Here is a 62,037-nt window from a genome sequence, read left to right on the forward strand (position 1 = left end):
CTGGTTTCCTCCCACATTCCAAAGACGTACAGGTTAATTGGCTTCTGTAAATTGCCCCCAGTGTGTAGGAAATAAAACTCGGGTGTTCGATGGTCGGCGTGGACTTGGTAGGCTGAAGGGCCTATTTCCACGCTGTATCTCGAAACTAAACTAAACATCCCCATGTTATTTTTGTACATTGCCTATGTTGTGAGAGCGGAAACATTTTTGTTTTGCTGAGAAACTCGGCGTTTAACACCCAATTGTAGCTACCCTGGAGAATATAATGGTCAGTTGCCTTTGACTTCACTGACACTCGTTGTCTAACGCTGGCAACATAAGAGGTAGCAGTTCCATAACGAGCAAGTCAAAATACAGCCCCCAGTTTCCCAGATTTTGAAAATATGTTTTCTCCACTCAATTTTCTTTTGAACAAAACTGTCTCGGTTCATTGTAATCAACAAACATTTTAGCATTTATTTTCATACGTTGATTAATATTTCAGAGTTGCAGCATTAGCACTGGGATACGTTCTTTTGATATATCAAAACTAATATTTGACAATATCTGACAAATTCTTATTAAAACAAGATCAGGAAGATTTAAGTTGTGCTTCATGGAAATTGTCCTTAAAAAAAATCACAATCCTTTGCTCCATTTATGCTGTTATTTGGCAAATTACTTGATAAATCAATTGGAAACTTTACCCCAAGGTATTTTTAAAAGATTGAAAAAATATGAAGGCAGAGTGCACACACTCTTGTGAAGAATTAATTAACATTATAATTCCAAAGTGATGACGGTGACTTTTGTGTTAACATACATCATTCAAGATGAAAATACTTGCAATTATGCCTGAAACTTTAACCTCCACCACCTTCCTACCAAAATATTCCAACACTGAATATTGTCTGAAATGTCTTCTAATGGATATTTATTAATGGAGAGGAATGTAGATGATAACAACTTTGGTACAGGTTGCTCACAAAGTGGAATATCGATTTGGGAATATTATCTTCTCACTTAGACACTGCTGGTAAGATTTCCAGTGATAGTGAGCTAATATGTTTCTTTTGCACTCAATGGGAAAATAAACTGTTCTGCACTCATTTGATGGCTGAGATCCAAGCTGTGACCTAGCGGGTGGAAAGAGTGCAGGAAATTCACCAAGTCAATATTCACTATGACATAAATGGCTTCTTCAGCATATTTAAGATGTCTGCAGGCCAAATACCCAATATCCTGCCCTGCGGAAGTTCAAAACCAGAAGAAACCTGGTGCAGCAGAGAGATGTAGTCAGCTCCACCTTGAAGGACTCCTCAACTGAAACTGTCCTTCACAAGTGTCTACATGCTGAACATGAAACTCAAGGAAGATCTGAGCTGAAGCCATGATTAATGTCCTCCTTTGAGGGTGATAAATTGTGTGATTATCACCTCTTTATAGCATTAGGTAATGTTGATTTTTCTAAAGCCAAATAGTTTAAAAAAAGCATATAGCCACGGTCTACTGGTCGCAACACAAAACGTAAACTCGAACCTGGCCTGATTTTTGAGCATGCACCATTATTTCAGTGAAGGTAATTGCCTGGTATTGGGTACATGGGTTTGCCATTCAGTTCTAGCTATGGGCTACTGGAGGATGAATCCAATACCAGTATCAATTCACAGCTATAACCCAGTGAATGTGTCCAATACCAGAGTCCAATCCCAGCTATGACCCAGTGGATGTGTTCAATCCCAGAGTCCAATCCCAGCTATGGCTCAGTGTACACATCCAATCCCAGTTTTCAATCCCTGTGTCCAATTGCCGTATCTAATCTTTATTTCAACAGCAACATTTCTTACTTTAATCTGACTTAATCTTGCAGTAAACATTATAACCTGAATCCTATAACCATATATAACCATATAACAATTACAGCACGGAAACAGGCCAGTTTGGCCCTTCTAGTCCATGCCGAACACTTTCTCCGACCAAGTCCCATCTACCTGCTCTCAGACCATAACCCTCCAATCCCTTCCCATCCATATACCTATCTAATTTACTCTTAAATAACATAACATAACATAACATAACAACACTTTATTGTCACTCGGCACAACACCGAGCGAAATTTCAGCAGTCACACAAAATACAGCAAAAAGAAAAGAACACAGGACACCCGACCCCAACACAAACATCCATCACAGTGACTCCAAACACCCCCTCACTGTGATGGAGGCAACAAAACTTCCCCTCTCTTCCCCCCGCACCCACGGACAGGCAGCTCGACCCCTACCGAGGCAAACGACACGCACAGCCCCCGCAAGGGGATGGAAGGCCCCCCGGCCGAGCCGCCCCGGGCACCGAAACGTCCCGCGGCCACACCGGGCGATGTTAAGTCCAACGGCCGAGCCGCACCGGGCACTGAAACGTCCCGCGGCCGAACAGCGCTGACGATGTTAAGTCCAGCGGCCAAGCCGCACCGGGCACTGAAACGTCCCGCGGCCACACCGGGCGATGTTAAGTCCAGCGGCCAAGCCGCACCGGGCACTGAAACGTCCCGCGGCCACACCGGGCGATGTTAAGTCCAGCGGCCAAGCCGCACCGGGCGATGTTAAGTCCAGCGGCCAAGCCGCACCGGGCACTGAAACGTCCCGCGGCCGAGCCGCACCGGGCACTGAAACGTCCCGCGGCCACACCGGGCACTGAAACGTCCCGCGGCCACACCGGGCGATGTTAAGTCCAGCGGCCGAGCCGCACCGGGCACTGAAACGTCCCGCGGCCGAGCCGCACCGGGCACTGAAACGTCCCGCGGCCGCACCGGGCGATGTTAAGTCCAGCGGCCGAGCCGCACCGGGCACTGAAACGTCCCGCGGCCGAGCTGCGCCGGCAATGTTAAGGCCCGCAGCCGAGCCGCACCGGGCACTGAAACGTCCCGCAGCCGAGCTGCGCCGGCAATGTTAAGGCCCGCAGCCGAGCCGCACCGGGCACTGAAACGTCCCGCAGCCGAGCTGCGCCGGCAATGTTAAGGCCCGCAGCCGAGCCGCGCCCCGGGGAAGAGACCTAATAAAATAAAGGCCCTTCGAGCCAACACCACCATTCAATGTGATCATGGCTGATCATTCTCAATCACTACCCCGTTCCTGCAATGGCCATCCTGACCTCATGGGTCACTTCAACTCACCTCCCCATTCCCTCACAACCCATCTGTTCTCGGCCTTCCCCACTGCCCAGAAACACAAACGAGAGGTAGAGGAAGAAACTGCAGGTCTAAACTGAAGATAGACACAAAAAGCTGAAGTAACACAGTGGGACAGGTAGCATCTCCGGAGAGAAGGAATGGGTGACGTTTTGGGTCGAGACCCTTCTTCAGGCTAGTTAGGGGAACGAGAGATATAGACGTTATAGAGATATGGTGTAGAGAGATAAAGAACAATGAATGAAAGGTATGTGAAAAAATAACGATGATAAAAACAGCACCTCAAATTCCACTTGCGTAGCCTGCAATCCAATGGTATGAGCATTGAATTTTCCAATTTCAGGTAAACTGTTACTCTTTCACTCCCACCGGCCCACCCAGAGTCTCTCTCACTTTGTTCACCTTTGTTCTCTTAAGCAACCCTGGAAGATTTGTAATGGGGGATGAAATTAGACCAACTATCTCCCTCTGGTGGTAGAACTAATATTTGCATTTAACTTGCAAATTTTGCACAGAGAGTACAGGATTTTAAATAATTTTTATGCCTCTGCCGACAAGAAAGAACTGAGTCTGGGTCGATTCCAACTGTAGGCTCAGTTGCTGCATTTTCCAGTACATGGTTTCTCTTGCGTTTTTTTAAATAGAAAGAAACAGAACAAGGTCCTCTCCATTAACCAGATGAAATATTAAATAGTAATTTGGGATATTGATTTTATTTAAAAGGGAAACTGCGAATGATGAAAGAACTATGAGAGAAATTCAGCCACATAAAACCTGCTGGGTCATTGGAGATGAGGGAGAGCATGTCCACCGAGGAATTATGGAACAAAACATGCATCAAGAAAGACAGGAAGAAAGTCTTTGTGATCCCGGATAGCCCGAAATACTTTACAATCAATTAAATACTTTATAAGCAAATCCCCTTTGCAGCCACATTGCACACAGCTGACAGGTGATGTTTACCCTGTTCTATGGCTGCACGTGAGGAAGTGAAAATATCAATTAAGACAATTCTATTGAACCCACCATTTGTTAGAGCTACACTATGTGGAGGAAGGAACTGCAGATGCTGGTTTATACTGAAATAGATATAAAGTGTTGGAGCAACCTAGCAGTTCAGGCAGCATCTCTGGAGAAAAAGACCAGTCTGAATGAGGGCTCCGACTTGAAACATCACCCATCCTTTTTCTTCAGTGATGCTGCCTGACCCACTTAGTTACTCCAGCACTTTGTGTCTATTTTTCAGAGCGATATCTGTGATCTGCGATCGATCGCCGAGCCTGTTCCCTGTTCCAGACGTACACTGGCCCCATCCCCGAACTCTACCTCCGCTACATCGACGACTGCATTGGTGCTACCTCTTGCACCCATGCAGAACTCACTGACTTCATACACTTCACCTCCAATTTCCATCCTGCCCTTAAATATATCTGGACTATCTTTGACATCTCCCTCCCGTTTCTGGACCTCACCATCTCCATCACAGGAGACAGACTAGTGACGGACATTTACTACAAGCCCACCGACTCGCACAGCTATCTGGACTACACTTCTTCCCACCCGGTCCCCTGCAAAAAGTCTATCCCCTACTCCCAATTCCTCCGTCTACGCCGCATCTGCGCCCGGGATGAGGTGTTTCAGACTAGGGCTTCCGAGATGTCCTCGTTCTTCAGAAAACGGGGCTTCCCCTCCTCCATTATAGATGAGGCTCTCACTAGGGTCTCTTCTACATCCCGTAGCTCCGCTCTTGCTCCCCCTCCCCCCACTCGCAACAAGGACAGGATCCCCCTCGTTCTCACCTTCCACCCCACCAGCCAGCGGATCCAACATATCATCCACCAACATTTCCGTCACCTACAACGGGACCCCACCACTGGCCATATCTTCCCATCCCCTCCCCTCTCTGCGTTCTGCAGAGACCGTTCCCTCCGTAACTCCCTGGTCCACTCGTCCCTTCCTACCCAAACCACCCTAACCCCGGGCACTTTCCCTTGCAACCACACGAGATGCAACACCTGTCCCTTTACCTCCCCCCTCAACTCCATCAAAGGACCCAAACAGTCTTTCCAGGTGAGACAGAGGTTCACCTGCACCTCCTCCAATCTCATCTATTGCATCCGCTGCTCTAGATGTCAACTTATTTATATCGGCGAAACCAAGCGCAGGCTCGGCGATCGCTTCGCTGAACACCTGCGCTCGGTCCGCATTAACGCAACTGATCTCCCGGTGGCCCAGCACTTTAACTCCCCCTCCCATTCCCAGTCTGACCTCTCTGTCATGGGCCTCCTCCAGTGCCATAGTGAGGCCCGCCGGAAATTGGAGGAGCAGCACCTCATATTTCGCCTGGGCAGTTTGCAGCCCGGTGGTATGACCGTTGACTTGTCCAACTTCAGATAGCTCCTCTGTCCCTCCCTTCCCCTCCTCCTTCCCAGATCTCCCTCTATCTTCCTGTCTCCACCTATATCCTTCCTTTGTCCCACCCCCGACATCAGTCTGAAGAAGGGTCTCGACCCGAAACGTCACCCATTCCTTCTCTCCCGAGATGCTGCCTGACCTGCTGAGTTACTCCAGCATTTTGTGAATAAATTATCTCAATGGTGTCAGATTAGGAAAAAGGGAAGTGCAACGAGACCTGTGTGTCCTTGTACACCAGTCACTGAAAGTAAACATGCAGGTACACAAGACAGTGAAGAAAGCTAATGGCATGTTGGCCTTCATAACGAGAGGATTTGAGTAAAGGAGTAAAGAGGTCCTTCTGCAGTTGTACAGGGCCCTGGTGAGACCACATCTGGAGTATTGTGTGCAGTTTTGGTCTCCTAATTTGAGGAAGGACATCCTTGCTATTGAGGCAGTATAGCGTAGGTTCACGAGGTTAATCCCCGGGATGGCGGGACTGTCATATTAGGAAAGATTAGAAAGGCTGGGCTTGTATTCACTGGAATTTAGAAGGATGAGAGGGGATCTTATGGAAACCTATAAAATTATAAAAGGACTGGACAAGCTAGATGCAGGAAAAATGTTCCCAATGTTGGGGGAGTCCAGAACCAAGGGTCACAGTCTGAGAATAAAGGGGAGACCATTTAAAACTGAGATGGGAAAAAACTTTTTCACCCAGGGAGTTGTGAATTTGTGGAATTCTCTGCCACAGAAAGCAGTAGAGGCCAATTCACTGAATGAATTTAAAAGAGAGCTAGATAGAGTTCTAAGGGTTAGCGGAATCAAGGGATATGGGGAGAAGTTGGGCACAGGTTACTGATGGTGGATGATCAGACATGAACAACATGAATGGTGGTGCTGACTCGAAGGGCTAAATTGCCTCCTCCTGCACCTATTTTCAATGTTTCTAATCACCTGATTACTCTAGATTACTCTAGTTCAATATTATCCATTTTCGCATCTGCTCCATGCACAATAAGGGTAATTTACAAAGGCCAATTAACCTACAAACCTGCATGTGTTTGGGATGTGGAAGGAAACCAGAAAACTGGGAGGAAATTTTGCATATTAAGCCCCACCTGATGATTCTGCCACGCCGGCCAATTTTACATATTGAGCCCCACCTGCCAATTTTATACATTAAGCCCCACCTGTCAATTTTACATATTAAGCCCCGCCTGCCAATTTAACATATTAAGCCCCACCTGCCAATTTTACATATTAAGCCCCACCTGCCAATTTTACATATTAAGCCCCACCTGCCAATTTTACTTTTTAAGCCATACCTGTTTTGATTGTTCATAGTAAGATCTGCCTGGCGATTTGCAAAGAAAGCTCCGCCTGCTGGCTTTGCATACTAAGCACCACCTTGCTGATTTGCATAGTAAGCCACGCCTGCTGATTGTACATAGTAAATCAGTCCTATAATTTGTGCATCGCAAATCATGCCTACCGATTTGCATGGTAATTTTGCATAGTAAGCCCTGCCTGCTAGATTTGCATAGTAAGCCCCGCCTGCTGAGTTTGCATAGTAAGCCCGGCCTGCTGAGTTTGCATAGTAAACTCCGCCTATTCACGTGCAGATGTTAGAGATTAGGCCCACCCTACATCTCCCAGCGAACAACATTCTTTGGGTAATGCCACTTCCGGACCAGCCCGTTGATCATTGAACACCTGTCCCTATACCTCCCTCCATCCAGGGACCCCCGACAGTCCTTTCAAGTGAGGCAGAGGTTCACTTACTCCTCCTCCATCCTCATCTACTATATCCGTTGTTCTAGGTGTGGGCTCCTATATATCGGCGAGATCTAACGTAGATTGGACGATCGTTTTGCTGATCATCACCGCTCAGTCCGCCTTGGCCTACACAATCTCCCAGTTGCCAAACACTTTAACTCCTCTTCCCATTTCCATACTGACCTTTCTGTCTTGGGCCTCCTTCATTGTCAGAATGAGGACAAAAGCAAATTGGAGGAACAGCACCTCATATTTTGGTTGGGAATCTTACAACCCAGAAGTATGAATATTAATTTTTCAAACCCTTGCTTTCCCACTCTGTCCCTCCCCACCCTAGTTCTCCTTCTCGTTTCACTGTCCTCCTGATTAATTTTTCTGATTGTCGCCTTCCCCTCAGCGAATAATGAACCATTGTACATTTCCTTGATCATCGTCTGCTTTGCTCCTTTCTTTTTACACTTTACATGCTCTGTGTACCCTTCCACATATCTAGTTTCTCTGATTCTCTGACACCCATTCCTTCTCTCCAGAGATGCTGCCTGTCTCGCTGAGTTATTCAAGCATTTTGTGTCTATCTTTCTGCTAGTTTCACTGTCATCCAGCTTAGTTTTACTATTTGAATCCACTTGTTATCACCTCTTCCACAGTCAACAATGAGCATCTTTGCTAGCTTTGACTTGTTCTTTTCATACCTTTCATTCATTTGTTCATTGTACCTTTTCATACCTCTAGTTTCCCTCTCATCTGATTCTGAGTCTGAAGAACAGTCTCAACCTGAAATGTCACCTATTTCTTCTCTCCAGAGATACTGCCTGACTCGCTGAGTTACTCCAGTATTCTGTGTCAATCTTTGGTGTAAACCAGCATCTGTAGTTCCTTCCTACACGTACTGTTTGAGAAGGCTTTCTGAGGTGCCATGGCTCGGAAGACGTGTAGTCTCGGCGGTTGGCGGGACTCGCCCGAAGGCTTGGCAGTCGGCAGAACCGGGAGGGAGCTGGAGATGTCAGACATGAGCGAGGGTCGATAGAAGGGTGAACCGGGTTAATAACGGCAACACTTTCAAGGTTGGTTGCAGGAAGCACCCCCAGGACACAAAGATGGTCGGGCAAGTTGGTCCACGTTAACTGCTCCAATATATCGAGCGCGCGGGGGTACCAGACTTTGGAATTGGTGCCAAAACATGGTGGTTGCCTTTATGTGTAATATATGTTAAAATAATTTCACTATGTAGTTGCATATGTGACACATTGTCGTGGCTATCCCTCGAGGTCGAGGATGAAGGTCTACGTTCCGTTGTTTTTATGAACTCTCAGGTGGTTTATGAGTCCAATCCTGGCTTTGAAAGTTCTTCGGCATTCAGGGCAGGTAATTCCAGATGTCAGATCGGGCTTTGGTTATTGCTTCCTCTCTTTCCGTTTACTTCTCTTTTCTTATAATTCTGCGCATCTGTTGGCTTCGAAGGTCGCTGTTCCTTTTTGGATGATGGTTCGCCAGAGTTTCCTGTCCTTGCATTGGTTTCCCAATTGTCGATGTCGATTTCACATTTCTTCATGCTGTCTTTGAATCTCTTCTTTTGTCCGCCTCTTTTACGTTTGACTTTAAGCTGGGAGTAGAAGGTTTGCTTTGGTAGACGCTCGTCTTCCATCCGAACAACATGACCGCTCCGTCTTAGTTGGTTCTTGATGACGAAGGCTTCGATGCTTGATGTTTTTGCTTCATTCAGCACGCTGACGTTGGTTCATCTGTCTTCGCAGCTGATATTAAAGCTGCTTCGAAGACATCGTTGATGGAATTTTTTCAAGTGTTTTCAGATGGCGTCGGTATGTTGTTCAGGTTTTTGATGCATGCAGGAGCGTTGGAATCACCACTGCTTTGTACATTACCATTTTGGTGTCTGTTCGGATGTCACGATTTTGAAAGACTCTCGTTCGAAGACGTCCAAAGGCTGTTCCAGCACACTTAATGTATGAACGTGTAAATAACGACAAGTAGTTAAACTTCATTATGTGCTTTTTTGACCACAAGGCTGTGGTGCAAAGACCAAGCCTGTGCATTCCATTTGAACACTCCCCAGAGTCTGTCTGAGCCTCCCTAGCATGAATGCGCTAGATAAGACATCCCTCTTCTTAAGCTAGTGCCCTATGAAATAAAAACAAGCATGCAAATACTAAACTATGGCAAAACCTACACAAAATGGATAAAATGGCAAAATGAATAAAATGGCAAACTATACAATAACTACAGCAAAGCAAAGCAAAACAACACCAATCAATGACTGACATGAAGAAAACAATCAGTCCTTGTATTTAGGATTGGTTTACAGACACGTCCTGCGCATATCCTGTAAAACCCCTCCGCGGCACCCTTCACAGGTGATTTCCTGGAAAGCCTCTCCGTGGTATCCTCCATAGGTGACTTGACCACAGGCACAGACACAGGCACCCGAACCCGAGGCTGCTCGGAGTCCATTGGTACTTGTCCATCAACCATGAGAACATCCTCGTCGTAGTCGTTGAACTTGGCACATGCAAAAACCACCGGCAATTACCCTTGAGATGTTTCTACAACTTGATTGGAGTCCACCAGTGGTAAATGCAATTGATTGGACATGATTTGGAAAGACACACACCTGTCTATATAAGGTCCCACAGTTGACAGTGCATGTCAAAGCACAAACCAAGCCATGAAGGCGAAGGAATTGTCTGTAGACCTCCGGTTCAGGATTATGTCGAGACACAGATCTGGGGAAGGGTATAAAACAATTTCTGCAGCATTGCAGGTCCTGAAGAGCACAGTGGCCTCTGTCATTCTTAAATGGAAGAACTTTGGAACCGCCAGGACTCTTCATAGAGCTGGCCGCCCGGCCAAACTGAGCAATTGGGGGAGAAGGGCCTTGGTCAGGGAGGTGACCATGAACCCAATGGTCACTCTGACAGAGCTCCAGAGTTCCTGTGAAGATGGGAGTACCTTCCAGAAGGATAATTATATCTGCAGCACTCCACCAATCAGGCCTTTATGGTAGAGTGGCCAGATGGAAGCCACTCCGCAGTAAATTACTTTGCAAAAATTTCTAAACACCTGTTTTCTCTTTTTTATTATGGGGTATTCTGTGTAGATTGATGATTAAAAAAAAAAGAATTTAATCCATTTTAAAATAAGGCTGTAACGTAGCAAAATGTGGAAAAAGTGATGGGGTCTAAAAACTTTCTGAATGCACTGCAACTGTCCCTCTAGGTGGCACTGCAACTGCACCATTCCAACCGGTTTGATTTTGGTGCCGCCGTACGCAACTAGGGTGGTGGCTTAACTGCATGATTTTAATTGTTCACCATCCCGCAACGCATAACGGACTTACTTGACATCACGTTGCATTTAGCACCAATGTCTACCTTCATTTCTACCGAAACACCATTAACTTGCATGGTGACCATAACTTAGTCGTTTCTTACCCTCTGTGCATCACACAAATCCATTTGCAGTGTGATCCCATCAACACCGACCGTCTCATCGACACTGCTGTCGATTTGATCTGATTGCAACTGGATTGATTGCAACTGGTGAACAAGCTGTTTGGGTTTGAGGAACTATCTAAAGTTGGAGAAGTCGATGTTCATACCACTGGGCTGCAAGCTGCCCAGGCGAAATATGAGGTGCTGTTCCTCCAATTTCCGGTGGGACTCTGTGGCACTGGAGGAGGCCCATGACAGAAAGGTCAGACTGGGAATGGGAGGAGGAGTTGAAGTGCTCAGCCACCGGGAGATCCGATTGGTTAATGCGGACTGAGCGCAGGTGTTGAGCGAAGCGATCGCCGAGCCTGCGTTTGGTTTTGCCGATGTAAATAAGTTGACATCTGGAGCAGCGGATGCAATAGATGAGGTAAGTTTAGATAGTTCCTCTGTCCCTCTCTTCCCCTCCCCCTTCCCAGATCTCCCACTGTCTTCCTGTCTCCACCTATATCCTTCCTTTGTCCCGCCCCCCTGACATCAGTCTGAAGAAGGGTCTCGACCCGAAACGTTACCCATTCATTCTCTCCTGAGATGCTGCCTGACCTGCTGAGTTACTCCAGCATTTTGTGAATATATACCTTTGATTTGTACCAGCATCTGCAGTTATTTTCTTACACTACCTTCCTTAGTTTATCGTTACAAAATGCCACATACCAGTCTATCTTTGATAAGCTCGTCACAGAGCCGTCCGAACCTGAAGCACCTTGCTAGCAATTTTAAAGCATTAACATATGACTCAATAGTCTCACCCGTCTTCTGATTTTGGGTGTTGAATTAGTGCTGCTCCAAGGTGAGATTAACTTGAGGGCTGCATAACTCACGAAATTTCCTCTTGAGACATGAGGATCCTCTTTCGATTCAGCGGGGGTGACAACCTCTTCTCCACCACCCGCGGCAGGCTGTCTCACCTCCTCCGCATACACAAACGACCTCGCGTGATCGATGGCCTCCTGTCCCGCCAGGTTAAGAAGAATATAAGCTTGAGTGCGGGGTGTCTTTATGGAATGTGCTAGATAAGACATTCCAGTAATAGTCCAAGGGAATACCTGACATGGATCGGGAATATAGTGACTGATCTACACTTAAGATGATGTTGGATCTCGTATCAATGTCGACATTGGAGGAGAGGTGACTTCCAAGGTACGGAAAGTGATCCACATTTTTGCAGGGTTGTTTCACCAAGTTGAATTGACGGTTCTTTCCGATTTGTTTCAGTTGGTGACGATTGGTAGATAACCTGAGTCCTCTTGGAGTTGATGGTAAGTCCAAGTTTCGTGTATGCACTGTTGAAGGCAGTCAGGATCTGTTGCAGATGATTTTCTGAGAGAGCTTCAACACAGTTGTCGTCTGCATATTGGAACTCGATGAGGGAGCACGTAGATGTCTTAGTCTTGGACTTGAGACGGGCAAGATTGAAAAGTCTGCCATCTGTTCTGTTGACGATTTCGATTCCTGGGGGTAGGTCGTCCTTGATGATGTGGATGGTTGTCACAATGAAGATGGTGAACAGTTGGGGCAATCACGCATCCCTGTTTCATTCCTGATCTATGTGACACTATGTGACTATGTGTCTGAAGAAGGGTCTCGAGCCATTCCTTCTCTCCTAGATGCTGCCTGACCTGCTGAGTTACTCCAGCATTTTGTGATACCCTCGATTTGTACCAGCATCTGCAGTTATTTGCCTACACTGGGTGACACTGTTGATCATTCATAAAACCCGCCCACTGTCGAACGCACCTGTGCCGCCCTCAGGTGGCCGGAGGTCGCACCGCCTTTGGCTGGTGGGGTTGTGGTTGAGCCCCGTTTTCCTTCTCTGCAGCCCCTTCTGGTGGCAGGAGGTCGCAGCGCATCTGCCTGGTGACGCTAGGATTAAGCCCCACCCCCTCCCTTGCCTGCAGCGCCCTCCGGCGGCGGGCGCGGGCCCTGCGTGTGACGTAGCGGCGCAGCCCCGGCTTGTGAAGATGGCGGCGGCCGAGTGAGGCGAGTGGCGCCGCGCTCCCTCTCCCGGTCCTTGAGCCCGAGCGCTCCGTACCCCGCCGCAGGTGGGGCGGCCCGCTTCTCTTCCCGCTCGCGATCACGGTCAGGGGCGGTGGGGCGTGGCGGGGGCGGTGGCGCGGCAGCGGGCACCGGGCCCCACCCGGAAACACGCCGACCCGGGGGCCGAGGGCTTGGCAGGCGGATGGGGCGCCCTGCCCCACCCCAGACTGAGGACATGTCCCAGGGGAGAGGCTCCCCACGGGAACCGGGTCTGTCCCGGCTCCCACAGAGTGAGCGCTTGCCTCTGAACCTCCGAAGTGGGGGTATCGCCAGAGAAGAGGGGTCCACTTCCTGAGCTGAGATTGTGTCACCCTGTGACTCCACCAGGGAGAGGGGTTCACTCTAGACCCCGGGGAGATGGGGTTAATTCCAGGACCATGAGGTGGGGAGCTACCCCTGGATCCCAGGGAAAGGGAGTTCAATCTAGGACTCTGAGGTGGGATCGTCTTCCTATCCCAGGGAAAGGGGGTTCACCCTAGGGCCCTAATGCGGTCTTCCCATGGGACACAAGCATGTGATCTTGTCCGTGGACATCAGGGTGGTTAGGGCTTGGATCGCGTCCTGGGATCTGGGCGTAGGAGTTCGGAGTGTTTTCCTGTGTTGAGGCTGGCCAGATGTTGGAGGTAGTGGTTTTGATCTGGGATTCTAGGGGTAAGCGTTTGCACAAATACCCCAGATTCAGGTTCATTTCAGGAAGTGAATGCTTATCCCTGGATAAGGACACGGTTGATGTGCCCTAATGCTGGGACTTTGAGTTTGGGGTCTTGCCGCTGGTTCTCAAGGCTTTTACTCATTTGAAGATTTGTCCCTTGCCTCTAGGCGTGGGATTCTGACATTGAGAGGTTGACCCTGGATGACTAGATGTGAGTTTGTCAAATACCTCAGGATGGCTCTTGCCTTATGACATCAAGGTGTTGGTGTTGTGGTTTCCTGCGACCAAGTTGTCCTAATGCTCTCTCCTTGTATTGCAGGCCCAGTTGTCCGTTTGGTATCAACCCAGGCAGACGAGGTTGCTGCTTTTGATTCAGATCTGTTCCTTGATCCCTGGTCTTTGATGGGTTGTGGGCAGTAGACCTGGCGTGCTCCTCAAAGTCTGGAATCTTTCACAGCACCAGAAGGCTCGTCACTTTCAAACAGAGGAGGAACAGCCTGACGCAGGCGGTGGTGCAATGGCACAGTCTCCACTGCAGGGTGCTCTTCCTGGAATACAGGTAACCAATGGTGAAGAACATGTGTGCCAGGGGTTTGTGACTGTGTTTTGGGTTGAGGACACTAACTTCATCCCCAACCAGTTTGGGAAAGGAGGACTAGTTCTGCCAGTCAACATGACTAGTTGACCAGTGATTGAACTCTGCATACACACCTTTTCTTCACACACTTCACATACCCGCTCTTAACTAAATTCCCAGAATTATTTTCAGTTGTCATTTGAGGTTGTCTGTTTCAGATTTCTCCACTGAGTGTGTAGCATTGTTTCTAATTCAGGCCCAGCTGAAAGTTTAAGTTTGCCCCAGGCTCTCCAACTGGTGGAGGTAGTTTGCCAGATAATCATTTATATTAAAAAAAGACAAAGTACTGGAGTAACTCAGTGGGTCAGGCAGCATCTTTGGAGGACATAGATTATTATTTTTTGGTTTCCTAACATCTGCAGTTCTTTGTGTGTCTGGTTTATATAATCAGTCCTAACAGTGTCCAAGTCTTTAGTCATAGGCAGAGGACTTGGTTTCAGATCATGCCACTGCAGCAGAAAGGATTCCAAGCATGAAATATTTCAGGCTTCCTCGGTTTCACTGAAGGCTGATGTAAATAAATGTCAAGCTCCTCGGGCTTGTGCTTCTCTCCATCCCTCTTGCTGGCATTTAGCAACACTAAATCAGTGTAATCACAACCTTGTCATGTTCGATGTGAGATGACTATCTCCGCACTCCAGACCACCACTACTAGGACCATCATTTCGATTGCATTCTGTTGTCTTACTTCATTGCCTCAACTCTCCTGCTGAAACAATCATTTATACCTTTGTTGCTCTGGACTTGGTTATAATCACAGCTTTATTAAACAGTCTCCAGGAAACTGGGTGAACAGCAAGATGTGGAGAGTGGGGATAATGGATGATACTCCAGATGGATGATGGGACCAATGCATTCTGAGGCAATTGATGTAATTGAAGAAGTTACTTGGATGTTCGGTCATGTACCCAAAGCAATGAACATGGAAGTGTTAGACTGCGAAGAGATTAATACTTTGTGTAAATAGGCAAAATTGCCAAATGAATTTCAATATAGGCAAATGAGAAGTCATGCCCTTTGCACCAAAGAAAAAACAAAACAAGTCACTTTCCAGTTGGCGAGGACCTGAAATAAATGTCCAAAGAATCTTGGGATTCCATGTACACAGTTCATTAAAAGGTGGTGGACTGATTCAGAAATTACAGAGGAATGCTAAAGGGGTGTTGTTTATCTTGAGGGGAAGGGGATAAGCGGTATGCTGCAGATCTACAGTGCCCTGATTAGACCCTATATCAACAGCTCTGAGACAGAATACCTTAAGAAGGATTTGCTGGCCTCCGTGGGAAAGTAGCATAGACTTACTTGAATGTCAGCGAACTCCAATAGTTAAATTACGAGGAGAGATCATGCAAACTGGGATTATAACTGGAATTTAAAAGACTGGGTATTCAAGATTTTAAAGGGCACTGATCAGGAAGAGAGGGAGAGAGAGAAGCCATTTCAGTTGGCTGGGGACAAAATTTGGAATATTGCCACCAATAGTAGCTCGTGTTTGTTTAGTTGAATAATATTAAAGTTGAGAATTATAATAAGGATTTCAGGAAAATAAGAAACTAGTTTACAGAGCAGCCATGATTTTGTTAAATGGCAAAACATACTTGGGGTGCTGGCTCTATTCTTGAGCTTTGCAGTCCAATGGTATTTGTATGTTTATTATTGTCGTGTGTACTGAGATATAGTGAACAACAGTGTTTTACATGCTTTCCAGGCAGGCCATACCATGCATGAATGCACAAGTAGTGCAAAAGCGAAAATAAACAGACTACAATATATAATTACAGTAACAATGAAAGTGTGGATAGAAAAGTGGATAGAAAAGTGCAAAGGTCACAACGAGGTAGATTGAGGATACATTCTCACCATTATGAGGTCCATTCAAGAATTTGAAAATGATGGGGTAGAAGTTGTTCTTGAATCTGGTGGCATGCGCTTTTAAGCTTTTTAGGACCGATGTCCTAACTTGTACCATAAATCCTCAAAAAAATGTTATTGTATCTGAAATAAAAACAGAAATGCTGGAAGGGTCCAGATGATCAGGCAGCATCTGAAGAGAAAGACAGGGTTAACATTGAGACACAAGGAACTGCAAAATGAAATCATGAGCAAAACACAAAATGCAGAAGAAACTCAGTGGATACGGCAGAGCCTGGAGGCAACATTTCTGGTCCCTTCTTCAGACTGATGGTTAATATTCATGGTTAAGACGTTTCCTCAGAACTGGGGTCTGAGTAAATTTAGAAAACGGGCATGTCTTATGTTTCGGTGAATAATTTGAAATGTCTCAATTAGATGGAGACCAAGAGGAAATGAATGAAATAGCTTTGCCTCAAATGATAGAGGATGAAGAAGGTTGCTGCCAATCTTTCTGGGGGGAAGAATAAATTAAGGGAGGTCAGAGGAAAGAGAAACAAAAAAAACATGCTGTCATTACGAGACAAAGAAGGCACAGTTGCTGGAAATCTTAAATAAAGGAGATTGGTAGAAAGCCCAGGCGATTGGACAACTTTTGTCCACTCTCCATGCTCTATGATTATGTGAAGACTTGGTTTTAAATTTCTCGTCCATTTTCACATTCCTCCAATGTGTCTTTCTCCCTCCCCAACCCCGAAAACACCACATTACCTCAAATTGCCACTTCTCCTGCAATCCACGATCACTGTCCTTCCCCAAATCCAGTCCCCCTGAGTCTGATCGTTCCACAATTGGTAGAGCAACCATCAATCAGTTCAGTTTCAGTTTATTGTACAGTGAAAAGCTTTTGTTGCGTGCTAACTAGTCAGCTAACCTTTTGAAGCCTTTGCTTCAGTCTCTGACTTTTCCCCTCTAAGCCTCCTTAAAAATTCGTATCAAAATGTATCTCTCTGACTAAGCTTTTGGTCACCTCTCTACACATCTCCCTTTGTTTGCTAGTTACTCCTAGATAGCCACCTGGTCATTTGCTACATTAATGTGCTATTTAAGGACAAATTATTACGCAATATCATACAGTGCGGTGAAGGCAAATGGCTGGAAATTCGTCTGTCAACTGATGAAGCAAATAACCCGTGAACATTAAGTTATGAAGGGTTTTGAAAGGGTAATTGGTTTGGGACTGATTCCACTACAGACCATGGGAATGACCAGAGGACGGGATATAAGATCATAGACAAGGGTATCTGGAGAAATGGGACTCTTATTTTATGCAATGAATTTTCATCTGCAATGTAATAAATTCACTCAAGCTTTTAAGATGGGAATTGGATAGATAAGCCTTTGAGAAGAAAAAAAATTGCAAGTTTATGGGACAAGTGCAGGGAGAGAAACTAAGTGAAGAACTCCTTCAGAGGTCTTGCTCAGCCATGATGTGCTGAATGCATTGTGAAGGGCATGAGTTAAACGGCTCTGCCAACTGTTATGTTTTTACTGCAAAAATTAACAAGGGTGCAAAGTCGGTGCCTTTTTAATCAAAATATGTGAAAAAAGCATTTTGTCTCCATCTTGTGGCTGTAAAAGTTTTTTTCGTTTCCTGTACTATGACACTACATGACATCTAAAATGCTCAGTTTGACATGATATGCTTAGGTGATGTGCCACTTGGCAGACTGCTGTTTGATTTGGCTGGAACCTGCAAATCATTATTTGCAATTTGTTACAGTCTGTATTGTCAATTTGATTTCTAATATTGTCCTTGATTCATTTAGTAATAACAGCCATGCTGCAAAATATTCACTGTACAAGCAATGTGCATGAAGACTTTGATAAATAGTGTTTGTATTTGGTCGTAACGTTGCAGTGAATTAACTACATTGCAAAAATCTCAAGTACTTTGGGTGTCACCTGTATTATCTGACAAACCTTTAAAAGTCATGGTTTAAAAAATCTGCTTAAGTGTTATATTGACATATAGATTGCTGGTTCAGTAACCACCAATAGCAAAACGGTAATGCAGGTTAATTTGACCTTGTGATTATATTACATCTGTCTAAAGTTAATTTCTCCCAAGTAGAGATATTGAATCTTTTTCTCCAGGAGTTAATTATATACTTGACTGCAGATGAATTCAAGCGTGCAATTACACACCTCTTCCTTTTTTAGCCATACTATAAGATACCTTTAACTATGAACTGCTCTCCTGTGTTCCAGCTTTTAATAATAAGGTAAATTGATTTTCATTTCCATAGTGCCTCTCACAGTCTCAACTATCCCAAAGTACAGTCATTTAAATGCTTACTGTTGAAACACGTTCACAGATATCGTGTGAAATGCAGCACTTGTTTTGCCACAGCTGGCTCCCTCTAAACAACAGTGTGATACAAACCAGGTAATCTGCTGTTGTAACGCTTATTAATGGATGTATATCTGTCAGATTCTGCAAATAAATTTTCCCATTGTGGGCTAGCCAGGATCTCCCCCTCCCCACCACGGTTCCTCTAAAAAACTGTGTGATACAAGCCAGATAATCTGCTGTTTTAACGCTTATTGATAGATGTATTTGCAGATAAATTCCCATTATGGGCTAGCCAGGTACTCCCCCTCCCCACTACCACCACCTTCCCAGCAATGTAACGTAAAATGGTCATCAGTAAAGCAGTTTATTTGGTAATCCAAAGCAAAGACCTTAACAAGAGAGAGGGGAAAATGTGGGACATGCCCACGACGGTCACTATGGTATGTATAAGGCAGCTAATATCATCAAACACCATGTTCTCATCTCTCTGCTGGAATGGTCGTACAGGAGCCTGAGAACCATGACTTTCAAGTTCAAGAATAGCTTCTTGCCTTCAGCCATCAGCCTCTTAAACCACACTGCACAACCCTAACCACACCTTGCCTCAGTACCAAACTACTGTGGATTTTGTATAGGAATGCATTACGTACTTTGGCTTGCACTATTATGCTATGGTTAACTGATAATTTATGCATTATTTTTTATTGTATATTTATTTGTTGGGATGTTGCATTACTATTTATGCCTGTAAAGCTGCAGCAAGTAAGAATTTCATTGTTCTGGTCCGGTGCATATGACATTTAAACACTTGACATGTGAGGTGAAAAAAGTGGATGCATTTTATGGAAGGCTGGATCCTCATTTGAGGGAAAAACGATAGGAAATAATAGAATGAGATGAGAAAGAATAGGAGACTGACACAAAATGTCTGGTTCTACTTAGCAAAATTCTAAAATAGTCAAGTCAAGTCAAGTCAATTTTATTTGTATAGCACATTTAAAAACAACCCACATTGACCAAAGTGCTGTACATCTGATTAGGTACTAATTTAAAAAAAAAAAAGAAACATACAGTAGCACGCAAACAGTTCACAGCGCCTTCTCAAAATAGATTACATTCCATATGCACAATGCCAATAATCTTCGTGCAGGTATAAACTGATCTTCTCTAAAAATACTCCGGAAGTGCAATAATAACATTGCAACCAGATAAAATTCCTTTCTAAGGAACCTTGCACCAGATAAAATAAAACACTTGTCAAGCATTGGCCCTTCCCTGTAAACGCAGCTAGTTCGTCCTCTCTACATTGTTGGGCTCACTTTAAAGTAAAAAAGTTCGAAATGTCGCCACAGATGTCAAGACTACTCTAGTTTTCTGGCTTCAACTTTAATTGGTGCACAGTTGGCAGGCATGCTTTTAGCTGCCAAGCCTTTGTGAATTTAATCCCAAATCCTTTCGGCCTCTTTTCCCACTGAGACCTTCTTTAAAACATACCTCATTTCATATGATAAGCATACCTTATTTGAAGAAGGGTCTCGACCTGAAACGTCACCCTTTCCTTCTCTCCAGAGATGCTGCCTGTCCTGCTGAGTTACTCCAGTTTTTTGTGTTTATCTCATTTGGTGAAAATTCTGTTAAGCTGGAATCAAACTTTAGAAACAAGGAACTGCAGATGCTGGTTTACGCAAAAGGACACAAAGTGCTGGAATAACTCAGCGGATCAGGCAGCATGCAAGCGATTTTGCAGTCCGAGGAAACGTCACCATGTTCCCCAGGGATGCTGCCTGACCCATGATTACTCCAGCGCTTCCGGAGTATTTTTGGAGAAGATGCATGATTTTAAAGAAGATGCATGATTATACCTGCATGAAGATTATTTGCATTGTGCATATGGAATGTAATCTATTTTAGAATTTTGCTAAGTAGAACCAGATCATTTTTTCAACCTTGTTACTGAATCAGGAAGCAATTGCATTTTGCATGATTTGCTACATCCTCAATGTTAAATCGAAGCAATGCTTAAAATCATTGGGGTTCGGCTTAATGATTAGAGCTAGGTTACCTTAAAGAGGGATTCTTTTCCAGAGCAATATGCTGTGGAGAAACATAGGCATTTCTATAATAGAAACGTAGAAATATAGAAAATAGGTGCAGGAGTAGGCCATTCGGCTCTTCGAGCCAGCACCACCATTCAATATGATCATAGCTGATCATTCAAAATCAGTATCCCATTCCGGCTTTCTCCCCATATCCCTTGATTCCCTTAGCCCTAAGAGCTAAATCTAACTCTCTCTTGAAAACATCCATTGGCCTCCACTGCCTTCTGTGGTAGAGAATTCCACCTTTTCACAACTCTTTGGGTGAAATAGTGTTTCCTCATCTCAACCCTAAATGGCCTGCCCCTTATTCTTATACTGTGAGCCCTGGCTCTGGACTCTCCAAACACCGGGAACATTTTTCCTGCATCTACCCTGTCCAATCCTCTAAGAATTTTATATGTTTCTGTAAGTTCCCCTCTCATCCTTCTATATTCCAGCGACCCAGTCGAACCATTCTTTCATCATATGTCAGTCCTGCCATCCCGGGAATTAACATGGTGAACCTACCCTGCACTCCCTCAATAGCAATAATGTCCTTCCTCAAATTAGGAGACCAAAGTTGCACACAATACTCCAGGTGTGGTCTCACCTGTACAACTGCAGTAGGACCTCCTTGCTCCTAAACTCAAATCCTCTCGCAATGAAAGCTTTCTTCACTACCTACTGTACCTACATGATTAGTTTCAGTCACTGATGTACAAACACACCCAGATCTTGTTGCACCTCCCCTTTTAATCTGACATCATATAGATAATAATCTGCCTTCCTGTTCTTGCCACCAAAGTGGATAACCTCACATTTATCCATATTATATTGCATCAGCCATGCTGCTGCCCCTCACCCAACCTATCCAAGTCACTGTGCAGCCTCAGAGCATTGTCCTCGCAGCTCACACTGCCACCCAGCTTTGTGTCATCCACAAACATAGAGATGTTACATTTAATTCCTTCGTATAAATCAGCGTTTCTCAACCTTTTTACCTTTGGGGAACCCTTGAAATAATTTTCATGTCTCAGGGAACCCCTACATAAAAGAGATATTTTTAAAATCTCTATATTTCTCTTTCATAAACTTAAAGTTCATAAGGCAAACATAATATATTTTTCTGATAACTGGTTTAAGCAAAAAATAACTTGCGTTTTTCTCAAGTTTATTGACAATGCAAAAAAAAACAAATCAAACTTGAAAATGAACTGAAGGTAAATAACTTGATAAATAACACTTAAACAAATAAAACTGAAGCAAATAAAGGCAAACAGAAGAACTAACCTTGGAGGAGAGAGAGAGAGAGAAACACACATAAACTTCATAAACTAACAAAAACATACATAAACACAACATTTTCATAAACTAACAAAAATAAACATAGTTAAAAAAATTTAATTCATATAACATCCCTAAATGTTATATAATCTTGCACTTAAATTTAATATTTACTCATTCCACCACTGGTTTTCTGGCACTCTTGGTTCCAGAGCTTTTCTGGTTTATCCATTTTACTGGACCAAAGGAGTTTGTGGCCTCCAAGAAGGGTACAACGGTCCTGGAACGGTCCACCTAGGCTGCTGGGGGGGCCAAAAAACCAGCCTGCAAAGCCAGCCAAGGAAGTCGGCTATGGGGATAGATGTGCTGGCTCCAGCTGGGCTGGCGTTCCAGAGCCTCGACTGCAGGTTGCAAATTCAACCTACCGATTGGCCGTGGAGGTGCCGATGAGGTCGAGATTGGCTGCCTTGCCCAGCCAAGGTGCCACATTTCCAGGGAGACTTCCAGGGCGGGGGGATTTCAAGTGCGCTCTCGTAACTTTGTCCGGATTTAAGGAGGCACCGGACCGCCAGTTGCTGGAAAATCGGTGGCGGGCCCAGTACTGAATAAATAACCCAGAATTTTCACCCAATCTTTTCAGATTTGCATGCAATACTTAACTTTAAAAAAGTGCATTTGATCTGGTTTGAAATGATTCACGGCTATTTCACTCTGAACCCCTAGCGACCTCTAGCGGAACCCTAGCGTTCCGGACAACCCCAGTTGAGAAACGCTGGTCTAAATCATTAATATATATTGTAAACAACCCCACAAGTCACTGCGTGCCATTCTGAAAAGGACCCGTTAATTCCTACTCTGCTTCTTGTCTGCCAACCAGTTCTCTAGCAATGTCAATACTCTACCCTCAATACCATGTGCTCTAATTTTGCACACTAATCCCTTGTGTGGGACCTTGTCAAAGGCTTTTTGAAAGTCCAGATACACCACATCCACTGGCTCTCCCTTATCCATTCTACTTGTTACGTCAAAAAATTCCAAAAGAGTAGTCAAGCATGATTTTCACTTCATAAATCCATGCTGACTTTTTCCAATCCCGTCACTGCTTTCCAAATGCGCTGCTATAACATCTTTAATAATCAACTCCAGCATCTTTCCCACTACGGATGTAAGGCTAACTGGTCTATAATTTCCCCTTTTCTCTCTCCCTCGTTTCTTTAAAAGTGGAGTTACATTGGCTACCCTCCAGACCACAGGAACTGATCCAGAGTCAAGAGAACATTGGAAAATGATCACCAATGCAGCCACGATTTCTAGGGCCACCTCCTAGAGTACTCTGGGATGCAGACCATCTGGCCCTGGAGATATATCTGCCTTCAGTCCCAACAGTTTACCTAACACCATTTTCTGACTAATGTGGATTCCCTTCAGTTCCTCCCACTAGATCCTTGGACCCCGAGTATTGTTTGTGTCTTCCAGAGTGAAGACAGAACCAAAGTACTCGTTTAACTGTTCTGCCATTTCTTTGTTTCCCCATTATAAATTCACCTGTCTCTGACTAAAGAACCTACATTCATCTTCACTAATCTTTTCCTTTTTTCATACCCAAAGAAACTTTTAAAGTCAGTTTTTATATTTCCTGCAAGCTTTCGTTCGTGCTCTTTTCCCCCCTCTTAATTAACCCCTTTGTCCTCCACTGTTGAGTTACATAGAAACATAGAAACATTGAAAATAGGTGCAGGAGGAGGCCCTTCGAGCCAGCACCGCCATTCATTGTGATCATGGCTGATCATCCACAATCAATAACCCGTGCCTACCTTCTCCCCATATAGACAATAGACAATACGTGCAGGAGTAGGCCATTCAGCCCTTCGAGCCAGCACCGCCATTCAATGCGATCATGGCTGATCACTCTCAATCAGTACCCCGTTCCTGCCTTCTCCCCATACCCCCTCACTCCGCTATCCTTAAGAGCTCTATCCAGCTCTCTCTTGAAAGCATCCAACGAACTGGCCTCTACTGCCTTCTGAGGCAGAGAATTCCACACCTTCACCACTCTCTGACTGAAAAAGTTCTTCCTCATCTCCGTTCTAAATGGCCTACCCCTTATTCTTAAACTGTGGTCCCTTGTTCTGGACTCCCCCAACATTGGGAACATGTTTCCTGCCTCTAATGTGTCCAATCCCCTAATTATCTTATATGTTTCAATAAGATTCCCCCCTCATCCTTCTAAATTCCAGTGTATACAAGCCTAATTGCTCCAGCCTTTCAACATACGACAGTCCCGCCATTCCGGGAATTAACCTAGTGAACCTACGCTGCACGCCCTCAATAGCAAGAATATCCTTCCTCAAATTTGGAGACCAAAACTGCACACAGTACTCCAGGTGCGGTCTCACCAGGGCCCGGTACAACTGTAGAAGGACCTCTTTGCTCCTATACTCAACTCCTCTTGTTATGAAGGCCAACATTCCATTGGCTTTCTTCACTGCCTGCTGTACCTGCATACTTCCTTTCAGTGACTGATGCACTAGGACACCCAGATCTCGTTGAACATCCCCTCTTCCTAACTTGACACCATTCAGATAATAATCTGCCTTTCTATTCTTACTTCCAAAGTGAATAACCTCACACTTATCTACATTAAACTGCATCTGCCATGTATCCGCCCACTCCCACAACCTGTCCAAGTCACCCTGCAGCCTTATTGCATCTTCCTCACAATTCACACTACCTCCCAGCTTAGTATCATCTGCAAATTTGCTAATGGTACTTTTAATCCCTTCATCTAAGTCATTAATGTATATCGTAAATAGCTGGGGTCCCAGCACCGAACCTTGCGGTACCCCACTGGTCACTGCCTGCCATTCCGAAAGGGACCCATTTATCCCCACTCTTTGCTTTCTGTCTGTCAACCAATTTTCTATCCATGTCAGTACCCTACCCCCAATACCATGTGCTCTAATTTTGCCCACTAATCTCCTATGTGGGACCTTGTCGAAGGCTTTCTGAAAGTCGAGGTACACCACATCCACTGACTCTCCCCTGTCAATTTTCCTAGTTACATCCTCAAAAAATTCCAGTAGATTTGTCAAGCATGATTTCCCCTTCGTAAATCCATGCTGACTCGGAATATCCTTGATTCCACTAGCCCCTAGAGCTCTCTCTAACTCTCTCTTAAATCCATCCAGTGATTTTGCCTCCACTGCCCTCTGTGGCAAAGAATTCCCTCAAATTCACAACTCTGGGTGAAAAAGTTCCTTCTCACCTCAGTTTTAAATGACCTCCCCTTTATTCTAAGACTGTGGCCGCTGGTTCTGGACTCGCCCAACATTGGGAACATTTTTCCTGCATCTAGCTTGTCCAGTCCTTTTATAATTTTATATGTCTCTATAAGATCCCTTCTCATCCTTCTAAAGTCCAGTGAATACAAGCCTAGTCTTTTCAATCTTTCCTCATATGACAGTCCCGCCATCCCAGGGATCAATCTCGTGAACCAATCTCGCTGCCTCAATTACAAGGATGTCCTTCCTCAAATTAGGCGACCAAAACTGTACACAATACTCCAGATGTGATCTTACCAGGGCCAAATTTCTCCCAGTCCCCTGGTTGGCTGCTGCTTCTGGCCAATTTATATGCCTCTTCCTTGGCTTTAACACTATCCTTGACTTCCTTCGGAAACCGCCTTCCCAGTTTTATTTTTTCGCCAGACAGGGATGAACAATTTCTGGAGTTCATCCAGGCGGTCTTTAAATCTTCACCATTGCATCTCCACTGTCAACCCATTAAGTATAATTTGCCCGTCTATCCTAGCCAATTCCCATCTCATACCTTCAAAGTCACCTTTATTCAAGTTCAGGTCCCTAATCTCTGAATTAACCGTGTCACTCTCCATCCTAATGCAGAATTGCACCATTTTATGGCCACTGTTGCCCAAGGGGCCTTGCACAACAAGATCACTAACTAATCCTTCCTCATTACACAATACCCAGTCTAGGATGGCCTGCCCTCTAATCGGTTCCTCTACATATTGGTTTAAAAACCCATCCCGCATACATTCCAGGAAATCCTCCTCCTCAGCACTGTTACCAATTTGGTTGGCCCAATCTATGTGTAGATTAAAGTCATCCACGATACCCAGGTACCTTTGCTACACGCACCCCTAATTTCCTGCTTGATGCTAACCCCAACCTCCCTACTGCTGTTTGGTGGTCTGTATACCACTCCAACAAGCGTTTTCTGCCTTTGGCTATTTTGCAGTTTTACCCATACCGATTATGCAGTATCCAAGCTAATGTCTCTCCTTGCTACTGCATTAATCCACTCTTTAACCAGCAATGCCACCCCACCTCCTCTTCCTTTCTGTCTATCCTTCCTGAATATCGAATACCCCTGCATGATTAGCTCCCAGCCTTGGTTATGTTTAAGCTTACTGTTTAATTGAGCTTAATGCTTAATTGAATAATACACATTACAAGTAAGCATTCTATACTCCAGCTTGCCACAGTGCACCTCTTAAAATGCGCAAACACTTCCCCTGTGATTTGGGAAGAAATGCTGCCCGGCACACACGGTGAGCTCGGAGAGCATTTGAAACTATGCGAAGTCCCACAAATTGAGTAATGAGCAGAAATTGCTGCATTATTCCTGGATGCCAGTGTGGGTGTGTATATATTTATATATACACATATGTGTGTAAAATTAGACGAGGCTGTTATTACCAATTACAGTGTAGCTTTTGCAGTGTACCACGATCTTTACACTGTGTTTCTCTCAACATAAATCCTAAGATGTCTGGACATCTTTAGTTTCAGGATATGCTTGGAATGAGGGCCGACAGAACAAAAACATGCCGTCGGGGCCCATCCTGTCCATTGCGACCATCGGGTGCCTATCTTTACTTACTTTTAATTCTTCAAGCTGATGGTTAGGTAGCTATAATCTATCTGAAATTAAAATAAAAAAACATCTCTTGCACCATTCTTGACCATTCATCCCAGATCCAATCCTGGGAAAAGTGCATGTTGAAATAAGGTCATTGTTGTATTGTGTGGAACACAGCATCCAGAAATCACTCACTTCACCATGAGTTTTGTGGAGGTCTCCCCTATTCTTTTGTGCTGTGTATTCTTTTATATCCACGAAGGGTTGTGACCATTCCATTTTCCAGTGCACTGGAAAAATCGACCTAGATTCGTACAAAGAAGATTTTCGAGGATGTTGTCAGGACTAGAAGGCTTGAGTTATAGGGAGAGGTTGGGCAGGCTAGGACATTATTCTTGGAAATCTAGGGCACTTAGAAGTGACATTTAGGTGTAAAAAGTCATGAAGAGTTTCTCATTATTGGGGAATCAAAAACTAATGGGCAGAAGTTTATGGTGAAAGGACCAACATTTACAAGGGACCTGAGGGGCAACTTCACCAGAGCGTGGTGCACATCTGGAATTAGCTGCCAGAAGAACTTGTTGAGTTAGTACAATAAAAACATTTAGAATACATTTGTATGGATAGAGAAGGTTTAGAAGGAAATAGACCAAAAACAGGCAAATGGGACAAGCTTAGAAGGGCATTTTGGTCGGCAGGAGTAAGTTAAGCCAAAGGGACTGTTTGTGTGCTCTATGGCTTTGGTGTCAAGGCTCTAAAGTGGGTCCAAGACCTGCAATCTTTTGCCTGGATGCAGGAGTGGTAGGCACTGAGCAGCAGTGGATGCATAACAAGGGGTGAGATTTAGATTGTTATTAAGCCAATGTATCAATATGGACTTTGATTCTTTTGTCCAACAAAAGTGAAGAGTTTATGGAATTAGAATAAAACATGAACTATCTGCTTTTGTTGACTTGTGCTTAGCAGAAGCGAGATTTCACTTCATGAACTGAGTAAAGATTAGAATAAATATAAATCCAGCGGTGGCCGCAAATGTGGAAGGCGAGAAAGGGTTGAGGAGAGATGGGTTGAAGGAGAAACTTGGGAGAAAAGAACAGAAAAATGCATTGATTAGGTATGATGAAGAAGGACTAAAGGAGGCTGTTTAGCTCTGGCTATGAGCTGTTGGGCTGAGTAGCATTAGACTTTAGAGATAAAGCATGGAAACAGGCCCTTCGGCCCAGCGATCACCCCGTATGCTAGCACTATCCTACGTATTAAGGGCAATGTACAATTTACGGAAGCCAATTAACCTACAAACCCTTACGTCTTCAGAGTGTAGGAGGAAACCGGAGCACCTGGGGAAAATCCAAGTGAACACGGAGAACATACAAATTCCGTACAGACAGCACCTGTAGTCAGGATTAAACCCAGGTCTCTGGCGCTGTTAGGCAGCAACTACCAGTTTCATTGGTGTAACTCTACCAGCTACACCAATGTGTTGCCCTTTTTGTTTCGATGTTATAATTTACATTTTGAGTGAGACATCAAAGCAGAGAAAATAGGTGCAGGAGTAGGCCATTCGGCCCTTCGAACCAACACTACCGCTCAATCTGATCATGGCTGATCATTCAAAATCAGTATCCCGTTCCGGCTTTTTCCCCATATCCCTTGATTCCCTTAGCCCTAAGAGCTAAATCAAATTCTCTCTTAAAAACATCCAGTGAATTGGCCTCCACTGCCTTCTGCAGCAGAGAATTCCAGAGATTCACATCTCTCTGGGTGAAAAGGTTTTTCCTCATCTCAGTCCTAAATGGCCTACCCCTTATTATTAAACTGTGACCCCTGGCTCTGGACTCCCCCAACATCGGGAACATTTTTACTGCATCTACCATGTCTAATCCTCGAAGAATTTTATATGTTTCTATAAGATCCCCTCTCATCCTTCTAAATTCCAGCAAATACAAGCCCAGTCGACCCATTCTTTCATTATCTGTTGGTCCCACCATCCCGGGAATTAACCTGGTGAACCGTAGCTGCATTATTGCACTCCCTCAATAGCAATAATGTCCTTCCTCACATTAGGAGACCAAAATTGCACACAATACTCCAGGTGTGGTCTCACCAGGGTCCTGTACAACTGCAGTAGGACCTCCTTGCTCAAATCCTCTCGCAATGAAGGTCAACATGCCATTAGCTTTCTTCACTGCCTGCTGTACCTGCATGCTTACTTTCATTGAATGATGTACAAGTAAACCCAGATCTCGTTGCACCTCCCCTTCTAATCTGACACCATTCAGATATCCAGAGTGGATAACCTCGCATTTATCCACATTATACTGCATCTGCCATGCTTCTGCCCACTCACCCAACCTATCAATCTCACAGTGCCACCCAGCTTTGTGTCATCCGCAAATCTAGAGATGTTATATTTAATTTCCTTGTCTAAATCGTTAATATATATTGTAAACAACTGGGGTCCCAGCACCCACTCGTCGGTCCCTGACTCGTCACTGCCTGCCGTTCTGAAAAGGACCCGTTAATTCCTGCTCTTTGCTTCCTGTCTGCCAACCAGTTCTCTATCCATGTCAATCCCCTACCCCCAATACCATGTGCTCTAATTTTGCACACCAATCTCTTGTGTTACACACTAAACTCTTGTGCTAGGACGGCATGCTGGTCCTAACATTTGCAGTGCTTGTTTAAAGTATTGGCACCAGTGTGTTGCAAGAAAAATCCTTTCACCACAATCACTATCGGCTCAAAAAACAAACTAGATGAGATTGTTATGTTTGGGATGACAGAGCTGGTAACCTGCAAGGCAACCTGCAATAAATTAAGTAAACACATGAAAATGCCATCCTATCTGTTAGACTTTACAGTAATCCATGTGACAACACTGTCCAATGTAATCAATGTAACCAAGGAATTTGAGGGATTAGGCCATGGACAGCAGCTGAAGGCATGGTTGCCGATGATGGATTTATGAACATCAGAGATATCACAAATGTTCGCCAGGCTAGGGAAAGTTACATTGGCACTGCACTTCGTGCTGTTGCCTCGTTGCTCCAGGCATCCGGGTTCAATCTTAACTTCAGGTGCTGTTTGAGTGGAATTTGCATGTTCTCCCTGTAACCATGTGAGGTTTCCCCAAGTGCTCTGGTTTCCTCCAGCATCCCAACAGCGTGTAGTTAGGTTAATTGGCTGCTGTAAATTATCCCTTGTGTATGCAAGTGACAAAAAGAATAAGAGGGCATGTTAGGCAGAATAAGTTGCAGGGCTACAGGGAAATATGGAGGGGGGAATGGGACTGACAGGATTGCTCCATTGGGAGCTGACATAGACTCAGCGGGCTGAACGGCCTCGAGTTTTAATGTCGGTTACATAGAAAGGTAAGGGTCACGGTCCTGGAAGGATTTGAAAACAAGGCTGAGATGTCTAAATTTGTTGCTGGAGCACGATGGGCGGTACGTGGCTGGGCTTTGGATGATGTCAAGTTAATATAAGTTGCACGGTCGGCGAGGTGAACATTGACAAAGTTAGCTATTTTACTTGCGCTAGATTTGTGTGCATTTAATCTTCCACACAACGCGTTGGAACACAATTATTAGCCATACAGAACATGGTTAACATACAGTCTTGTTTTATATGTTATGAGGACTTCATTTTATGTCTTCAAAATCACACTTTTAATGGCTTTTTAAAAATTACTTACAGTGATAAAATAATTAGTACAAATATTCACAAACATTTTTATACCTATTCTGCAGACAAATGCGCTGTTCGAGTTTGTGTCATACGAGTCCATTCAAGTGAAACTTAATAAATCTGGCTCCCAATACCTTGTGTTACTAAAATACAAGAAGTTAATGTATCTACAATAATAGGTATGGCGGGAAGGGTGGGGGTGGGATAGGCTTTATTTCAAACCAATATTTTGTAATAAAATATGTTATTCCTGGCTGTGACAGCACCCAGGTGTGGGCTTCAAGCTGGCACAGAATCGCCAGTGACGTTTGCGGTATTCCACTGAGGAATACGGAATTCTCATTCGTGTTTATAAATCTCTTGAAGGTCTTGACCCTAACCTTGTAATTTTCCCGCCGCTCTGCAGAACTGAGAACTTTACACTCTTCTGCTGCTTTCCTGAACACACAGAAATGCAATCATTGGTCACTGTACATTTAGACTTTTCGTCCCTGACCCCAAGCTTGGAATTAACTCAGCACAAGCGACTTTTGTGCTACTTGGGCATGAGGAATGGTGAGCTCGTAGAAAATGGTCTGTATTTTGTTTTTCTGCAATGCGAAGCTGCGTCATCTGCTTATGCATAAAGAATCACGAGTTTAGAAAAAAATTGTTTGATATATTTACTGTTTTCACATAAATTCCATGAGAGTGAATTATGTTGCATATCAATAGACAATAGACAATAGACAATAGACAATAGGTGCAGGAGTAGGCCATTCAGCCCTTCGAGCCAGCACCGCCATTCAATGCGATCATGGCTGATCACTCTCAATCAGTACCCCGTTCCTGCCTTCTCCCCATACCCCCTCACTCCGCTATCCTTAAGAGCTCTATCCAGCTCTCTCTTGAAAGCATCCAACGAACTGGCCTCCACTGCCTTCTGAGGCAGAGAATTCCACACCTTCACCACCCTCTGACTGAAAAAGTTCTTCCTCATCTCCGTTCTAAATGGCCTACCCCTTATTCTTGGTAGTAATTTGTAAATTCTGTAAGGATGAATATCCGCAATCCAAGCAGCCTTCACGCAAGGGTTGCCCTTAAAACCCCTCTGGCTTAATTTTCTCTGAAAAATACCTTTCAAACCCTCGTTGACCAAGTGACTGATTGTGTGTTCCAGTATATCTCGGGTAACTTTCAGGTTTTATTTGATAACTTGAAGTGCTTTAGGATGGTTAGCACAAACAGACTTTGGATCTGTTCTTTTGGGTGAAAAGTTCCATGTCACCTAATGAAGCATAAGGTAGCTCTTCCTTGGCCAGTGTTTATTGCAGGTCTTCTCCAGATTACAAGTTGGAAATGTGCTCATGAGCAGCATTCTCAGGTGGCAGATGATGCCTGCAGTCCTGTAGCTGGCATCCCGCCTGTCTCCCAAATGGTCGTTCATTTGTATGGGTTGTGAGTAACCTGGGGAGGATCTGTAGTCAGCTAAAGACATGACCTTGTCAAAATCACCAAGTTGTTTACAGGAGTTTGCTATGCCCGAATTAACTGCCATATTTCCCATATGTAAACACTGACTTCATTTCATCAGCTCTGAACTGATGAGTTTGTAAAATGTGTTAATTAAAGGCAATTTTTTTCATTATGATGTTTATCACCTTGTGTTTCTCAGATTTGTTTCCTTCCTTTCCTTAGAATTTAAAAGCAGATCCCGAGCTACTATTTACAAAGCTGGAGAAGATTGGCAAAGGCTCCTTTGGTGAGGTTTTTAAAGGAATAGACAACCGGACTCAAAAAATTGTGGCCATAAAAAATATTGATCTCGAAGAAGCTGAAGATGAAATTGAAGATATTCAGCAGGAAATAACTGTCCTGAGTCAGTGTGACAGTCCATATGTCACAAAATACTATGGATCTTACCTGAAGGTAAGGTCTTTCAATGACTTGCATGTGGTAGTGGGATGGGTGTTTCTTCAGATAAAATATGCTACCTTGGCTGGTCTTTGGGATTGCCAGAAATTTGTTTTGTTTATTCAACCCTGGGATGTGGCTGTGTAAGAAAATAACTGCAGATGCTGGTACAAATCGAAGGTATTTATTCACAAAATGCTGGAGTAACTCAGCAGGTCAGGCAGCATCTTAAGAGAGAAGGAATGGGTGACGTTTCGGGTCGAGACCCTTCTTTAGACTGAGGTCAGGGGGGCGGGACAAAGGAAGGATATAGGTGGAGACAGGAAGACAGTGGGAGATCTGGGAAGGGGAAGAGAGGGACAGAGGAACTATCTAAAGTTGGAGAAGTCAATGTTCATACCGCTGGGCTGCAAGCTGCCCAGGCGAAATATGAGGTGCTGTTCCTCCAATTTCCGGTGGGCCTCACTATGGCACTGGAGGAGGCCCATGAGTGGCTGGGATGTGGCTGAGTGGCCTTCCAGGGCATTTCAAAGGGAAGATGAGAATCACGTCTCTCTAGTCTGCTTTCGGCCTTGTCAGAAGCCATGCTGCTGCAGGTTCTGCTGGTGGGACATTTGTAATGTAGTGACCATTAATTCATATTCAGTGGATTTGAGTCCATGTTTTCAAATCACAAATCCAGAACGCATATCATAATATAACTGCTGAATTACTGCACCCCTGTGTATCTTTAAGATTGGTATTGTTTCTGATGTTTGGTATGTTTGCTAATATTCCACAAGCTAAATTAGGTATATAAAATTAATTGGATGAAAATTTGGCCAAACTGATGGTGTCATTAAGGGTGATTTGAAAGGTTGTTGGTGCCTCATCTAACTCGTTTGCTATCTGGTAAGTTTTACAGGCTATTATTGGACTGGATTGGATCTTCCAGTTGTATTTTGAGCAGTTGAGAACAATTACATTAGAATGATAAAGAAGCCTCTGACCCTAAAACCAACCTCTAAATGGATTGAGGATATATCTGACAAAGGAAAGAAAAATGTAGTGACCTTGTTGGTCACTGAAGTGACCTTCAGGAAACGGGGCTTCCCCTCTTCCATTATAGATGAGGCTCTCACTAGGGTCTCTTCTACATCCCGCAGCTCTGCTCTTGCTCCCCCTCCCCCCATTCGTAGCAAGGACAGAATCCCCCTCGTTCTCACCTTCCACCCCATCAGCCAGCGTATCCAACAAATCATCCTCCAACATTTCCGTCACCTACAACGGGACCCCACTACTGGCCACATCTTCCAATCCCCTCCTCGTTCTGCGTTCCGCAGAGACCGTTTCCTCCGTAACTCCCTGGTCCACTCGTTCCTTCCTACCCAAACTACCCCATCCCCGGGCACTTTCCCCTGCAACTGCAGGAGATGCAACACCTGTCCCTTTACCTCCCCCCTCAACTCCATCCAAGGACCCAAACAGTCTTTCCAGGTGAGACAGAGGTTCACCTGCACCTCCTCCAACCTCATCTATTGTATCCGCTGCTCTAGATGTCAACTTCTTTACATCGGCGAAACCAAATGCAGGCTCGGCGATCGTTTCGCTCAACACCCGCGCTCAGTCCGCCTTAACCAACCTGATCTCCCGGTGGCTGAGCACTTCAACTCCCCCTTCCACTCCCAGTCTGACCTTTCTGTCATGGGCCTCCTCCAGTGCCATAGTGAGGCCCACCGGAAATTGGAGGAATAGCACCTCATATTTCGCTCGGGCAGCTTGCAGCCCAGTGGTATGAACATCGCCTTCTCCAACTTTAGATAGTTCCTCTGTCCCTTTCTTCCGCCCCCCCTTCCCAGTTCTCCCTCTAACTTCCTGCCCCACCTCATCCGAAACGTCACCCATTCCTTCTCTCCTGAGATGCTGCCTGTTCTGCTGAGTTACTCCAGCATTTTGTGAATAAATACCTTCGATTTGTACCAGCATCTGCAGTTATTTTCTTACATTACTTAAGAGTCTTCTCACTTGAGATGAATTAATCACATCAAGTCCTTTCAACCCACTTCTTTCAATATCTGTTTGTGAGGGTGATGTTTACGGAGAGCAACACGTCACCCACTTGGTCAGGCATGAACTAAATCTTGGCTCAACTCAGTGCAGAACTGGAAACTACACCTTGTCCACTAACAAGACTTTTTCCATTACCTTTTGCTGAAACCCTTTCCCACAATGTTGTCCCCTTGCCTTGATTAGTGCTGTCCTTGTTAGCCTCCCACCTTGCACCTGCTGTAAAGTTGTATACAATACAATAGCTGTTTATATCTGGCTAACAAAACTTGTTTGCACTGACACGAACTCCTATCTGACATGTTTCTTGGCTTGATAGGATAGGCATACAATAGTTACAGCAAAGAGGAGTTGACCATTCAGCCCATTGCATACACACTAGGTCTTCCACGGAGCAATTCGTGTTTTCCACCCCTTTGCCCCTTTCTCGTAGTCTTGCAATATTTCCTAGCTATGTACTTATACAATTCCTTGATGGCAGTTCCTTCCAGATTCTAGCCGTGCTTAGATGTTTTCATCATGCTACTCTTCATTTTTTCCCCACTGTTTTATATCTATCATAGGTAGCCCTTGACTCATCCATCAACAGGAACCAACTCTGTCCAAATCCCTCGTAATTCTCTCCCCCAACCTATCTTTGTAAATCTAGTACTTTATCACTGAAATACTGCTCTTAAATTTCCTCTGCACCCCCTTCAGTACATCCACATCCATTCTCTTATAAGGTGACCAGAAATGAAGGCAGCATTCCAGCTGAGGTTGGATCAGTGTTTTATAAGGGTTCAACATGACTTTCCCGATTTATACACACTGTGCCTTTACTGATGAACCCTGTGGTTTTATATGTGGTATTAACTACTTTTTCAACCTTCCCTGCCTCTTCCAATGACTTGCATTCATGCCCCAGGTCCCTGTGCTCTCACACCTCTTCCGAGCATTAAGATTTATTTTTCCTCTGCTCAATCTTCCTACCAATGTGCATCACCTCGCAAATTAAACTTCTTCTGCCACATGTCTGCTCTTTACACCAGCATATTAATATCCTGTGGCAATTTATTGCTATCGTTTCAGAATGTTCTCATGCTATGGGGCACCTGCAAATTTAGAAATGGTGACCTGCAATCACCAAGTCTATGTCATTAATGCAGATCGTAAAAGCAGTGGCCCCGTGACTGATTCCTGGGAAACATCACTGTTCACCTTGCTGCCATCAGAAGAACAGCCATTCCCCTCTGTTGCCTGTAATTTGGCCACATTTGTGTTCATGCTATCACTGTCATTTTCTATCCAATGTGCTGATGAACCTGTAATATTGTACTTTAGCGAAAGCCTTCTGGAGGTCCACATCCACTACATTACTTCGACAACTCTGGTACTTCATCAAAAGAATGATTAAATTGGTTAAATATGATTTGCCTTTAATAAATCATTCTGGCTTGCCTTAATTAATCCACTTTCATGTGACTATTAATCCTGTACATATCAATGTTTGCAAAAGCTTTACCGTTTCTGAGGTTAAACTGACTTGCTTGTAGTAGCTCGGTTTATCCTTGCTGCCTATCCTAGGAGCTGATTAATTCACATTGATGGAGCCAAACACTAGCACTATAGACGGGTAAATCCAGGAGAGAACTTGGGGAATTCCTTTCCCCGAAGAGTAGTGGGAATTTGGAAGTCACTTTCAGAAAGCGCGATTGAGCAAAGGGAGGCGATGCATTTTAGTTATAGACATTGGTGGGAATTGGAAGAGAAGTTGACACCTCGTGTGGAGCAGACATATTAGTTGGGAAGCGACGTGTTCTGGTGCTATAAGTACTATGTAATAAAATTGTGTTTATGTGACATACCACGTTAAAGTCAGAAAGGACTTGAAGCAGCCTGTGCGTTAATATTAATATAGCCTGTGAGTTAATGTAGTCAGCTATGAGGAATAACGCACAATAGGCGGTCACAAAACTGGGCCACAGGAAACATAAATTGTTGCAAGAGCAGATAACCCATTTTGGTGCTTTTTTGATATTCAAGCTTTGGCACCAGCAAGATAAATATCTGTTGTTGTTCTCATGGAGCGTTCTATTTGAGGAGATGGGCAGAATTGTAGTATAATATAGATAAGACGACACCTCTAGCAGTGCAACATTTGCTCGGTGCTGCATGTGTATTGATGTGATCACATGCACTGGATCGCCAAGGAGATTTTGTTCCAACAGCATTGCACATAATCAGATGTGTGATATAAGGAGATGTAAGCAGGACTGCTCAAGAGGGATCTATGGAGAGATAAAATGTTAACATTGTAGATTGATAATCTTCATCAAATTGAAAAATGTTTTTGAGCAGTTTGTAGCCAAGTGCAGAGCCATGGAAACAGGAGAATGGAGGAAAGATCCACTAGCTAGAAGATCAACAAGTAAGCAGACTAGAGAGATTAAATGTCAAAAATGGTAGTGATACAAGGCAAGAGGATGTGATAGGGAATGTAAAGTAGCCAAAGATGGGTTTAGAGGAGGTGCTAATAGTAGGAATAGAATAACATTATGACAGTAACTACATTCCACAAATATTGCAATGGCTGTAAAGCACAGTGGGATGATCCAGGGTCTGGCAGGAGTGAGTTTTCATTGTGCAGGGAGTGCATTGCAAAACTGGTCCCCGTAGGTGGGAATATAACCAAATAAAGACCGGAGGTAGCAGTGGTGTAGAGCACCCTGCCTAAGGGTGGCCAATCCTGTTAGCAGCAGAAGTATAGGTTGGTGTTCTGTTCGTCCGTTCTCCGGTTTGGGGTGTGTCTGTCAATCACATATTATGTGGCACTGCGACTGAATTTCCATCTCTACTATTGTGGATTCTTGTGGAAGACGAGTGTGGAAACATGAAGACTGCCCTGTTCTATGAGCCCGCTCCAAGCTCCTCTGATGTCTTTCCTACTGACAAAGCTGATGTGTTGTCCAATTTTTTTTTAAACAACAAATCAGTAACTCATCCATATTTACGCAAGTGTGGAAACAAAGACGAAAAGATTGGGCTTGGTGGACAGGGGAGGTGGACAGGAGGGTAGGAAAGAGGGTAAGAAAGCACTTGCATTCAGTCCACCAATGGCCTAACAGATTTCCCGATTGCTAACCATTTTAACTCCCCTTCCCATGCCTATACTGACCTGTCTGTCCTGGGCCTCCTCCATTGCCAGAGCGAGGCCACACGCAAACTGGAGGAACAGCACCTCATATTCCCCCCCCCCTCCCCCATAATCCTCCAAACCCCTCTTTCTTATCCTCCTGTCCACCTACCCTGTGCCCCACCTGGCCTCCTGTCCATTCTTCCCCTCCCCTCAACCTGTATTCCTTCCTCTGGTTTCACAATTCGCAACTCTTCAATCCTTTTGTCTCACACCGTCTTTTAAAACAAAATCTGCAAAAATCTGCAAATCGAAAACAGCCTTCTCCTGTGTTTACCTATTACCTGCCTCACTTTGATGAGTCTGTTGGTATATCCTTTCAAGCTTTTGTATATTATGTCCAACAGGAGCGGGATGAAAAGGGAATGGCCAGGGTGAAAAAGGTTTCTGATTATGTTAGCTGCTTTTCCAGTCCAGCGTGAAGTGTAGATGTAGTCAATGGTGGGGAGTCCGATCTGTGTGATGGACTGGGCCACATCCATAACTCTGCAATTTCTTAGGGTCATGGGCAGAGCCTTTCCCTAACCAAGCAGTAATGCAACCTGACATTACACCTTTTGCTCATCTGTTGGTAAGAGTCGTTGTAGACATGCCAAATTTCCTCAGTCTCCTGAGGAATTAGAGGCATTGATGTGCTTTTTTGGCCGTGGCTTGAATGTGGTTGGTCCAGGACAGAATGTTGATAATATTTACTCCTAGGATCTTGAAACTCTTAACCATCTCCACTTTGGCACCATTGATGCTGATTAGGACATGTACACCACCACGCTTCCTCTAGTCAATGACTAGCTCCTTCGTCTTGCTGATATTAAGGGAAAGATTGTTATCCTGGCACCATGTTACTAAGCTCTCTATCTCCTTCCTGTATTTCGCCTCGTCATTGCTCGAGATCTGGCCCACCCAGTGGTGTCATCTCCAAACCTGTGGATGGGCACAGAGCAGAATATGGCCGCACAGTCATGTGTCTATAAGGAATATAGTAAGGGGCGGGAAACATCCTTGTGGGGCACCTTGTGTTGAGCATTATAGTGAAGGATAATTGTCGCCTCTCCTCCCTGATTGTGGACTATAGGTCAGAATGTCAAGGATCTAGTCGCAGATGGGGATACTGACTCTTATGTCCAGGCTCAAATTAATGTGCACCATCGCCAGTCTCTCGAAGTACTTTATGACGGTGGTACCACTGGACAGTAGCTGCCATTAAAAAATCCATCTGTTTCGAATGTTCGCTGAGTGATTCCCTCAAAACTGCAAGGCCTGATAATTGTAAAGGGGATTGGACACATAACATAACATAACATAACATAACAACACTTTATTGTCACTCGGCACAACACCGAGCGAAATTTCAGCAGTCACACAAAATACAGCAAAAAGAAAAGAACACAGGACACCCGACCCCAACACAAACATCCATCACAGTGACTCCAAACACCCCCTCACTGTGATGGAGGCAACAAAACTTCCCCTCTCTTCCCCCCGCACCCACGGACAGGCAGCTCGACCCCTACCGAGGCAAACGACACGCACAGCCCCCGCAAGGGGATGGAAGGCCCCCCGGCCGAGCCGCCCCGGGCACCGAAACGTCCCGCGGCCACACCGGGCGATGTTAAGTCCAACGGCCGAGCCGCACCGGGCACTGAAACGTCCCGCGGCCGAACAGCGCTGACGATGTTAAGTCCAGCGGCCAAGCCGCACCGGGCACTGAAACGTCCCGCGGCCACACCGGGCGATGTTAAGTCCAGCGGCCAAGCCGCACCGGGCATTGAAACGTCCCGCGGCCGAGCCGCACCGGGCACTGAAACGTCCCGCGGCCACACCGGGCACTGAAACGTCCCGCGGCCACACCGGGCGATGTTAAGTCCAGCGGCCGAGCCGCACCGGGCACTGAAACGTCCCGCGGCCGAGCCGCACCGGGCACTGAAACGTCCCGCGGCCGCACCGGGCGATGTTAAGTCCAGCGGCCGAGCCGCACCGGGCACTGAAACGTCCCGCGGCCGAGCTGCGCCGGCAATGTTAAGGCCCGCAGCCGAGCCGCACCGGGCACTGAAACGTCCCGCAGCCGAGCTGCGCCGGCAATGTTAAGGCCCGCAGCCGAGCCGCACCGGGCACTGAAACGTCCCGCAGCCGAGCTGCGCCGGCAATGTTAAGGCCCGCAGCCGAGCCGCGCCCCGGGGAAGAGACCTAATAAAATAAAGGTTTCCCCCCGCCCCACCCCCCCACCCCACCCCACACCCCCACCACACACCCCCACCACACATACACAGCCAAAAACAGAAACAAAAACCATCCCAACACCGACACAAACAAAAAAAAAGAAAAAAAGACAACAGACTGCCAGAGAGCCGCAGCCGTTAGGCGCAGCCAACTCCTCCCAGCCATTAGAGGCAGATAACATGTTCCCAATGTTGGGGGAGTCCAGAACAAGGGGCCACAGTTTGAGAATAAGGGGTAGGCCATTTAGAACGGAGATGAGGAAGAACTTTTTCAGTCAGAGGGTGGTGAAGGTGTGGAATTCTCTGCCTCAGAAGGCAGTGGAGGCCAGTTCGTTGGATGCTTTCAAGAGAGAGCTGGATAGAGCTCTTAAGGATAGCGGAGTGAGGGGGTATGGGGAGAAGGCAGGAACGGGGTACTGATTGATAGTGATCAGCCATGATCGCATTGAATGGCGGTGCTGGCTCGAAGGGCTGAATGGCCTACTCCTGCACCTATTGTCTATTGTCTATTGTCTATTGCCTGGACTGCGGCAGAAGTGCTGCCCAGGTTTATTAACCATGACTTGTGGAATTTTGAGACGTAGCTTGGTAGCTTTTTGAATACCTCAGTAATAAGCTTCTAAAGACCAGAAACCCCTGGAAAGATAACAATGGGCTCACAAAGCAGACAATTATTATGGTGGGAAAAGGTCCTCTGGCAGTTTGGCACTGGAGAGATAATCCGAGAGTTACAAATCAGCACAAATTGCCTGGCGTTTCACCATCAACCTCTCTCACACTGACTGCTTCTGAACCTCCCATTGTCATGAAATTGCTGGGTTTGTGCCATTAATGCAAATTAATCCTTTTGCAGCCATTTGTTTCCAATAATTTGCTTTGGAAGGACCTGAATAATGTCCTGAAACTAGCCAGAGGGAGAAACTATCTTTTCTCTCAAGTGATCAATTGTTCTGAGGCATATTTTTATTAGTTTTTCTAATTTCTCTTTCAAACAGTTCCTTCATTCCACTCACCCCCCCATCCAATTATCCTTTGTTTTACACCATTTCTTACTCTGTTGTTTTTCTATCAATCTTTGGACCCTGCTCCTTTCTCCTCATTCACACACCTTCTCCTATCCCCGAGTCCCTCGTTTCCCTTTTATCTCCACTCCTTGTTCCTTTCCACTTTATCCTTTCTTCACATTTCACAATTCTCTCCTTGTCTGACATCTTCTGACTCCTTTTCACCTCTTGCCTTTGTCACTTACTCCACCTAGCCAATCGCCCCCTTCTCCCCCTCACCCATATTCACCCAACACTTGCCAGACTTTGTTCCACTTCCAGTTTTTTCCGCCTTACTATAATCAGTTTGAAGAAGGGTCCCAATCCAAAACGTCATCTGTCCATTCCCTGCACAGGTGATGCCTAATCTGCTGAGTTCCTTTAGCACTTTGTGTTTTGCTCTTGTGTGTCTATTTTCATCCAAATCATTTAAGGATGAGGTGGTGTCAGTATAAATCCATGCGGAATGCCACTAGCCATAAATCTCGAGTCAGAATAATGTCCCTCCTCCACTACCCTCTTGTCTCCTACCACCAAGCCAATTTTATACCATGTTACCAACTTGCCAGAGATCCTATGTGACTTAATATCCTGGAGCTTGTCAAATGTTTTACTCAAGTCAATGCAGACAGCATCTACTTTACTACTTTCATCAACTATCTTCATTGCCGCCTCAAAAATCTAACAGATTTGTGAAACAGAACCTTCCCAAACAAACCAATGCTCAATATCGTTGTAAGGCTATGCTTTTCCTAAAGTGAGTAAATCCTGTCCCTAAGAATCTTCTCCAATAATTTCCTTACCACTGATGTAAGCCTTTCTGGCCTGTAATTTTCTGGATTATCCCTGTAGCCTTTCTTAAACAAAAATATAACATTGGCTATTTTCCTGACTTCTGGCACCTTGCCTGTGGCTTAAAAGGGTGTAAAGTTCACTGTCAAAACTCCAGCAATCTCCTCTGCCTCCCACAATATTCCACGATAGATTCTATCAGGCCCTGAAGGTTAATTACCTTCATGTTTTTCAAGACCTCTGACACTACCTCCTCCTCAATACTGATATGCCCTAGAATGTCAACATATCAGTCCTTGGTGAAAACTGATGTGAAGCATTTATTTAGGACCTCATTCACTTTCTCTGGTTCAATGCATAATTTTTCTCCTTTCTCCTTCGGCAGACCTATGTTTTCCCTAGTTACCTTCTTGCTTCTAGTATACTTATTAAATGCCTTTGGATTCTCCAAAATCCCTCCAGCAATGAACATCTCATGCCCCTTTTATCTCTCCCAATTCCTTCTTTCTTTCCTGTTTCCTGTACATTCCAAGGAACAAAAGCTTTTTATTGTGCACATGACAATAAATTAAACTGAACTGAACTGAGCATTGCCTGATTTCAGCTTCCTGAACCTTCCTGAACTACAGTGCTGCCTTTTGCTTGCCTTTGTTTACATATGAATCAGGAGCAAGAGCTTTAGCCATTCTATAAAATCATGACAAACCTGATGGCAATTTCAACTCCATATCCCCTGCTACTCCCAGTAATCCAGGTTTAACATAGAACACACAGAACAGTACAGAGCAGGAATGGGCCTTCTGCCCAGCATGATGCAAAGTTAATCTCATCTGTCTGCACATGATCTATATCCCTCTATTCCCTGCACATCCATGTGCCTATCTAAAAATCTCTGAAATGCCACTATCATATCTACTTCTACCACCACCACCACGCGATCGAGACACCCATTATTGTCTGTGTAAAGATACTTGCCTGATATCTCTATTTTAAACTGTTCTGCCTATGGCCTTAAAGCTGTGCCCTCTAGTCATTTTTGATATACTTTTATCAGGTCTCCCCACAACCTTCAATGCTCCAGAGAAAACAATTCAAGTTTGTCCAATGTCTCCTTATAGCTGATGCCCTCTAATCCAGGCAGCACAGCAAGTCCACACCGGCCAACATGTCCCACCTGTACGCACGTGACCCATAGCCATCTAAAACTATCCTATCCATGTACCTGTCCAAACGTTTCTTAAACATAACAATAGTACCTGCCTCAACTCCCTCCTCTGGCAGCTCGTTCCATATTCCCACCACCCTTTGTTACAGGTTAAATTACTGGAATGTGATTTAAATTGTTGTAATATGATTTAGCCTATTGCAAGGCCATGAACAAATTTACAAATCTCTTTGGTCACCTTTTTATTTGTGTTAATAACAGTTTGACTTGCAGTACGATAGTGCCTTTCTTGCTGTTTGAATGACATCCGATGGACATTTGTTGTTGATTTGACTCAAATCAGTTACACATGATAGAGCAATTAACAAATGGATGGAAATTCCAGTGTGAAATGAAAAGTGGCAAGGAATTGAGATTTTAGAGGTAGAAAGCATTGCAATTTTCGCGAGTATGAATTTTATGTCAGATATTTAATAAGCTATTTCCTGCAAACCAATGCCAGCATCGCAAACTTACATTGATAGGCGGAGATTTGGGTGGGGCTTTGTACTGTGAATGAGCTTGAATGGGTATGCAGTAGTTACACGCAAGGAAATCTAGAGCATGGGTCTCAAAGTGGTGCAGCCAGTAAATGCTGCCGCACAGCAGTGCCTCAGATTTAATCTTGACCTCTGCTGTCTGTGTGGAGCTTGCACATTCTCCTGTGACTGCGTACGTTCCTACCGAGTGCTCTGGTTAATTGAATACTATAAATAGCCCTCGGTGTGCAGGTGAGTGGTAGAATCTGGGGTGTTGATGAGAATGTGGGAATGAAAATTAAAATAATTAAAATTAAAATGAGAGTAGTATAGAATTAATATAAATTGTGTGTTTGATGGTGGGTGCAGACTTTGTAGGCCGAAGGGTTTGTTTCCATGCAGTAGCAGTATGCAAACGAAGGATCAAACGAAGGATCAAATCCAGTGGAGAATTGGGAGAAACCCCATCAGTGGGAGTGCGATGTTAGTGTATCATGAGTGAATTATTCGGGCAGGTAGCCAACAGAGACTCGTAGAGAAGAGATCATTCAAGATGTGGAGAGCCTTATAGAAGTAGAGAAGTTGGGAGGTCGTGTTACAATTACATAAGACATTGGTGAGGCCACATTTTACGAGGATGTTGCCAGGACTAGAGGGTGTGAGCTATAGGGAGAGGTTGAGTAGGCTGGGTCTCTATTCCATGGAGCGCAGGAGGATGAGGGGAGATCTCATAGAGGTATAAAAAAATCATGAGAGGAATAGATTGGGTAGATGCACAGACTCTTTTGCCCTGAGTAGGGGAATCGAGGACCAGAGGACATAGGTTCAAGATGAAGGGGAAAAGATTTAATAGGAATCCGAGGGGTAACTTTTTCACACAAAGGATGGAACAAGCTGCCAGAGGAGGTAGTTGAGGCTGGGACTATCCCATTGTTTAAGAAACAGTTAGACAGGTACATGTATAGGACAGGTTTGGAGGGATATGGACCAAGCGCAGGCAAGTGCTAGTGTAGCTGGGACATTGTTGGCGGTGTGGGCGAGTTGGGCCGAAGGGCCTGTTTCCACACTGTATCACTCTATGACTCTATTTAGAGTATTGTGTTCCGTTTTTTCTCACCATGTTATAGGGAAGATTTTGTCAAGCTTGAAAAGGGCTCTGAGGCTTTAGCAGGATGTTGCCAGGACTCGAGGGACTGAGCTACAGGGAGAGATTGAGCAGGTTAGGGCTTTATTCCTTGGAGCGCAGGAGGATGCAGGGTGATCTTATAGAGGCGTACAAAATCGTGAGAGGAATAGATCGGATAAACGCAATCATTTGCCCAGAGTACGGGAACTGAGAACCAGAGGACATAGGTTTAAGGTGAGGGAAAAAAGATTTTATGGAAATCTGAGGGGTAACCTTTTTTACACAAAGGGTGGTGGCTATATGAAACAAGCTGCCGGAAGAGGTAGTTGAGGCAGGTACTTTTGCAACGTTTAATAAATATATATACAGGTATATAGATAGGGTTTGTTTAGAGGGATATGGGGCAAAACCAGGCAGGTGGGACTAGTTCAGATGAGGCATGTTGGGTGGCATGGGCAAATTGAGCCGAGGGGCCTGTTTCCATCCTGTATAACTCTATGGCATGGCTGTCAGTGGTGGAATGATGGAAATCAGAGATGTGTAAGAGTCCAGTGCTTCATGTTCCTTGTTAACGTGATTCACAATATATTTTTTTGATAATTGTTTCTTTCATGCACAGGATACAAAATTGTGGATTATAATGGAATATCTAGGTGGTGGCTCTGCCTTAGATTTGGTAAGTACATGGAAAAAAATTGTAATTAAATATATGGAAATCTGGGACATGTTCGGCCAGATTTGGAGTAATGAAACTACAGGGTATGTTATAGATTGCTATTTTTTTGTTACTTTTAAACCATTTTTCTGCAGTACAATGCAATGAAGATTGTAAGTCAGTGAAGTATTCGGATTTTTAGAAGTATATTGACAAAATCAAAGTTGGAGCAATTTACATTTGTTTCATCCTTATTGTAATTGGAAGTACATTTTCCTCCATGAGGGCAGGAGGTTGCTTGTTATCGCCTTGACTCATTTGTGCTGCTGCCTTACGGCTCCATTCACCTGGGTTTAAACCTTGCCTCTGGTGCTGTTAGTGTCAAGTTTGCACTAGTTCCTGTGACCACAAGAATTTCACCCGGGTGCTCCAGTTTTCTTTTGCAGCCCAAGGCGTGCTGATTAATCGTCTATTTTAAACTGAGTGTTATATGATGGTGGAACATTCGGGAGAATTAGTGAGCACATGAAAGAGAATAAATTTCTGGGAAATAATCTGGGATTAATGGATTGCCCTAATAGGGTAATATTCTAAGTCGTAAAGAAATGCAATATAATATTTGCATTGGAAACATGTACGTAATGGAAAGTTTTTAAAATATAGATGGAATTAATAGATTTGAATGGGAAATTATAAGTAAATGACTGAGGAATAGAAAAATATGTTGAAGGTAGAGAAACAAGGTACAAACAACATTCATTTAGATAGGCTCTCTGCCCACTTACCTTACTTCAGGTAAGATGCATTGGCTTTGGAGGAGGTGCAGTGCAAGTTCACCAGAATAATAATACAAGATGTGAAAGAGATGTGGCAGCATTTTGACTGTCTTGTATTCCCTGGTGTAAAGCATTAAGGGGTAATCGTTGGAGCTAATGAAGGATTTGATGGGGTTGGAGGGAAGAACTATTTCCTCCAGAAGGGAGAGTTGAAAAGGAGTCATAACCTTAAAGCTAGAGCCAGGCTATTTAGGAGCAATATCACCAAACATGTTATCTCACAAATTTAGTAGTGAAAAGCTGGATCTCTTTCCACAAAAAGCCATGATGTTTAGGGGTTAATTGCAGTCTTCCAATTTAAGGCGATCAGATTTTCGTTGGGCAAGTCAGTGAAAGGATTTATAGAATCAAGGTGTGTTAAAATGAAGATCGTGATCTAACCTGAGGGACAGAATGACGACGTACTCCTATGAAACATTCCAGTAAAATTTTCCTATAATGCAGTGTTATTGTATATTTTTCTCTGCAGTTAGAACCTGGAACACTGGATGAATATCAGATTGCAACAATACTAAGGGAAATATTAAAAGGTCTTGAATATTTGCACTCGGAAAAGAAAATCCACAGGGATATCAAAGGTAAGAAAATGCAGAGATAATGTTCAATCTGATGAGTGTGCAGGAATCTCTTGTTGATTGTGCTTTCAATTTTTTCCAGCGGCCAATGTCTTGTTGTCTGAGCAAGGTGAAGTTAAGCTGGCAGATTTTGGAGTTGCTGGTCAGCTGACCGATACACAGATAAAGCGAAATACTTTTGTGGGTACGCCGTTCTGGATGGCACCTGAAGTTATCAAACAGTCAGCATACGATTCCAAGGTATGAACTTCTGGATGTATTACTTCTGGATGTCATCACCCCGTGTTGTTGGGCTTTGCTCGCAATGTTAACATTTATTACTTGGTCCCAAATGTCCTTGAGCTAGTGGCTTAGAGTCATAGAGTCATACAACGTGGAAACAGGCCCTTTGGCCTAGCTTGCCCACACCGATCAACATTTCCCATCTACACTAGTCCCACCTGCCTGCATTTGAGCAATATCCCTCTAAACCTGTCCTATCCATGTACCTTTCTAATTGATTCTTAAACGTTGCAATAGTCCCTACCTCAACTACCTCCTGTGGCAGCTCATTTCATACACCCACCGCCCTTTGTGTGAAAAGGTCACCCCTCAAAATTCCTATTAGATCTTACCCCCTGGGTCACTTCAGACTCCATTTAAGGAGGAGGCGAGGATGGGAGAATTCCTTTTCTAAAATACATTTTGATATTTTATACCAGATGAGTGTTCAAGCAATCCTGTCGTTTCATGTGCCCCATTACTGGCATCTTTTTATTCTGCATTTATTTCATTAACAATATAAATTCTCCAACAGTTATTGTGGTGGGAATTTGAATGCATGTTCCCAGATCTCTGGGTTACTCTCCAGCAATATTTGATAAAACCTCTCCTGTGCCTCAGCCTATCTTAGTATCAGTATCATTATTTTGCCTTTTGGTTACCACCCTTTGCGAACATGCACTATCCAAGACTCTGCCTTTCAAGCCCTGACTCATCCTGTTCCCTTTTGTGTCGACTCGTGTGTTCAAGTGCCATTGTGGCTGTTTGTGGAACCTCATCGCATCCTACTTTATATTTTCTCTGTTCCTCAAATGTTGTCCTCTTGCATATTCCTGGTTTCACCACAGCGAGCAAAACTGCTACTTCGCTGCAAAAGTCCCAGGTTCAATGCCGACTTTGGATGTTGTCTGGGTGGCGATTGCATGCTCTTATTATGACCACGTGGATCTCCGTGGCAAGGTCTGGTTTCCTCCCAAATGCTAAAGACATCCGATTGGTATATTTAATTGGCCACCCTGGGCTATCCCTTGCCGTGAAATCTGGAGGGAGTTTGTTGGGAATGTGGGGGAAATGAAAAAAAACTGGGATGAATGCGGGATGAATGTAAACAAATGGTTGATGGTTGGCAGGGACTTAAGAGAGTCAAGATTGTTTAATTGACATCTGCACCCACAATGGAACAATGAAATGCTTATTTGCTGCAGCTGTACAGGCCTATTATTGCAATAACACACAAGTTAATATTCAATAATCAATAATATAAATTAAAAATCAGTAATACAAGGTGACCAGACCATAAAAGTTCAAAACCAAAGTACAAAGTGCAATCAAAACAAAGTCCACAGTAGATTATAGTTGCTGAGGCAGGGTTGTGGTTAGTGTTGTGCAGTGTTCAAGAGCCTGATGGTTGCCTGGAAGAAGCTGAACCTGGAGGTCATGGTTTTCAGGCTCCTGTACCACCTTCCTTTTTAGTAGTAGTTAGATGAGAGTGTGTCCAGAGTGGTGTGGCTCTTGAGTGATATCTGCTGCCTTTTTGTGGTGGCGCCTCTTGTAGATACCTTTTGACTATTGCGGAGGTCATAACCCGTGATGGTCTGGTCAATGTCTATCACTTTCTGCAGTCTTCGTTCCGCGGTGTTGAGTTACCAAAGCAGACTATGATGCGACAGGTCAGTATTCTCTTTACTGAACACCTGTAGAAGTTCAATAGAGTATTTGGCGACAAACCAGATCTCAGTCTTCTAAAGAGGTAGAGACATTGATGAGCTTTCTTTGTGATTATATCAATGTGCTGAGCTCAAGACAGATATTCAGAGATATGCATGTCCAGAAACTTGAAGCTGCCGATTCTGTCCTCCATCGATCGTCCTGTTGGTGAAGACGGATTCGTAGATCCTCAGCTTTCCTTTCTTAAAATCAACAATCAGTTCCTTGGCCTTGCTAATGTAGAGAGATGTAAGATTGTTGTTCTGGCACTATTTAATCAGATTATCAATCTCCCTCCTGTAATCAGTTACCTGCAAATACTGTAATCAGTATTGCCTGCAAATTTAACGATAACATTGGAGCTGTATCTGGTTACACAGTCATGGTTATAGATAGAATAGAGCAGAGGACTGCATATACAGACTTGAGGTGTTCCTGGGTTGATGGTTATCAAAGAGGAAGTGTTACCAATTCGTAATTATTGTGGTTTGATGATGAGGAAGTCGAGGATCCAATTGAATTGGGACGAGCAGAGACCCGATTCTCTGAGTTTGCTGATTAAAGTTAGAGGGGATGACGGTATTGAATGCTGAGCTGGAGTCAATGAACAACTGCCTGACACACATGTTCTTATTGACTTAAGGGGTTATCTGTAGGTCCCATCGCTGTACGATTGTATCACCAGTGTTAATTCCTTCAGTTGACGAAGTTCCTCTTAAACCTCTGTATCTTTGTTAAACCTTTCAAATGTTAAAAACTTCCTCTTTTTTTGACCCCATCCCCTTAAGTGGCTTGGTGTTTGCATCATACTAATGCTCTGCCTTCTCTGTAAGCAAGAATCTTGGTCAAACTATAGTGGTTGAGTGAATGCAAGCACAGAACTGCTCAGACAGTGGCAGATATGCACTTAAGGAAAGGCTGGGTAGGATATTCAATAGTATGCAATAAGCTTTTATAAAACACGGGTTTAGACCTCAGCTAGAGTATTGTGTTAATTCTGGACATCAGACTTGTAGAATGATAGAACATAGAACAGTGCAGCACAAGAACAGGCCCTTCGACCCACAATGTCTGTGCCGAACATAATGTCAAGAACAACTCTTACCTCTCTGCATGTATCCATGTCCCTCAATTCCCTACATATCCATATGCTTATTCAAAAGTCTCTTCAATACCACTATCAGCATCAACTATATCCCCTGGCAGTGTGTTCAAGGCACTCACTACCCTCTGTGTAAAAAAAACTTGCCCCGCACTTCCCCTTTAAACTTTGCCCCTCTCACCTTAAAGCTATATCCTCGAGTATTGATTTTTCCATCCTGGGAAAAGGGTTCTGACTGCCTACCCTATCTATCCCTCTCAGAATTTTATATACTTCTATCAGGTCTTCCCGCAACCTCCGGCATTCCCCCCCCCCCAAAATCCAAGTCTGTCCAGCCTCTCCCTCTAGCTAATACTACCTCATCCAGGCATCATTCTGGTAAAACTGTGCACCTTTGCTAAAGCCGCCACATCCTTCCTGTAATAAGCCAACTAGAACTGCACACACTACTCCAAGCGTGGCCTAACCAAATTCCTATGAAGCCACATCAATTATGACCTTTATTCCTGTTATTGAAATCACAAGAGAGATATGGGATTTCATTTCTCTTGAATGGATGGAGAAGCTAGGTTTGTTCTCAGTTTGTTAAAATTGTGCTCAAAAACAAGATTTTACCTGGATTAAATACGGTGAAACATGAGACGGCTTCAAACCCTGATGCAGTTTTGACTCAAAACATCAACCATTCCTTTCCACTCACAGATGCTGTTCGAACCACTGAGTTCCTCCATCAGGTGACTTGTTAAATATGGGAAAACTGTTTTCAGTGGCAGGAAGGTTGATAACCAGAGGAACTGATCTGATAATTGATAGAAGCCGCAAAGACAGGAGTATTTTTTATTTTATCTACATAGTAGATTGGTACAGTACATAGAACAGTGCTGCAGAATACTTCGGCCCACAATGTTTGTGCTGAACACGATGCCTAGCTGAACTCATCTAATCTGTGTACGGTTTGGAATGCACTGCAGAAACAATGGTCAGGTAGTAACTTACAAAAGTGAATTGGATAAATCCTTGTACAGATAGATTGGGCCAAACATCCTCTGTGATGATCAGTGAAATTAATAGAGGTGTATTCTGCAGCAAGGGGACACCGGGAGGCATGGTGACGCAGCGGTAGAGTTGCTGCCTTACAGCATTGGAGACCCGGGTTTGATCCTGACTACGGCTGCTGTCTATACAGAGTTTGTACGTTTCCCCCGTGACCGCATGGATTTTCTCCGAGATCTTTGGTTTCCTCCCACACCCCAAAGACATACTGGTTTGTAGGTTATTTGGCTTAGTATAAATTTAAATTGTCCCTAGTCCCTAGGGTAATGTTAATGTGCACACTCGGTAGGCTGAAGGGTTTGTTTCCATGCTGTAGCACTAAATGAACTAAATTAAAGTAAACCAAACTAAACAGAACGTTTGTTTCTATGCTGTGGTTCATGCATCAATCCTCCACTGGTTTTACTTCACAGATGGGTGAAAATAATCCCATAATTCATGGTCAATGGACCCCTCAGTGTAGGTTCTGAGAACAGATCCCATTCTTGAGTTGGAATCTGTGTTGAATTGAAAGATCTGTTCATAAGGAAATGGAAAGTGTCCTTCGTTAACTTCAATCCCCCCTTGATGGGTTTTGCCGTTTATAAAATAGTTGGAACTGTTGAACACTCCCAGACATTCTGGTGGGCACCACTGAGTAGCATCTCAACCAGATACGCCAGCAAGTAATCTGACTACAATAGGCAAGAACTTGTATTTCGGACATTAGTAGAGAGGAACATGCAGAATGGATAACTTGGCAGCTTGAAACAGTAATAATGCCTTTCACAACATGCACTTATGAGCATTTAAAAACAAAACTCGTATGACAGTGATAATATAATTTGCCTTTCTTGTTCTGCTTGTATAGGCTGACATCTGGTCCTTGGGAATAACAGCAATAGAACTTACAAAAGGAGAACCTCCACATTCGGAGTTGCATCCAATGAAAGTTTTATTCCTTATTCCGAAGAACAATGCACCAACGTTGGAGGGAAATTACAGCAAACCCTTAAAAGAATTTGTGGAAGCATGCTTGAATAAAGAACCGAGTTTTGTAAGTAAATTCTAAGATAAATTTATTGGGTTTTTTTCCAAGGAAAGGGAAGGGTGAGTTTGAGAACTTTGACTGCTGTTTTTCAAAACGAGTTATTTCTATTTGCCTGTAGTTCGTTTCCATGATTCCATTGGCATCATACTAAAGGTTTTCACTGGATGATACACTTATCTCGGTGTCAGATATTCCACTATCAAGAATCTAGACTAGCTCTCCACTGCTGTACTAAGGGAGTGCTGCAGTGTTAAAGGTTTTGCCATTGTGAGGGTACAGAGCTGGAGAAATACAGACTCAAATTGTCCAGCCTCTCTTGATAGAATAACACTCTCATCCGAGAACATAACCCGTGGGATCACATTTGGACTCTCTCCAACGTTATTTTATCCTTTTTTTTAGGTATGGGCGCCTAAACTGTGGCCTCGCCAACATCCTGTACACCCTTCCTATTCTTAAGTCCAGGTATAGGATTTTGACCTGAAATGTTCACAGTTCTATAGCCCCTCCCCCCCGAAGCTGCTTGACCTGTTGAATTCCTCCACCAGATTGTTCGTTGCTCTAGATTCCAGCACCTGCAATCTCTTCTGTCTCCCTGTTCTTAAACTGCACACCTTTTGCAATAAAGGTCAATATTCCTTTTTGCTTTCTTAACTATTTGTTGGGCTGCCTGCAAACATTTGTTTGGGAGCTTGCTATTTGTGGATTTGCTGCTCCGTTTCCTACATATCAGCACTGACTGCATTTCAAAAAGGTTTTGATAACTATAAAGCATTTGGAACTTGAAGGTGCCACAGGGTTTTTATGGTAATTAATGACATATTTTTATCTCCTTTTCCTCTCTAGCCTTTCTCAATATCACCACCTATCTACTTATCCCCCTTTCACCTGTATCCACCTATCACTTGCCATGTGTTGCTGCATCCCACCTCTCTTTTCCAGATTTCTCCCCCTACCCCAACAGTCTGAAGAAGGGCCTGTTATCTTTCCATTCCCTCCGCGGATGCTGTCTGACCTGCTGAGTTCTTCCAGCATGTTGCTTTTGCTTAAGATTCCAGCGTTTGCAGTTTCTTGCGTCATCAAAATTCAGGATTTAATGAAGGTTTTCATATGGGCAGGCTTCAAGTCACTTTGCTACAGGTTAAATACAGTTCTGTGCCTGAATGCCAACTTAAATTTGAATGGGAACATCAAGTCAATGTAAACCACGTCAGAAAATGAAATAATGAATGGTTTGCATTTAAGTGGAAGATTTCATAACTACAAAATACTTTGTGTTTTGAAATGTTGTCAATGCTTCAGAAAGCTCTGAGCATTATTATGTACCGTGATAGAATAATTAGAATAACCTGTATTTAGATTGTATTTACATAGCACTCTAATACAGTAAAATATCCCAAGGCATGATCATCTATATATATATTTCTAAAACTCTCATCTTGTTCGTTTGTTTGATTGTTTATATCCGAAATACAGCCAAAACGGTACATGATAGCGCAACAATTTTAGGCCCATCCTACTCACCATTCACCTGCAGTCTCGATTGATCAAGCTTTCTTACATTTTAAAAGCAATTAACTTAATAAACTTTAATAAATGCGCTCTCCCACCTCCCTCCCCTCCACCCCCACCGGGAGGACCGGCGCCCGTCCCGGCATGCCCCGCACCTGACCTTCCTCCCATGGTGCAGCGCGGCGGCAGAGGGTCAAAGAAGATGGCCATCGCCGTTAAGCTGCTGCTGCAGGAGAGGTTTGCACTCAATGGGGCCACGGCTCGCGATGGCCGCCCAGGGCCGGTGTGAGTGGTTCCTTTTCCTCTTCCCCCCTCGCCTGCCCCCGGCCGGCAACGGGTCCACGGATCGTCAGTTGGGGATTGACTGCGGGGCACAAAGAAGAGGTATGGACGGAGGGTTGGCAGTCCTGCAGGAGAGGTTTGGACCCACCGGGGGTTGCCGGGCCCGCAGGAGAGGTTTGGACCCGGGGTGGAGGGGTTGTCAGAGGGAGAGAATGGGAGGCACACCCACGGAAAGATCTGAAAATGGGGGTAAGAATTCAAAACCTGAGGCACTGCTGAATCAGGAGCTGATGCAGAGCAGCAAGCACAGCCATGATTAAGCAAAGTAACAAGTGTGTCAACATTTACCACGGTCACCCTGCCAGAGAGCTGATGTTGAGAAATGATAGATTTTGTTTTTGTGTTTCAAAAGTATACTGAGGCGTGAATCAGAAAAAAAGGAGGCATCTTTATCACGTATAGGCAGCTGGGATCAAGTGAGTCCCTTGAGGAATATAAGAAATGTTATTAAAAAATCAGGAGGGTAAAAAGAGGAAATGCAATGGCTCATTTAAAGATCAAGGTAAATCCTCAGGGATTTTACAGGTAGATTAGGAGCAATAGGGTAACAAGGGAGAGAATATGCTACCTTAAGGAACAACATGGTCGTCTATGTGTTCAGTCACAGTTCATTGATTAAGTGTTAAATGAATACTTCTCACCTGCATTTACTGAGAACAAATTCATGAAGGAAAGGCATTTCGGGGAATGGGTAATGATGACACATGAATAACACATGATGATGTGTTGGACTATATCCGAATGACAAAAGAGGAGATGCTAACAGTCTAAAGAATATCAAGGTGGATAAATCCCCAGGGCCTGACCAAATGTATATTCGGACATTGCGAAAAACTAGGGAAGAAATTGCTGAGGCCCTAGCAGAAATATTTGAATCATATGTAGACGAGGAGGTACCAGAACATTGGAGGGTACTTGATTTTGTACCTTTATTTAAGAAGGACGGCAAGGACATACCAGTGAACTACATGCTGGTATGCCTTACATCAGTGGTGGGGAAGTTACTGGAGGGGATTCTGAGGGACAGGATCTACCAACATATGGATAGGCAAAGATTGATTAGGGACAGTCAGAATGGTCAATTGTCTCTCAAATTTGATGGTTTTTTTAAGGTCACCAAGAGGATTGACGAGGTCAGGGTCTTGGACATTATATGGATTTTAGCAAGGTCTTTGACAAGGTTCAGTGTGGTAAACACAGATAAATGGGAGTAGCAGAATGGCTTGTTTCTGAGGTGAATGACTCTTGGAGTAACCAATATTTTGTTTACTTTCTTAAGAGACCTACAGCAAAAGAATTACTGAAGCACAAGTTTATAATCCGAAATTCCAGAAAGACTTCTTACTTGACGGAACTGATTGACCGGTACAAGAGGTGGAAGGCAGAGCAAAACCACGAAGACTCCAGCTCGGGGGAATCTGATTCGTAAGTGTTGCTGTGACACAATCACATACTGCAATGGTGCTTCAAATAAAACATGCTCAGTTATATGATGAATGTAATATTACACAGCTTTCATTGGAAAGACAGTTCAGAAGTAGGCCAATAGATCTATGCTGATTCTAGTGGCAGACCCGGAAGTTGACTATTTCCCTCTGTGCAGATGCTGCCTGAGATGCTGAGTTTTCCATCATTTTCTTCCTTTGGGTCAGATTTATAACATCCACATTTATTTTTTTAATTTTCATTTATGTACTGATACACTTTGGTGTCTAGAGTAGGGATCTCATTTTGATATGCTGGTATAATTGCTCTGAAGTTTCCACCCTCTTTACTTCATCTCACCCGATCAGAGTATCTGCCTATTTATTCACCAAGCTTTTGTTTGATTACACTTCTATGAAATGGCAGATATCATGTAAAAAGTGCTGTATAAATGCAAATATATATGGCAGCAGCTTTCTTACTTACTGAAATTGCCTTCTGTTGGTTCAGGCGGATGGTTTTGCCATGAGGGCATTTTGTCGAATGAGTGAATCAGTAATGGCTTTCTTTAAACATTAGGGAGGCTGATGGACAAGCATCTGGAGGGGAAGATACAAGTGACTGGATCTTCACAATCAGAGAGAAGGACCCATCCAAGCTGCAGAATGGAGCTGCTCAGCTAGACAAGCTCAACGAGAGCGATCAGGTACAATCAATCTTGGCCTTAAGATTGACCAACAATTATTTTACAAAAATATTTTCTTATTGCTGTTACAGTGCAGGCAGGTGGGTACGGTGAATTTCAGGGGTTTAGCTGAATTAAACCTGTCAATGTATGTATAGCATGCAAACTAAACGTGATTGCCAAAGGGACCCTGGGAGATTTATATGGTGTCAGGAATGTAGCCTGAGCATTGTAGGGTGGGTGTTGCTCTCCCTGAAGCAGGGTAGATTTGACAGGTGGTCATATAAACAAATAAATATGTAGAAACACTTTAATCAGCGAGTGGCTGGTCTGGAATTCACTGTCACATAGTAAGTCAGCTAGCGTGGTTGATTTTAAAGGGAGTCTGGGTCTACACATGCCAACAGCCTTTATTAATATACAAACAAAAATTAGTTCCTCTCTACCCACTATTGAGTTCCTCTGAAGCACAGTTACAGTTTACAAGTCTGGTGTTTAACTGCTAAACATTAACTTATTTTGTTAGGTACAAGATGCTCCAAAGCAATCACAATCTCGATGTTTACCTACAATTATTTCTCCATTATTTACTGAGGTAAGGAAACATCACTTATATGAGTTTAATTAAGGGAATGTATTGACTGAATATTCCTATTTATTTTCACACACCTGAACTGTATTGATTGATGGAATTGCATTCTGATATATTGATTCATGTATGTTGTAAGCATATGAATTGATTGATGCATGTTCCGTTTAATTGATTGAAACACTATCCCTCTGCGTTGGGTGGTTGGCGGACGTGAGCCTTGCGTTGGGTGTTCGTAGCGTGTTAATTGATTGATGGACATCATTTCAGCTCAAGGAGAAGAACCAAGCAGGTCGAGGATATACCGAAGCAGTAGATGAACTGAGGGAGGCCTTTTTTTTGGTAGAAGAAGCTTGTCCGGGGATTTCTGATACACTCGTGAGCCAGCTTGTGCAAAGACTTCAGAGGTATTTTCTATTATTGTTAAGATGATAGTTAAGTATTTAAACAAATTTGTTTTTTACAAACTTCAGTTCAGCCATTCGAATCGTGTTAAGTGAGCCTGAATCGCCAAAATTTCCATTGTTTTCTTGTGTCATTAGAAATATTTAAAGTTAAGATATGCCGTTTCCTACTTTCTGACATTGAATTCCTTAAGACAAGTTTACACACATTTCATCAGCTATCAGCATTAATGATCAGAGAGCTGATTGAATGCTGGAATGTGAATCTATGTGTATCTAGTGGACTGACACGCAAAAGGGTAGGATTTATGTTACAGCTGCATGAAGTCTGGTAGACCCTACTTGGAGCAGTGAATGGGTCTGGGCAACAATCTTGGGGAGGGTGCAGTGGCTCTGGAGGAAAAGCAGCAGAGAACGTTGTCTAGACTTTAAAGATTAAGTTGACAGAGAGGTCATATCGGATTGTATCCCTTAGAATTTAGGAAATGAGGAAGGTGATTGGATTAAACTTTTCAAGACGCTATGGGAAACTGGAGTGGCAGTGCCTATTTACGCCGGTTGTAGACTCTATAATGAAGTTTTCCGATGCCCTTTGATGTCTTTAGTCAAGATCTTATTTCATAGAAAGCAAATGTCATAAATAACTGTGTAATCTCCTGAACTGATTTTGATAGCCTGAGGGAGTTAGTGGGAGTACTTTCTTCCTTTATTAATCCTGAGCTTTTTATAGTTATATATACTTGTACGTCTCCATTTTGTTTGTTCAAGTTACACAAAACAGTTGGTATCCAATACTAGAGTCATTAAGAGAATGAACAAAAGGTCATAAGCCAGCTATTGACTGACAGCAAAATATATATCTAGTATGTGTAGGAAAGAACTGCAGGTACTGGTTTAAATCAAAGGGAGACACAAAATGTTGGAGTAACTCAGCGGAACAGGCAGCATCTTTGGAGAGAAGGAATGTGTGACGTATATAGGCATTATGTGCCTATATATCTAGTATGTTACTGATACATAAAGGTAAAATGTAATTTTTGACATTTCTATTTGCAGATATTCATTAAGTGGTGCTGGTTCGTCCAACTGAAGATTCATGTTCATATCTTGAAAGACGATGCCGCCTAGATTGAGGAGGTGCTCTTACAGTGATCACACATAACAAGTTTGCAAGAGTTTTCCTGTCATAGGTTATCCACTGGGCAAACAACATCAAAAGATGAAGTCTCTCAGAGCAATCGCCAGCCAGTTTGTGCTGCTTAATGCAATTAGTTTTTATCAATTTCTACCATAGTGCACATTTTCAGGTGGAATGAATACCCACCAATTATTTTTTTTAAGTTTTGTTTTGTATCCCAAATTGTATATTTAGGAGTGGGATCTGGAAAATGAAACCTCTGCAGTGCCTCAGGTAACCTGCTTTTCGTTGATGATTATTACTGGGAGACGGAGAGGTTCTCGATAGTTTGTGTACATTTGTATATAGAATCATTTTTACTGAAGATGCAAATCTTGAGAGTGCATTAAGAGTGGGACTGTCTTACTGAACAGTCTCTTCTGTGTCGGCGATGACCTGCTTAAACTCTGCTTCTGAGGTGGCTCAAGAGACCAATGCAGACTCCGCCACGGTAGGGGAAGGGAGGGGGGGGGGGGATGGGGGTTGGCTCAGGTAGCGTTTGGCAGGGCGAGGGGGTTGGGGGTGTGTTCAGGGGGGTTGTGCACTCCTTCTGCTGTTTGCTCTTAGCCTCCACTTGCTCCTGTCATAAAGACTCGAGGTGCTCAGTGCCTTCCCCGGAAGCTGCTTCTCCAAATTAGTCATAGTAATTGTACAAATCACATCAACAACGGATTGCTTTTGTGGATATTGTTCTGTGGGTGAATTTCTGAAAGGGCCATCATTAAATATTGCCTTGATTATATACCTGTATTGATTGAATAATGTTCCAGTTACTTTTTTTTTTGTTACTTTCAATACCATGCCATTTTTATAATGTTAATACCCATCTTGGATGGTGTCCGTCCGGTTGCTTTATAGTATTTTCTCGTTTTTCTTTTGTTCAATTGAATTACTTTATGAAATCTGGCACCTTTACATGACGGAAGCTGAACATCACCATCAGAGTTTTGTTTATGTCGCTAGCAAGAGTTGAGAATGTCAAAGCACAGTCACGTTTTCTTTGATCTTTTGCATGGTTTCCATATTAATTCAAACAAAACGAGATGACCATGTGTCCTCTTACTCCTCTTAGTAAGTCTCTTGCATGAGAAAATCTGTGGCTATCAAGATAATATCTGTCCCGTTAAGGAACACTTGGCCTGGATCTTACGGATTTCCTTGTATAATGGCTAATAGTCACTTTACTCGTGCCCTTTCACATCAGCTGTTTTGACCTGGTGAAGTGACTTCTGCCAAAGTCAAACCAATGAGTCCGAGGCAAATAGGTATGAACAATATTTTCCGCATCAGAAAGTTGGATTCTCATGTGCTTTAGAGTGTGTGCCAGCACCTGACTTCAGATGTTTCCATATTAAAATGTGTGAGCAAATGTCAGGCTGTTGAGAAGGAGAGGCTGCATGGCCTCAGCAGTGTTGAATCTAACTAAGTAGGCCAAATCACACATTGTGTGTACCAAAAAGCATTGATCAGCTGAGAACCACTTGAATGTCCCATTTAAGAAACCTCCAATCAGAAATGCAAAAAGTTGTAGATGCTGGAATTTGAAATAAAAATAAAGCACTGGAATGATTCGGCAGATCAGGTGACATCTGTGGAAAGAGAAATGGGTACCGTTTTATGTCTGGAATCCTTCAAAAACAGAGTGTAGTGTAGGAAGAAAAGGAGAATGGGTAAGGCAATTTCTCTGATAGGATAATGTAACCGCTAAAGGGCAATTTAGCTCCTTTGTCTGTCTCATGCATTGCTCATGTTGTAATGTTTGTGTAATGTTGCATAGTCAGATCAGACTACAAATGAGAGATAAGTGTATGTTTAGGGGGGGGGGGGGGGTTGAGAGGAGTATGGCAGCCATAATGGCCATTCCAAATACAAGCAGAAAAAAAAAGAAAGCCAGTTTGCTAAAGTTTCAGAATTCAATATTGAGTCTGAAGATGGACACAAAATGCTGGAGTAACTCAGCGGGTCAGGCAGCATCTCTGGAGAAAAGGAATAGGTGACGTTTCGGGAAGAGATCCTTCACAGTCTGAAGAAGGATCTCAACCCAAAACATCACCTATCTACGCTGTGAACCAGCATATGCAGTTCGTTCCCACTCCGTATTGAGTCCTGCAGGCTGCAAATTCCCAAACAAAAGAGATGAGGTGCTCCTCTTCAAGCTTGCATTAGGCCTACTGTAAACCTTCATAAATCAAAGCTTTTGCAGGATTCGTAGATTAGAGCAATCTGTAGGTTCTTTCAAAGCATAATTCCATCCCCATGTATATTTTGTGATTTTATTCCTGATTCTTAAAGGAATGTGCATCAGAACTCAGATTGTACATTCGGACTGCAAGTCTGCAATGAAAAGTTTGCTTAATATTCCTGCAATTCAAGACATTTACACCTTTGTTAATAAAAGCAGTAATTGCTGGAAATATTCACCAGGTCAGGCCATGTCTCTGGGAAGAGAAACAGTCAGAATTTCAGATCTTTTGTCAGATTTTTGTATATCCAACTTTCTTTGGGAGATACAGAAATGCAACTGAGGTACACCATCCCTTTTAACTTGCCATGTGCTTGTAACATTCTAACTATGCAATAGAACCAAAGACCCTCGGGTTCAGGGGCCCAACTAAAGGGTTTATGTTGTATGCCTAACAGTAAATCTAGCTATGGTTTGTGTATCAGAGTCTCTGAGAATGCCAGCTAACAGCTCATGCAGCTTTACTTGATTGGGAGGAGTAATTGAAACGCAGCTTTCAAATCTAAGGTTGTGCCAGTATAAATTCTGGTGAAATCCTCAATGGAGTATGTGAGTATTATTTCTGTGGTTTTGGCATCTTGCATCCCAATTCTAATATCTCAAATTAAATCCAACATCTCTTTTTTTCCCCCATTAAAAATATACCTTTCATTGAATTTCTGAGAATCTCTACAGTGGTATTCCAACTCTGATCAGATTATGCTATATTTCAACATGCAATCCACATCGATTGGCATTCAGGGTAAAGAGAATCTAATTTCTGTTTCCTCTCCTTATCGTAAAACAATTCCACTGTGTGTTCACTCCCAAGTTATTTCCTTTAGCCAGTTTGTAATATGTCAGTTTATCATTTCATAAACTTTGCAGCTTTGACTGGGTGAGCTAGTTTGCGCTGGATCATTTGTGCACTACTTAGAAATGTTAGTGAATCAACAGTAGGCAGTGAGTAGTGATAATGGAGACACAAGACACTGAAGATACTTGAATCCTGAGCAAAGAACAGACTGCTCGAGGAACTCGGTGGGTCAGGCAACACCTGTGGAGGGAAATGGACAGACAATATTTCAGGTTGGGACCCTTCTTCAGACTGATGAGAACAGTGATAATGTGCAATGGCTGCATTGTGAATGCCTAGCTAATGGAATAGAACATGAGGTACTAGTTATAGATCCACTTTTGTAAAGTTTGTAAAACAAAGCCTGTCACCATAAATGATAGCTTTTGGATTAAATTCCATTATTTAAAAATCCACATTTTCCTATTTGTTTGCACTATATGATCGGCTATTTAAGAGAAAGGTAACATTGAACCTTATCTACTAATTAAGAGCTTCAGTCTGTCACTATTTTCATAACAGACGTGCCATGACTCAATCTAAACCCTTTACTGTGGCGAGCTGCACTTTCCCTATTTCGTTTGTGTGAACCTGGCTGCACTTTTGAAAGTATTTTTATTTAAATATTTTAAACATGGTACATGGGTTGCAGTTTTTGTACCTGTTCTCCCCGTCAAACTGCAAATACTTTACAATCAAAGGAATCTGTAATTAATGTATTTTATGCACATAAAGGCAATAAAGTCTCAAGGTCATCAGGAAACGTTCTTAAACACAGGTACAATGTATGGAGTGATTCAATTAAAAAGACAATATTTTTATAATTGCGTGTAAAGAGCTAGTGTTGCGGTAAATCTGGTCCTTTAAGATGTTTAATAATGACAGGATACTTATTAAAGATGCTAATTAAATGTGTAAATTTCATTTTATGTAACATGGCTGACAGTTTATAGTCTTGTATATAATCCTTGCTTCTGTCATTCAACACAATGTACTGAAATTCTCTGTAAGCTTTTAAGTGATTTTAAATAAAATGTGAATTCTGATGCAAATCTTAGTTCTGCAAAACACAAGATGTTTTTATAACTGAGGAGAAGAACGAGCATACATAGCCCGATAGAACATAAGACACTGGAACAGAGGTCATCCATTACTCCCTTGAGCTTACTCCTTTATTTCGTAAGATCATAGATGGTATTAAAGCTCAGTTTTACTTTTCTGTCCAGTACTCATTTCAGCAGTGTCTATTAATTGGTCCTATGAATAACCACAACATAGTATTCACAGTCCTCTGGTTAAAAAAGTTCTTAAGCTTCACAGTCTTGTGA

At 43.7% G+C, this 62,037-nt stretch overlaps 1 protein-coding gene across 1 annotated transcript; it reads left to right on the forward strand.

Moving 5' to 3' along the window:
• Positions 1 to 12,759: 12,759 nt before the first annotated feature.
• LOC144595493 (serine/threonine-protein kinase 24) lies at positions 12,760 to 58,087 on the forward strand. The gene is made up of 12 exons (XM_078403020.1): positions 12,760 to 12,884; positions 13,851 to 14,090; positions 31,983 to 32,213; positions 44,899 to 44,955; positions 46,240 to 46,348; positions 46,428 to 46,585; positions 51,319 to 51,504; positions 54,632 to 54,777; positions 55,357 to 55,483; positions 55,989 to 56,057; positions 56,322 to 56,458; positions 57,512 to 58,087. Exons 2-12 carry the CDS (start codon positions 14,049 to 14,051, stop codon positions 57,543 to 57,545), a joined length of 1,296 nt encoding a protein of 431 aa, XP_078259146.1. The 5' UTR covers positions 12,760 to 12,884; positions 13,851 to 14,048; the 3' UTR covers positions 57,546 to 58,087.
• Positions 58,088 to 62,037: the final 3,950 nt, after the last annotated feature.

This window comes from Rhinoraja longicauda, chromosome 7 (assembly GCF_053455715.1).
Source record: "Rhinoraja longicauda isolate Sanriku21f chromosome 7, sRhiLon1.1, whole genome shotgun sequence".
Taxonomy (NCBI): Eukaryota; Metazoa; Chordata; class Chondrichthyes; order Rajiformes; family Arhynchobatidae; genus Rhinoraja; species Rhinoraja longicauda.

Bases quoted from the DNA above. Each gene is read 5' to 3' on its own strand.
- LOC144595493 (XM_078403020.1), top strand. From the start codon at position 14,049: ATGGCACAGTCTCCACTGCAGGGTGCTCTTCCTGGAATACAG. The intron at 51,505-54,631 runs GTAAGTAAATTC...TACTTTCTTAAG, and splicing joins TGAATAAAGAACCGAGTTTT to AGACCTACAGCAAAAGAATT. The intron at 55,484-55,988 runs GTACAATCAATC...TTATTTTGTTAG, and splicing joins AGCTCAACGAGAGCGATCAG to GTACAAGATGCTCCAAAGCA.